The sequence below is a fragment of the Felis catus genome, chromosome B1 (assembly GCF_018350175.1).
Source record: "Felis catus isolate Fca126 chromosome B1, F.catus_Fca126_mat1.0, whole genome shotgun sequence".
NCBI classification, from domain to species: domain Eukaryota; kingdom Metazoa; phylum Chordata; class Mammalia; order Carnivora; family Felidae; genus Felis; species Felis catus.
The window spans coordinates 177,504,394-177,576,482 of record NC_058371.1 but is presented as its reverse complement, the minus strand read 5'-3'; positions in this window follow the sequence as shown (position 1 = coordinate 177,576,482).

Sequence of the window (72,089 nt, the reverse complement as noted above, 5' to 3'; positions counted from 1 at the left end):
ATGGCAACCACTGCCAGAGGACACGTCTACATTGCTTGGCTCTGATGGCCAGTGAGGCTTACACTTGTGAGTCCCACAGGACTGTAACGAGGGAGAAAGAGTTCTTAAACTGTATCCACCCAGGATCCAGAAAGAGTCAACAGACCCAGGAGCTCAGTCTTTCTGTAAATAGTTCCATTAGCTAATCATCATGGCTGCAGCCTGAGGGACAGGCTTCTAACTAAATACACAACTTGAGGCAGAATGTAATCCTTTCCAGAGACCTCAGAGGATATATGTACATATGTGTACAGAGGATATTTTCAAAAGTACATGAAAATAATTTGAAAAATTCAAAAATCATATGTAGCAACAAGAATTAATTTTAATGTTTTCTGGCCTTAGAATGTCTGTTTCATGAAAATTGATACTTTTATGTACTTATAATTATGTTAATTTTATTCTTTACATTTTTTTATGTTTATTTTTAAGAGCTGGAGAGGGACAGACTGTGAGCAGGGGAGGGGTAGAGAGAGAGGGAGACACAGAATTTGAAGCAGGCTCCGAGCTGTCAGAACAGAGCCGGATGTGGGGCTCGAACTCACGCAACGTGTAGTCATGACCTGAGCCAAAGTCGGACGCGCAACATACTGAGCCACCCAGGCGCCCCAATATTACTTTTATTCCTGATAGTTTGACAGTAGGTTTTAGGGCCTGGAGTGACAAGGATACTGACTCATATTTCTCAGTATATTTAACAGGGTCAACCAGAATGGGGATCTTTTTAAGTTTTTCTAAATTTTGTATTTGTTTTTGTTTTGCAGTAGAGTTGTAATTAATATGTACTGGGCAATTATTAAAACTTTTGCTTGATATTGTTTATTTTTTCACTCAGATGTATATTTATTTAAAAACTTAATTTTCATGATGTACCTTTTTTCTCTTCCTTTGTTTCAACTAGGACACAGCTACTGTTTCATAGGTAATATGTAGTAGAATTAACTTCTTAGCTTTCAGTTACCAGTATACGACTTTAAGTCACATTAATCAGTTTCTTGATATCTGGTAAAATGTGGATATATTTTACATGGCTGGTGCTCAGTACAAGGTTACTGAATTGAATGGCACTTGTTATAATATGTTCAATAGGTACTTCAGCTGTGGAAAAAATTGATATTATATTCATTCTGAATAAAATGAAAAAATTGGCAATTTTATTCAATTCAACATTCTTTATTGACTATTTACTCTGTTTGGGACTGCACTAGGCATTGTTGGGAATGTTTAACGCAGCAAGATAGATCTGTGCTTTTTGTCCTGAAGGAATTTGCTATATTCAGGAAAATTATTTGGGTCAAAGCTTCCTTGTCAGGTTCCTACACCGACAGCCATTTTACATAAATAAGAACACTCACTGACTTTGAATGATTCCTCCTTTCATTCTGAAACACTTTTACCTAAGCCTACTTCACCGACCCCAAACCTTGCCCATTCTTGATATTACCTTTCGTGGCATTCTCTGAAGGAAGCGCTCCTATTCTCTGGTACCTCGGTTCGTGTCTCTCCCTACTCATTGTGATTTCCATAATTAATTCTTTGTATTTGTTTCATGTTTGTCTTACATACTAGAGTATATGTTACCAGAAGGCAAGAGACATACTAGAGTATATGTTACCAGAAGGCAAGAGCCATTTTCATGTACCTCCATATATCCCCAGTGTCTAGTGAATGTCTGACTCAATGATAATTGATAATCATAATTGGTTGAGGCAAATAGCTAACACTATTTTTGTGAACCCTTTGACAATTTTGAAATTTAAAGTACCCTCTTACTAGATTCACCAATTATGAATGTTTTGCCACATTTACTTTCTTTCTCTCTCATCTTTTCTTTTCATATGTATTTTAAGCATATCTCTCCAATGAACAAAAACTTCATTCTGCCATATCTTAACAGTATGATCTCCACAAGGAATTTAACACTGATAAAATAACATTGCTTTGTCTTTCCTAAATCCATATTCAAATTTTCCCCAGTTGTTCCTATAATCCTCCTTTTTGTGTAACCCATAATCCAGTAAGTATCATAGACACTTTTAAATTGTCAAGCTATACTTATTATAATTATTATTACTTAATCTAATAATTTTACTTTGTTTTTGAAACAATGCTCACTGAAAGCTTATTTTTTACTTTTAAAAATATAGCTTACTTAAAACGTTTGAACTATTGTAGATTCTCTAGTACAGAAATTACCAAATGAATGAGTGGCCTGAGGGCAAAATTTACATATGTCTTTATTTATTCTATAAAAGTAGGAATATTTTAAATCTAGGCTTTTAAAAAGTCATTACTAGTGGTACAGCACATTGATATTAAAATATGATTTCAACAAACAGGACTCTCCATGCTGAACATTTACATAGCTCTGAAGAACAGATTAGAAAATTTTCCAGTCTTTAATTTTCTCCTTGAATTGCCTTCTTCATGAATCTAAGTTTACCCTCAGGCCCTTACAGGAAATGAAAAAAAAAAAAAAAACCTGCCAGGAAAACATACAATATAAAAAAGTATCACTTTTTTTTAATTTTTTTTTATTTTCAATACCATGGGACTTTCTAAGAGAAATCAATGTAGAGGAGAGATATAGCAGGGACTGTCCAAAGAACTTAGGCTATTTTAACTCAGTGCCATCTTTTTAAAAGCTACAAGAATAAACATTGCTGTATTGAAGAGCTGTCTGTAAAAAGTGAGAATAGATATTTCAATCTGGGCCCATTTCACATTCACTGTGAACAGTTGGATATTATTGAACAGGCTTTGCCCTTTACTAGTAAATCCTGTGGCTAATCTTATTAAGAACCAGTGGAAATGGAAGTTATATAGAAATCAGAAGTCTGCTACACAGTGAAAGAATTCAAAGAGGTTTTCTTTTTTGTTAAAATGCCTTTTCTGTGTTTGTTTATGTAAGTTATCTCATTGAATTAATTATATTTTCAACATTTTCAAATGGAATCGGATGGATTACGCACCGCAGTTCCTCATATGAACTATATTCAATGATTTAGTTTTGTCAAACACGGGACGGTTTGCCTTCAACATGCTTTAGATGATATTAAATAACTTTGATGATTCTCTGAAGGACACAGACCTTCCTTCAACTGACTTATCTTTCCTCTTAATTAACTGATAGGACAGGAATGAGAGCTGACTCTATAGATTCTCAGTAAGTCCCAGAGTTGTCTAAAATATTACATCTAAATGACGTGGCCATGTGGTTTTGTCACCAATGAGCTTTGCCATGTTACTAACTGTTGGAATGTAACAGGTTGTGGACTGTATTGTGTTTATGACTCTGCCACTGGTCATCCTGGTGACTGGGACCTGTTAATCCTTTACCTTTCCAAGCCTTGATGATGCTTGACGATGTTAGTGAGAGACTAGGGTAATTCGGAAAACCTAAAGTTATATTAAATCACTGTTTTGCTCATGACTCCTCAAAGTTCCCCCATTTCACTCAGAATAAAATCAGTGTTCTTAAAACAGTTCTCAGGGCCCTTTGGGATCTGTATCTACTTGTCATAACTAATCTCCATCTAGCCCCCTCTATCTACTGTCACCTCTGTGGCCTCCCATACTTCTCCTAAGCTTTTCCTTAGGCACCATATTCTCTCTGAAGCCTACTTATATAGGCATGCTTCTTTAAACCTAAAGTTACTGCCTTCTGTTCCTTTTGTTTCTCAAACTGTGTATTATGCCCACGATATAAAACTGAGAGTAAAGTAAGACAAAGGTGATGACTTAGTTAATTAATGTAATGATCGTTTCTATTCTATTTTTTATTAAATTTTATTAAATGTTTATTTATTTTTTTTTGAGAGAGAGAGAGAGACTGAGACAGAGTGCGAGTGGGGGAGGGGCAGAGAGAGGACACAGAATCTGAAACAGGCTCCAGGCTCTGAGCTGTCGCCACAGAGCTTGATGTGGCTTTTAAACTCATAAACATGAGACCACGACCTGAGCCGAAGTTGGAAGCCCAACTGACTGAGCCACCCATGAGCTCCCTCTATTCTCTTATTTTTAATGCATCATAAACAGTGAACAAAGTTGGAAGAGTAGCAATTTGATCATCAAAAGGATTTAAGTAATATCAACTGACCAGCGATAGACTGGCAAACTGTGTATGGTATAGAAAAAGTACTTACCGTGTGTATAAAAGTATGTAAAAAGTACATTATCAATAAATTCATTTAGGGTTTATCATTAGAAAGATAGTTGAGTTTATGTAATGTGTTTTCAAAATTCATCTGCATATCAGTTGAATTCCACATGGAGCAAACATTTCTCGGTAAACATTTCTCAGTTTGATGTCTTTGTTTTTCAGATTTTTTTTTTTTCAGTCAGTTAAACATCTGACTCTTGATCTTGGTTCAGGTCATGATCTCTTTCTCTCTTCTCTCTCACTTTCTTTTTGTCTCAATAGAGAGGGAGGCAGGGGATTCAAAGTGGCCTCTGCAAAGCAGCCTCTGTGCTCTCAGAGCAGAGCCCAATGTGGGGCTTGAACCCACCAACTGTACCCACCAACCCTGAGATCAATACCTCAGCCAAGATCAAGAGTAGGAAGCTTAACCAACAGAGCCACCAGGCACTCCTGGATGTGATGTCATTAAAAACAAAGTCTCACTCAGCATTTGGATGAACTATTCTCCCTAACTTACTTATTCATATCTGAAGGCTGCAATAATTCCTTTGGCAAACTGCTTTAGGGAACAAATGGCTTATAGATAAATTATTTAAATGACAGCTATAAAAATGAAGCTGGCATATCAGAAAATGATTTTTGTTGGTATTGCAGATTAGCCCTTGGGAATGATCAAAAAGGGGGGGCTAGTATAATTGTAGGTATTATTATTTAAAATATTAAAATTAAAATCAGAAGCATGGTCTAACCTAAATTTTTTCCCCTAAAATGTGCTATATAGTGTGCTACAAACAAGGACCTATACAAAATTATTAAAGTTTTCAGTGTTGGGAGTCTACTTTCTGATACTATTCTTTGGTGGAGAAGTGAAGTATGGTGAATTTATAAAACCATAAATACTACTGACTCTAATGGAAGTGGTAAAGGATGAAAGAGTTCAACTACACTTAGTGGCCAAACTCAGAAATTCTGGACAAATAGAACAGCTTGTGAATATATTTTAGGACTCATAAAAAAAATGCAACTTTATTCATTTCTTAATCTCTACAATATTTGTGAATAAAAGGTATATAAATGTCGATTCAGATGAGCATTTAGTGGACTTTGTGTGTGTGTGTGTGGAATTTTGAATTGGAGGAAGAAGATTCAGTAGTGAGGTAGGAGTAAGGTTTTATAAAAGATCTGTGTTTTGAATCACAAATACCTGAAGTTGTGCTTACAAGTAAAGTGAAGCCTAAAAATATGTAAGTAGCTCAGGGAGCATTATAATTTTCTGAATGACTAAAGAAGAGAAAGACTTCCCAGAATATTTTAAATATATTTAATTATTTATATACATGTTTCTACTGTGAGTGCTCCCCACTTTATTTAGTATGAAAATTGTCATGGATGTGCTGTCTTTTGTGACCATAAAATAAACATATAAGTAAGTTATTTAGTTTTAAATAAAAACCTTGGTGATTTGTTATACTTACAGTAGTATATCTGTGTCCACTTACACAGTTTCCCTGAGATGTTTCTTTGAGTGCCTTGCATATTTAGTCTTTTTTTTTTTTTGTCACAACCTTCTTGTTAACTTGTAATCTAACTGCCAAAAAGTCCTGACCACAAGCACTGAATAGCAAAGACCAGCCTCCAGTTCTTAACAAGAAATTATAAAAAGTTCAAAGCCAATGGTAAATACAAGAAATTACCTACATCACTCTATTTCGATGTTATTTTTTTTTTTTTTGATAGGTTCTCTATTCGCATTTTCTTGTTTTGCCTTTCAGGGTCCTTCTGAACTTCTTCAAATTGACCTTCCTAGTCAGGGTCAATCTGTCCTCTTACAACAAAAGTGCCCCAAGCACATCTTTTTCCTGGATGTTTAAGTTTGATTAAAGAGAATAATACTTACCCTACGTTTAATCTCTATCTCCATCCTTATTTTCTTTCTCCAAGCAGATTTCTTTGAAGATAATTCATGAAAACTTAAATCTTCCAATGACAAGGTTAGAATATTTTCTCATGACTTAAAACAGGTCAGGTGTCTCACAATATGTAGTTCAGCAGCACTCCAAATTATGCCACTTATAGGTCAGAAAGAGGCCAGTCCAAGTTGAACGTCCATCTAATCTAGCCGGGTTGAGCTGAGACTATGATGGTACCTGCAGGTTCTTCCTACAGTCTTCTATTTCAACCCACTCCTGGGAACAGCTGTCCACATGAGAAAGCATTGCATCCACAAACATGCAGAATTGTTTACAGCCGTAGCAAAGACTACATGCACAGGGAGCAAAGACACTTTTCCTTTTCCATCACTTCCCTTTGTTCCCAGAGGTGCGGCTACCACTCAAGTAAAAAATTAACAGCGTGATCGAGCTCTAATTGAGCTTCTTCATCTAAATCTCCACCAAGGATTTTCAAACAAAAAGGGGATGTTTACCTCTGTGGAAAAAAATGAGCTTATTTAGAATCTCCCCCCCAAAAGAGATCTTCCCCCAAGCAAAGGAAATACTCTTACAGGACTGAATGAGGAAAAAAAAAGGGGGGGTTGTAGATTTGATGTTTGTTAAAGTTTCAGAAATCTTAGGACGTACCTGTGTATACTTATGTTCATGACGTTACTACTAAGATTTCAAAATTATATCTTTTCCAAATACTTATTCTCCTATTTTTTATGGACTTTCATACTGTTTATTTGACTCATAATTTATACTTATGTTGGAGTGATCATCTCTAGTTCTGTATACATGTGTGTGTATCAGTGAAGAAAAGTTTGCATTTGTAAGAAATGTGGAAAAACACCTCAAATTTCCGTCACTGAGAGAGAAGATTAAAATTTCAGTGTATATATCTATGCTTTTTTTCCCCAGAAAACACAAGTCTGTTTCCATAAGCCTATATATGCAGTGGTTACATTAGGTAGTTTTGTAATCTGGTTCTGTTCACATAACAAGTAGTGAACAATTTTAATAATGTATCAAATAATTTACTATCAATATAATCTAGATGTGATTTTGAATATGGAACACGATTCCGTGTTTTGTTCACTATGGGTCGTTATAACGAATTTCTCCTACACATAAAGCTTTATGTAAATCCTCATAATTTTTACTGGTTAAGTTATTAAAAGAGGATTGACTGACTGGATTCAAGGGGCCCACGAAACTCAAGTTTCAGCTTCCTTAAACACTCTATACAGAAAACAGCTCCATCAACAGCACGAGGCAATACTTATTTCTCCATAATTAGGATTTCATGTGAGACTTCCATGCTTTTACATTAGTGGTAATATGTTACCATAATTAGAAAAAAAAAAGCTATTACGTTTCAGCTCAAATGCTAAGTCTTAAGTCAGTTTTATGCGAAACTGGTCAATTCAAGGAAGACAGCTGGTTGAGTGAAGCTGTTTCCACCTTTTCCTCAACCTTCGTTTCTCAGTCCTCTCCTGCCCCTGCATGCACACACACTCATATGTGAAAGAAATATTCTCTTTTTACTAAATATTTCACTTGAAATCGATTGTACTAGTAATGTGAAAACTTACCTCTGACACAGTTGCAAAACTCCCTGATAATTTAACTAGGAAGAGTGAGTTAACTTATTCTGTTGTATTTATTTTCTATTTCTGTGTAAAATGTGATTTTAGGCATTTTTACACTTGTGAAATGCTATCTAGTTTATCCAATTGTTTATTCTTTACTGTATTTGGAATCTAGCTTTTAACTCTAGCTTTATAGTTTTGAAACGAATATACAAACAGATGAAATGCCCTCGGTAACACCAAAAACAACAAAAATGACCTAACCCAGAATTCTTTAGAGGTTTAAATATATGTGCCTGGTATCATTAGTTTTATGATTGTGTGTGTGTGTGTGTGTGTGTGTGTGTGTGTGTGTGTGTTTAGATGGTGGTTAAAATCCTTACAGGTCCAAAAGCAATCCTTTAACAAGCTTGTGAAGAGGTCACAAAGTAATAGAACAAAAAAAATAACCCTGAATATTAAAATTAGAAAAGAAACTTAGATATTTGCCAGTCCTGCTTTTTTTATTTTAAAATGAAGAAAAAAAAGATATTAAGAAGTGAATTATATTAACCTATACAACCCAGAGAGAAATTTGTCTTTAAATCAAATCCTTCTGATTTGGGTCTAAATATCCTTATTGTAGGTCACCTGGAATATAATGTACTAATTAAGCATGTATAATATTAAATAAGCTTGTATAATATTAAGTTCTAAATGAATATTTGTCTCCAAGGGAACTCAACAGATTAATCTAGATGGCATTTTAAAAGTTTTGTTTCGGGGCGCCTGGGTGGCGCAGTCGGTTAAGCGTCCGACTTCAGCCAGGTCACGATCTCACGGTCCGTGAGTTCGAGCCCCGCGTCGGGCTCTGGGCTGATGGCTCAGAGCCTGGAGCCTGTTTCTGATTCTGTGTCTCCCTCTCTCTCTGCCCCTCCCCCGTTCATGCTCTGTCTCTCTCTGTCCCAAAAATAAATAAACGTTGAAAAAAAAAAATTAAAAAAAAAAAAAAAAGTTTTGTTTCAGGGGCACCTGGGTGGCTCAGTCGGTAAAGCATCCGACTTCAGCTCAGGTCATGATCTCATGGTCCATGAGTTCAAGCCCTGCGTCAGGCTCTGTGCTGAAGGCTCAGAGCCTGGAGACTGCTTCAGATTCTGTGTCTCCCTCTCTATCTGCCTCTCCCCCACTCACACTCTGTCTCTATCAAAAAATGAATAAACGTTAAAAAATTAAAAAAAAAATAAAAAAAATAAAAGTTTTGTTTCAAAAAGCGAAAATTAAATAATCTCAAAAATATTTTCATGTAAGTCTTTCAAGGACTTTCATTTGGCTTGAAAAATATAATACCATTCTCATGTTTTTAAAATCATATCACACATTGAAATCTTGCTACAAAATTAAAGATAAAGATAGTATTTCATTGCCTAGAGAATGGTATCACTTACTAAAGTTTCAATTGATCATATGCTAATACATAATACATTTTAATGCTGTAAGGAAAACTACTTGATTCTAAATATTTTTAGCTGAGTCTGTCTTAACATTTCTCTTCAGATGCCTAATGAGTGGGACATTTGTTATTAGGAAATAAGGAATCTAGGAAAGATTTGTGAGAATGAAAATGACATACTCAGAATTATTCTGCATTTCTGCTTCTGCGAGGATCTGTTTTTATTCTGAGCATCCTAAGGCAACGATTTTTTTTTCCTCTTTCTCTGCCTGGTAACAAATAGGCAAAACCCAAATGGGAATAAGAATATTGAATCCTGGGTATAAATCCTGCCTGTACTCATAATCAAATGAGTGTCTTTGGAAAAGTCATTTACCAAATCAGGACTTGAGTCTCATCTAGCTATAAGATACAGCCATGGTCAAAATATTACATAGTAAACCTATTAATAGTTTTAAATTATTAACATTTTAATGTACCTTTATCTTTTTGAGAATGAGTCGTTTGACCCACTTGGCCAGAGTCCTTCGCCTTCTTGGAACGTGTGGCAGACTAGGATTTATTACAGAAGGAATTAAAATAAAAGTGTAACACTCAATTTTGACATATATAATCCATGCAATAAGATGATATATGTGAGAATTATGAAATGCTGGAAAATAAAAATTGTCCAAATTAACTTAGCACTCTTATCTCTTCCAAACTGTAAGACTCTTGCCCAGAGATGATACCTTTTACACCCATGATATCCAGGCCTTGAGGCTGTGTTATTATATAGAATAAACATTTTAGCATGGGAAAATTAAGAAGAAAAAAAAAACATAATTTTTTCCTTCCCTTGAGAAATGATAGAAAGATAAAAGGGAGAAGAGTTAAAAAATTAGAAGTAATTATCCATTTTTTCTCTCAAGGCTTTGGTTTCATAAGCAACCAATTATTACATATTGGAGGTACAGGAATGCCAGAGAGGTAACAATATCTCTCTTTTTCAAGGCAGTAGAACAGTTAACTCTTGGGTCATCCCTAAATGAAGCTGAAATGTAGCAAAAATGACTGGTAAAATTATCTGGATCTTAGGTGAATTTCCCCAAGTTGCCCTCAGTTTTCATGAGGCATAGATGCTGAATACCAGGAAGTTACCTTTTATGGGGCACATTTTGTCAGAGAAAATCATCTTGCAAAGTTAGAAGAGAAATGCCCAACATGAATGGATGGAGCAACTGAGAAGATACTTCCCAGCTTGAGTCAGTGGAGACTAAAATGAGGCAAAATCAGCCAGAGAGAGCAATTGGGCTTTTTCTGAGCCATGAGCCATGTCTACTGCGGCTAATACGGACAGTGCATGAAAGGAATCAATATTGGTTAAGTCACAGAACACAATATAAATCCCCTCTGTCACTTTCCCCCAATTAAGAATGAAAAGAAGGGGAAAGAGGGGAAACTGCCTTTTTAAAAACCCACACTAGGTTTAGCAAGAAATGAGACACCCACGAGGCACCTGGGTGGCTCAATCAGTTGAGTGTCCAACTTCAGCTCAAGTCATGATCCCATGGCTTGTGAATTCGAGCCCTGTGTCAGGCTCTGTGCTAACAGCCTAGAGCCTGGAGCCTGCTTCAGATTTTGTGTCTCCCTCTCTCTCTGCCCCTCCCCACCTTCTCAAAAATAAACAAACATAAAAAAAATGAGGCACTCACTGCTTATCTGAACCTAGATTATAGGCCTTTCCACTATGCTTTAGATATTTGTAAGAACTGGTTCTACTCTGGTCAGATTAGATGATCTGTAAATGTTTGGTCAACTTTAAATTTCTATAAAATATGTCATTCAAATTTGGTAGGGATGGCATGAAATGTTGGGCATAACTCTTGTCCTTATCAGTTTACAAATTATTTAGGAAAAAGAAAAATATCATGATAAAAATACCATGCAAAGTTAAACATCTATATACACAATAATCAAAGAAATTTAAAAGGTATTAAAGTATAGTTATTTAATATGAAACACACAAAAATGGGTATTAACATTTTGATATAATTTATTAACATTTCAAGTTACTATATAAGGCATTTGGGGAGACTAGCCTTAAGATACACCTTGGTATATTCATTCATTTAAGCAACCAAATACTATATACTAGAAAATCTGTTATGGGGTACCTTGGTGGCTCAATCGGTTAAGTGCTGACTCTTGATTTCAGCTCAGGTAATAATCTCATGGTTGTGAGTTTGAGCCCCCCATTGGGCGCTGTGCTGATGGTGTGGACCTGCTTGGGATTCTTTCTCTCCCCCTCTCTCTTTGCCTGTGCTCTCTCTCTCTTTCTCAAAATAAATAAATACACTTAAAAAAGAGAGAGAGAGAGAAGTCTGTTATGCAATAAGAATACAGAAGTAAAGAAAATAAAAAGAAAGTCTAGTCCTCAAGAACCTTATTTTTCTAAGTTTAAGAGAGAATAAATATAATAAATAAGCCAAATACAAAATAAGTAAGATTAGTGTGTTTGGGGAGTGTTTGTTATAGAAAAAATGTCACAGAAAACTACATAGTGATAAATAAATGTGGAAATTTGGGAGACTAGTAGTGAATACGAGGACAAAGGAGAGTTTCTGAAGGGGAAAAGGGTGGAGAATTAAACTTCAAATGTTGGTAGTGGCCAGACTTTGTGGTGTTGTTGATTATTGTGCACTACAGTTTGGATTTTGTAATAGGTAGTGTGGAACCACTGAAAAGTCCAATCATGGAATGACATTCATAAAGCCTTTCTTTAGGGAAAACAATCGAGCAGGACTAGTGTAGAAGAGGTAGAAGCCTTTAGAGATTACTGAAGCCACAAGAAACAAATGAAATAGCATAGCAAAGCAAGGCTTAGGTAACGATCTTTGGCTGCTTAGCATTATTGGGAAGTCACTTAAAAAAGTTGCTTCAGAAGATGAACTTATTCTAACTCACCCCAAGGAATGTTTGGAGTTGGGCAGAAGAGTGAAAATAAAGAAAATAAGTAACCTAGTTGGTCCCCTATTTATTCATTCATTTCATTCACTCATTCACTTATGAATTTTCTAAAAAAAAATATTTTTTGAGAACCTAAAATGTACCAGGGCTATAATGCATGATAAGGACCCATGATTAATAAGACATGATACTTTTTACAGAGGTATGAAATTCATAGTGTCCATTTAGTGGTATAAAGAAAAGGGCAGAGATATGTATAGAAGCAAAACAGTCAGGGAGAAGATGTGATTCACTGTGTCTCCAGGAGGGAAAGACCGGCAAGAACTTTATCCCCTAAGAATTCATGATTAAACTGAAACTTTAAAAATAGTAAAAAAAAAAAAAAAAAAAAAAAAAAAAAAAAAAAAAAAAGTAGCAAAGGTGGGGGTAGGGGAAAAAAAGAACCTCTGGGGAAAAGGAATCAGGTAAAGAACCAAGTGGTTAGGAGAGGGCATTACAGGTGAAGAGAACTATAAAGTCAAAGGCTTGTATCTTAGATGTGAGAGGACAATGTGTTAGAGAAGGACCGTTATTGAGACAACGGAAAAAAAGCTTTTCTTTTCTTTTTTCTTTGTTTTTTTTAAAGTTTATTTATTTATGCTAAGAGAGAAATAGAGAGTGAGTGGGGTGGGTGGGGCAGAGAGAGAAGGAGAGAGAGAGAGAATCCCCAGCAGGCTCTGCACCATCAGCGCAGAGCTCAGTACAGGACTTGAACACAGGAATCATGAGATCATGACCTGAGCTGAAATCAAGAGTCAAATGCTTAACCAACTGAGCCACCCAGGCACCCTGAAACTAATGAAGAATGAGTACCCCCTAAAAAACACAAACATTGAAGTAAAAATTTGAAAATGTCTTCCTAAGTGAGGGAGGCTTTCAATCTACACTTGAAATACTAAGACAGGATCATGGAAGTGGAATCAGGCCTGAAGATTTAAATATGGGAGTCAGACATGCAGGGACCCAACAGAAGGAAGAAGAATTTTCTGTATGATTAGAATTAAGTGTTTTTAAATTATTTCATTTCTTCCACTGTCAAAAGGACCACAGTATATTAAGTGAAAATCCTAACTAGACTTGACAATGAGGTAAATGAATTGTGTTTCATTTTTTTATTGTTATATCTTATCTTCCTTTTTTAACTTAAACATAGAGGTTTTTTTCTAATTCTATAGTCAGGTCAGCTGAAATTATAAAACTGTGTTTTACATTATAAATGTATCCCTTTTAAATTCAATATTATAGAATATCCCATAATCTGAAGCACCCAGGATGAATTTTTTCCTAGATATTTTTGGCTCTAACATATATTTTGAAATTTGCTTCTTATTTTTGGCAGTAATTCTGCTCACCTTGAATGAAATTATGATTTCATAAAAATAGAAATACACTACTAAAGGATTTCCCTTACAGATGTTTATACTAGAAGGAAACAGGCAGTTTATAGTTTCAATTCCTCATATTATAAACATAAGATTGTCCAGAAAGCATTCTGTGGGTTAGAGCTGTTCAAAGATAGAATTGGGCTTCTTGGGGTGGCCATGAGTCACTCTGAATGGAGGGACAGAATGGATTTAAAACGTATGATGACATTTAAGAGTGCAGAACTCGATGTGAAGTGATTTGCTCAACATTACTAAAGCGATTTGGACCCAGTTCTTTTAACTATCTGAACTCTCTTTATCTCTTAAATCTTTTATATTCATCAAGGTTGTAAAGCAGTTTTTCATTATATATATATATATATGTATATATATATATTTTTTTTTTTTTCCAAGCAGAAGTGAATACTGGCTCCTGAATAACCAAAATGATTATCTTTTTTATCCAGGAATTATATGTAGTTTGAGATAAGGCACAATCATGGACTTTAGCATTGCATTTGTTTTTATGCCGAAACCTGTTTTGGGTCTAGGATTCAAAGTGCTTCAGTTAAAAAAAAAAAAAAAAAAAAAAAGCAATCTAAATCTAGATCATACTCTTGTACCAGAATGACTGTAGTTATTCTTTTAGAACTTTACACCTTGAAGCAGACATTTGTTGAAGCTGACCTGCTCAGAGATGTCCTTGGGCGGACTTAAACCCCCTGAGGTTAATGTAATAGGAATGGATCTGCCTGGGGACTGCTTAAAGTGTCACCTTCAGCTGTTCTTTTTTATTGGTCAACTGCTAGCCTGAGAGCAGAATAAATTGTGGAGCAGATGCTTAGAATCTTTTACTTACTCTAGTGTAATGAACAGTGCAGAATTGAAGCATGCTTGGTCAGTGCATAACTGTGGAAATGATCTTGAAATCTAATTTTCAAAATTTGCTTATAGCATCTTTCTTTTTTTTTTTTTTTTCTATTCATTCAGTCAACATATACTCATATGTACCTTCCAGGACCTAGAGATACATTGGTGAATCGCGCCATGACCACAGGGGTAAATATCAAAAAACACAGAAACAAAAAAACTAATGGTAAATGATCAGAAGGGTGTAAAATAAAGAGATGTGACAGAGAATGTCTGAGGTCTGTGTTCGCTGGATTAGCAGTGAAGGATTTATTGATAACTGAATTGAGATCAGAAAGATGAGAAGAAAGCAGCTATGCAAAGATGTGGAGGAGAAGTCGGGGAGGTTTCCAAGAAGTATGTGTATAAAGTTCAGAAGCTCTAAACAAAAACTCGTTTGGTCATTTTTAGAGACAGAAAGAAGTCTAGCTGAGCCCTAGTTTAGAGAGTTGGAAACTAGTTCATGGAGGACCTTCTGAAACATGATAGATAATTTCAGTTTTATTCATATTATAAGAGAGTCACTGAGTTTTTGTTTTTGTTTTTGTTTTTGTTTTTAATTTGGGAAGTGAAAGATGATTTATACAGGTTAGCCGAAGTTCGCTTGTGTGAGTGCAAGAGTGAAGTACAGAGGCTTTTGCAGTAAGTAGTTCAGGTGAGAGACGATGGCCACTTGGACATGGTTGTAACATTGAAGTGAGAGTAAGGGAGCTGATTCAGGATATATTTTAGACACTGAGCCATCAGGACTTAAATGTTGGATAGGGAATGTAAGAGTAAAGCAGAGTGACTCCTAGACTTTTGACCTAAATAACCAGGTGGTGCCAATCTGAAAATAAAGTAGGCTTGGGCATGGGGGGAAAGAAGGGGAAGACTGAAGAAAGGAAAGGTTGAGATGCTGTTAGATGTCTGTGTAGGTATAAGTTTACTATTAGCTACATTACCCTGGAACTCGGGGGGCAGTCCAAACTCAGTCATCTGAAAGTCATCAAAGAGTAAAGGACACTCCAATAAATACATGTGTGTCAGTGAAGTAAGGGCAAGATTAAGAAGAACCTGGGCTATTGCGATGTCTCAGAGAACCTGAGAACATAGTATTCAAAAAAAGATGGATGGGGCAGCTGGGTGGCTCAGGTCATGACCTCGCGGTTCGTGAGTTCATGCCCTGCGTCAGGGCTCTGTGCCGACAGCTCGAAGCCTGGAGCCTGTTTCAGATTCTGTGTCTCCCTCTCTCTCTGACTCTCCCCCGTTCATGCTCTGTCTCTCTCTGTCTAAAAAAAATAAATAAACGTTTAAAAAATTTAAAAAAAAAGATGGAGTGGTCAGTTATTGATATAAAGTTGATGATTTGAAGAAGAAAGAAAATTTCCCATGCTTTGGCAAGATGTAGTGTTTGGTGACTCACTAACTCTAATCAATAATTCCACTGCACCATTTGGACTGAGAAACTTCACTTTAATCCTTTTATTACTATTTATAAGGCAGTAAAAGTAATGTAATCTATAGCAGTACTGAACAACAACAACAGCAACAACAAAATCCCCCCTGAAGTGGCATAAACAAGATGACGTAAAAGGATGGGTGTTTCTGCATTCCTACGTCCACAATCACAGATGCCAGTTTATTCTCTCTCAATGACTTTAGATTACTGGGCAAAACCAGCAATCTCACAAGTACAACTAATTGAGGAGCCTCTTCATCAATAACAGACGTTATATTCAATTTGATGCATATGAGTAAACTTATGAAAACTGAAATTCAACATAGCAACTGGCTTTTCTGAATTCAGCTTGCCATCTAAAGAAGGGAAACAAACAAAAATAATAATAAACGGAGACAATGTGGTGTTTAGGCATTTGACTTTTTTCTATATTCACGTTCTGTTATTTATTATATCCGATGGTAATTGTAAATTACAAAAGAATAAACATCCTTTCTTATTAAGGTAAGATAATATAAATGTAGGAGAGTAGACTCAAATTAGCCCATTCTGAACATTATTCAGCATACCATCTGATGCAGAATAAACCATATTAAACAAATACAAGTATTTCTAATCTGAAAAGACATGGTACCTATCTAATCCTGCATTAAGTTATAATCAAAGTGGGGTGCCTAGATGGCTCAGTCCGTTAAGCATTCGATTTCGGCTCTGGTTATGATCTCATGGTTCCGTTCATAAGTTCGAGCACATTGCCCTCTCTGCTGTCAGCACAGAGCCTGCTTCAGATCCTCTGTCTCCCTCTTTCTCTCCTCGCCGGCTTGCACTCTCTTTTTCCCAAAAATAAATTATTTTTTTAATAAATAAGTTATAACTAAAGAGTTTAACTTCTCTTGGTACATGGTTACCTCATGGTTAATTACTTCTTGGTGATCAAATATCCTCATGGTTAATTACCACTTGTAAGGGATCCTGGAGACCAGACTAAATAGATGTATTGCCATTTTGTTTAAAATGTTTAATTTAGTCGGTTTGCATTAAGGTACTGAATTTTGCTTCCTTCTATAGGCTTTGTAATTTCTTTGAAGATTCAATGATGAATTTATCACATAGCTCCTGCCACTAAAAAGTAAATTTGTGAAGCAGATGCAGATGGGGCAAGTGTGCTTTGTTCATGGGTGAGGGTCAGGCTGACAGGGAAAACAAAAGCGAGGTGACCAGAAACTCCTGCTGAAATTTTGCCTTTTGGTATGATCCTTAGTAAGTCACCCAACCTCACTAGGAGTCACTGTCTGAAGTGGTGAAGTCAACAGGGAAAGGTTTCTATCTCTCAGAGGCAGGGTGTGAAATAATAATTGAGGTTTTTGAATAGAAATAGGAAGAGTCTGTTCCTTTACAAGGAAAAAAGCAGGAGACTGTGAGTTTGGAATACTAATCTAGCCTATGGAAATCAAACTCTTTATTTTCTTCTCAAACATTTTTAGCTCTGTCCTCCTACAATTAACATAGGAGGCATAAGTTTCCTACAAAAATATTTTAAAAATCAGTTTTAGTTTCAGTGTTAGAAAAGAAAAATTAAAAAAAAAAAACCCTTCAGACTCAGTGGCTTTCTAACATTTTGTGTTGCACAGTGCCCTTTCTAAAATAAAATTTCTACCTTAATATTTAATTAAAATAAGTGTTGTTTTATTAGCTTTGGGAACTTGGGCAAGAGCCCCATTGACTTGGCCTCTGTTTTCATCTACCAGTAGCCACAGATATATTTTTGGATAAGAGTATGAACATAATCAATTAGAGAATTCATAAAGTATGTTTTGGGGCATCAGGGCGGCTCAGTCGGCTGAGGGTCTGACTTTGGCTCAGGTCATGATCTCAAGGCTTGTGAGTTCGAGCCCCACGTCAGGCTCTGTGCTGACAGCTCAGAGCCTGGAGCCTGTTTCGGATTCTGTGTCTCCCTCTCTGTGACCCTCCCCTGCTCACACTCTGTCTGCCTGTCTTTCTCTCTCTCAAAATAAATACACGTTAAAAATTTAAAGAAAAGTATGTTTTGAAGTATAAAGTTAATAAATATGTAAGCTGTTTACCATTATTGCACCCAGACACTTCCGTCTGCAATCCATCTTAAGTAGGATTAGTTTTGGACCAATTTGCAAAGATTACATTTGCTTGTTGGCTGTCCATCTCTGATTTGTATTTCTTACCTTAAAACAAAAAACAAAAACAAAAAACAAAAAACAAGCAAACAAAACCTTCTAAAATATTCAATGGTTGCTCTATTTTTCTTTTTTTTTTTCCTTTTTTGTTTTTTAATGTTTATTCTTGAGAGAGACAGAGAGACAGAGCACAAGTGGGGAAGGGGCAGAAAGAGAGGTAAAGACAGAATCTGAAACAGGCTCCAGGCTCTGAGCTGTCAGCACAGAGCCCCACATGAAACTCCAACTCACCAATCATGAGATCATGACCTGAGCTGAAGTCAGACACTTCACCTTGGGAGACATCTAGGCGCCCTTATGTTTCTTAATCTTTCTGGTCACCATTATTGGGTTTTCTCACTTCCAGAGGGAATCTCCCATAGTCTAGACATGTAATTCTAACCACTTTACCTGACTTATCTGATTTTTTACCCATTTACTCATGGTCTTTCAAATGGTGCATTCATTCATTTCTCCAGTAATGTTCTGATTATTTACAAAGAATGAAGAAATGACTCTAACATAAACATAATAAAATGTTTCTTCTCTCAAGAAGAATATAGCTTAAGGAAGCAAAGTCAGCAAGAAATTTCAATACAGTATGTTTGAAGTATTTCATTACTTAAAATCAGATACAGTAGATCACAAAGCAATCCATTGAGAGTCATTGCTTATTGATGACCATAATATGATTCAGTGAAATATGAACGAGGATGCATTTTAAATGTCAAGGCCTTTGCAGTGTCAAGTGGTAATGAAATAATTAATCGTATGTAAAGTTTCAGTGCACAAGCCCGTTAGGTCAGGTTGTCAAAAACTGTGATATAAAACAAGTAAGTACAATGAAGATGACTCATTTCTATTATTTCCTTTTCCTTTTAAAAGAAAATCCTCCCACCAGTGCCATCAGTGTTCTTCGGAGAAGCAGCACACACAAATCCCTTTATTTCTGCTTTAGATCCAGCCATAAGACTGAAGTAGAATTATTGGAAGGAAGATAGAAGTATTATTTTTTTCTCCATACTTGTTCTTTAACAAGTGCTTTAACACAAAGGAGTAAGTGGGGCATTTTCATCATTATGCCTATGAGAGAGCAGAGGCACAGGTGATATTTGGTACCCTGAAAATCTTATATTTTATTGTTGACCAGTCACTGTGTTCTTAGATGTGACGATCAGGATTTTGAATAGCAGTCCTTATGCTAAGTGGTCATTGTGCAAGTTAAGGAAACAAAAAAGAATTTGATTATTGTAAAGATAAAACATAAAAATCCTCCAGAGTAGAAAACCTAAAAAAATCTTGAAAATAACAGCTGCTATTACAAAACAAAAGATTATTTTCAGTAAATCTCACAGTGTGAAGATTTTTGATCACACAATCTTTTCAGTAGGAACTGAACATACCAATCATGACCATATTTATCATCTACTCAGAAAGAGAGCAGGAAAAACATGGGCATGGGCAGATAAAAAAAAAATTTAGAGTGTCTGGGAAGCATATTGGACCTAATATTGTTCATATTTTAGAGTTTAAAGCAATCATCTTGTCGACATTCCCTTTATGTAATTCATATCACATGATCTGTAGATTATTTGTAATAATATATATGAAATAATTTAGGAAAAGAGTAGACCAGAGACCCCTACTATGGAATATGATTTGAAGAGAATTATATTTTTATAGTTAATGCATTTTCTAACTTATGTTTTAAGGACTGTATTATATTTATTATATAAAATTAAAATTAAAGGCATACTAGTATTTACATGAAACAAATTATGTAAGGTAATTTATAGGCAACTATCTTTACACTTTATATTTTTAAACTTTTATACTTTATGCTGTTACATATTTATTCTTACTTCAGTGTACTCTGGGCTTTCATTTTGAAGATTAATGTTTATGACTTTATAGTTTGTTGCATTTTATGAATTGGTTCATATTCTAAATCATAGTAAAGATGCCTGGTTTCTGAGCCTTGAAGGCTTGTTCCAGTTTATAGAACAAAGCTGTTTTCATGCCTCTAGAACACTGTATTACTTTGCATTTTTATGCAATGTTTAGAATTTTACCCAAAACTTTCAGAGAATTATTTCAAAGTGTTTCACTACCTGGCTATTCCTCATATAACATAACTAGCCAAATACAAGTTTGGATTTGGGTTTCCAAAATGAGAGAACTATTGCTGAACCTACTAAAAATAATAATTTATGTTGTTTAGAAGAGCAAAAAACAATAAAAGGAAGAAAAAGTTTTTTCACATAAGAAAATAAACTAATATTATTTTGTATTTCCACCAAACTTTATTGAAAATTTTAACTTATTTAATACTGTGTAAATAATCATTTTCTGCTTGCCTCACTTAACATTGCTGAATATCCTCATTACATTATTTCAACATCTATGTATAATTATTTTACCAATGAGAAAAATCCCAGTACATGGAGAAAAAATGGTAAAATTATTTCCCGCCATTGAGCATTTAATATGCCTTTGATTTTTTAAATTGTTTTACAAATTATGTTAAAAACCATAATTTATGAATAAATCCTTTTTATACCAATAGAAAGAATTTTTAGAATTCATATATGTATTAGCCTCGGTTCCCTAGTAAAAAATAATAATAATCTGCTGTATAACTTATGTGCTAATGTTTTAGTTGAAGGTGTTATTCTTGGGCAGCAAATGAGGGAAATTGGAAATGATGATGAGGGAAAGTGTAGGTAAACACAGGGTGAAATGTTACTTCACATGAAAATACAGCTAGTGGCTTGATTATATGGAATATTCTGAATAGACCGGATGCAACTGGTGGGCCTTGAAAGAGTCCATCAGAAGGAGGAAGACAGAGGAATTTTTCTACCAATTCTTTCTTTCTTCTGTCTCTCATTGGCTACTGCTTGTACCATGAAGTGTTAATTTTCCCCCATGTCCAGGATATTTTAGCTACTCTTCTGAGAGAATCCTAGGAATCTAGTTCCCATGCCCTCTGGTGTACTATTTTATTTGAATCCAGAAATGGGGCAGGCCAGATCATTCCTGGGACTTGTTGAATAGGAACTGAGCAATGAAAGTGCTGAGCTTGGACCGTGGTAAGCATCATAGTAGGCATTCAAGGTATTTGGTACTCATATTAAGTGGGGTTAGTATAACTGAAGGTGCTAGGAAATGAAGTGGTGACCAGGGATGACCAACAGCCTATGTGGGAAATGATCCTTACCAAATCTAAGGGGCAATACACCTTGGTCCCGATACGTTAATACATCTGATAAAAGGTATGAAATTTACTTGGCTTTTAACACAAACCGACACACTACTTTTTTTAAAATGTATACTCTTCTGCATATGTATAAGCAATAAATAAATGTATTCAATATTTTTATTAATCCATCCATTTTTTTCTAAATCAAACAAAAATGTTCCTAAATGGCATTGTTTGACTAAATTTGCCTTTTTATTACTAGAGCAATTTAAAATTATTCATGTGTATTCATCTGAACTTTCAGCGGATCCATATCTATACAAATGTTTCCCCAAATTATTTAAAGATGCTTTTAACATCAATCTAAAATATATGAAATTAAAACCAAAGGGTGGAGGAAACTCATATACACACAAATCTGTGTAAATCAACTTTCTTCCCTTTGAACCAAGTTTCCCTAGAGTTTTATATAAATATTGAATGCAATAACAACAAGTAGCTTTTGCAGAATAAATACCTATGGCTATACTTTTTTTTAACATCTACAATAACAATATGCAAGAAAATCATTACAACCAATGCACTCCGATGGAAACATGAACAAATGGAAAGACCAACCATATGCTTAGATTGAAGGACTCAATGATGGTCATTTTGTTTAAATGTAATCTACAAATGTAACATGATTCAAAATCCTGAGATTTTAAAGTTAACAAGATTTATAAAAACCACAAATGACCAGAGACCGTACTGTTGCATAATAAACATCAAATGTCAGTGGCTTCCAACAACAATCATTTATTTTATACTCATGGGTGTGTAAGTTAGTCCTAGTTTGGTTGCTCTTGGCTGGCCTTAGGGGCTCGGCTTGATTCAGACCAAGAACAGATCCAGGTTATCTTTATCCTAGCCCCAGGCCAAAAGAACCATGGCTGCTTAAAGTATATTTTCACATCAAAAGCTCAAGAGGGGTCTCTTAAGATCTTGAGTCTGAACTTGTTCTCTCTCGCACTTCTATGTACATCTTATTGATTACTTAAATCAAGGGACTCAGGGAAGGCTAGAGATAAGATAATTTACTCACAGTGAATACTGACAAAGGCAGAGGGGAAAAAAACTCTGAGAAAATGGTACATTCTGCCAGAAATAATTTCTCCATGATGTATGTTCCACTTACCTTGTGAGTCTTAATCACCTCTTATATTTTTCTGTATTTCTAAAGTTTGGGGAGCTATTTCTTGCCCCAATACCATTGCACATATTTGCTTGCTTGCACCAGTTCCGTTTTCTCTACCTCCTGGTAGTTTTTTCAAGTTTGCACTTAAAATCACTTTCTTAATACCACCTTTCCTAATGGCCAATATTCTTATAGTATCCTGTTATCTTATTTTATAGTGCATGTCATGACGGACTTTAAATAATTTAGCAGTTACTTGTTTAATGTTGTCACTATTGCTAAACCAAGGTTTCATGAAAGCAGGACGGATTCTTCTTGTCTTCTTCACTACTATATCCCTAAAATTCAGCTTAAAATCTATCATAGAGTACTCAACATGCATATACTGAAACAACATATGAAATAACATACTATTTTTTATTTTGGGAATTGTCTTTTCAGATACATTTTTCAACTTTCATTGGTCATTCTTGTTCTTATCCATCATTATGCAATCTTTTCCACATCTAGTGTATTATCCCTTTCTCCATTATATATATATATATATTTTTTCCACCCACCATGACTTGTTGCTTTCTTTTATTTATGTTGGTTTGCTTTTGATAATTGAGATTTTCTGTAAAACGTTTTGAAAATATATGATACATAAATTGTAAATACAAAAAAAAAGAAAACAAAAGATAAAAATTCTGTGATAGGAAGTATGTACTAGAGGATAGCCAGATATCAGAGAATACCTCATAATTCAACGAGGCAAGCATAGAGAAGGAATAGTTAAAAATAAAGAGACTGACTAACTGGAAATAAATTCCAAATGGCTATGGTTTGGGGAATATTGAATGTGATATGTTTGCAGAAGGTTGATGCTACTGGGCCATAATACAAATCAAAAGCAGATCTAATAATCAAACAGAAGTGGAGGAAACTGGCAGGAAGAAAACTTTTGATTGTGTGAGTTCTGTCATTCTTTATGGCCAGTTAACTTTAAGAATTTTCTTTTTCCTTTCTCTGTTGCTGCAAATATTTGTTTGGGAAAATGTACATTGTTTCTCACCTTTCTCAGTTAAGAACCCAGTCAAACTTCCTCTGTGTGGAACAATATAGGACTTTATGCCAGCATTTCAGCCTGTCTAAGAACATGAAAGGACATGTAGCCCTTAGATATGATAAACGTCAAAAGCCTGTCTTCCTACCACTGTTATTACATTTCATTTTGTTCCTTGGTTATCACTATAGGGGTCAAGATTTAGGGAAGAGTAGGGGATAATATTGGAGTTTATTCAATCTTTGGGAAAATATGTGCCTTTGAATGAAATTGGAATTGGAATTCGAATTTCTAAAGAGTAGTCAATATCACGTGGCCAATAAATTCTCCTGGTGACTAATGAATCCCATCAGTTTCCTTTTACAAAATTAGTCTAGACAAGAAGAAGACACGCATATTTTCGGGATGAACATAAATTGCCTTCCTCAATGTGTTGCACATAATGCAAGGCATTTGTCTGTATTGCAAATAAGCACCTCTGTGAATCTGGACACAACCATTAATTTTTATGACATTATAATTTTTATCTATTTGAAATCTTAAAAGAACCATACCTTTTTCCCCCTTTTCATCTACTATTGTATGAGGACATCTAAAGTTACGAATCTGGGGCACCTGGGTGGCTCAGCCAGTTGAGCATCCAAACTTCGGCTCAGGTCATGATCTCACGGTTTGTGGGTTTGAGACCCACGTTGAGCCCCCATCAGACTCTGTGCTGACAACTTACTCATAGCCTAGAGCCTGCTTCAGGTTCTGTGTCTCCTCTCTCTGCACCCACCCCCTTGTGCTCTGTTTCTCTGTCTCTCAAAAATAAATACATGTAAAAAATTTCTTTAAGTTACAAATCTGGTTTTTACATCTCCCTTTAAAATATTTCATTGGTTACTTGTCCCTTCAAAAATAATAATATTAATAAGTGATGATATATAAAGTCTTTCATGATCTGGAGAGCCCACTACCTGCCCATCTTGCCTTGCTATGAGCTTTGGTCATAAGCATTTGTTGTTTCTACATGCTTTCATAAAAATGAACTAAAGTAGTTGTGGGCTCCCCAAATACTACACATCCTATGGCTCCCACCTCTGTTCCATCGGAGTGAACATAGAGGTGGTTCTATTGAAAAAACACAGTGCTTTCCCCTCCTCCACTAAGCGCATAGTCTCACCAATTTGACAATCAGCAGAACTGGTAAACCGGCTCACAGAGAGGAGCAATAAAAAAGCTCTAATTTGTAGCTTTTGCTCATTTCCATAGTATAAATACTCCCACCGTAGCTGATTTCAGGTACTAACACGACAGCATTGAACTGAGAATGGGTAAGGCATGTGCACAATCAGCTTTCACAAACCAGTATAAGCTGATCCAACACATCACAAAGACAAATCCAATCAAGTCCTTTATTTATATTTACTTTAGTTACTATAAAAGGTATGAGATAGGGGCGCCTGGGTGGCGCAGTCGGTTAAGCGTCCGACTTCAGCCAGGTCACGATCTCGCGGTCCGTGAGTTCGAGCCCCGCGTCGGGCTCTGGGCTGATGGCTCAGAGCCTGGAGCCTGTTTCTGATTCTGTGTCTCCCTCTCTCTCTGCCCCTCCCCCGTTCATGCTCTGTCTCTCTCTGTCCCAAAAATAAATAAACGTTGAAAAAAAAAATTTAAAGAAAAAAAAAATAAAATAAAAGGTATGAGATAATTTTAGCCATTTTTTATCCCCCCCCCATTCTGATTTCTGTTAAATTAATTTTACCTACTCTTTGATCCTGCTAGGGCTTGAATATCCTAATTTGAGACCCGCTCTCCCAACCTTGCCAGCTCCCTAAACCTCTTTACTTTGTCTTTTGAGAAAGCACAGTCATCATCAGAAAAATGTCTATGTCCTCACCCTCAGGTATGGATGATCATTTCACCTTTTGCTCCAACCAAAACCTGGTGAGAAAACAAATGTTTCCCCTGCAGCCCTCTGCATTGTGTCTCATTTTTCCTGTGGGCCAGAAGAAATGATAAAAGTCGTTCTTTCTCTTCATAGACATTTCAAAATTTTTATCACTTCTTTTTTTAAAATACCCTAGCATTTCCAGAATATGACCACTTCTCTTCCCTTTACCCTAGTCAATTAATTGTTCCCAAGGTCTTTCCATATCAACACTATCCGAAAAAAATTTCCATAATAATAGACATGTTCTATTTCTTCAAGGTTCTTTGTGGACATTAGCCACATATGGGTGTTGAGCATTTCAAATTGGATGTGTTTGAGAAATTTGAATTTTAGTTTTATTCAGTTTTAAATTTTCATTTAAATAGCCACATGTAGCTACATATTAAACAACACAGACTGACCTAGGTACAATTGTATAAAGGAGGATACAACTTCATGTATCCTATTCTCTGACAACACCTTTGTTCTTTTATTTTCATTTTTTTAAATTAATATTTATTTATTTATTTATATTGTGAGAAAGAGTGTGTGCACAAGTACATGTGAGCAGGGGAGGGGCCGAGAAAGAGGGAGAGGGAGAGAGAAAGCCAACCAAGCAGGCTCTGCGTGGTCAGCACAGAGCAGGGCTTATACCCAGGAACTCTGAGATCAAGACCTGAGCCAAAATCAAGAGTCAGATGCTTAACCGACTGAGCCGCCCAGGCACCCCACCTTCATTCTTTTCAATTTATTCTCTCTTCTGTCACAATGTTAACATTTCACAATACCAACATGTTGATCCAAAGATTTTTGTTTGTTTGTTTGCTTTCTTTGATTCACCTCATGTTCTCTTTTCTCTTCTGTCTCAGCTTAGACTTGATGATCTGTTAAGATAACTCCATCGAATATATCCTAGATTTCTTTACCCTAATCTTGATTCATCATACTTGCCTGATAATCTTCACTACATCCAATTTTCCATAAGTCTTTGTATATTGCAGCACAGCGGAATACAATTGTCAAAATACAGGTAGACAAGCTGCAGTACTCTGCAGCCCTTAGTCCATTCTCTTTGTTATTTTCCTGGATGACTTCTCATGTAGTCACTTCTTTTCCTACCTCAGACTTGTGGTACCTATTCCCTCCCTCTTAGTTTGCCTCTCATTTTATTGAGTAGATAGAAACAATCAACAGAATTTGCCTGTCTGTCAGTCCAATTGTTTTTCTCCATATATGTTGCCTTTATTATTGCCTTATGTGCCATATTGCCTTTGTCACATATGAGTTCTCTCAAGTTCTTCATTCCCCACAACTGTCCAGCCCCCCAAAGCTAACATCATCACACTCAGTCTTTTCTATGTCAAGAAATCACGTTGGATGTCTTTAACTTTTCGACATCAAATATTCAATCCAACTTCAAATCCTTTTGGCCCCATGTCAAAATATATCCAGCAAAATGTAGAACTGGCCACTTATTCCTTATTGCCTCTGTTAATGCCTTTGATCATGCCTCCATAACCTGGATCATGGCAACAGCCTCCCGTTTACCCATTCAGCCTCTGCCACTGTCCAACATAGAGTCTATTCTCACAGAGCTGCAAGAATTTTTCTTGTTAAAATATTACAGATTCACAGGTGGTATGTAGGTATATAGGTAGGTAGATATTCAGAGAAGATGATTTCTCTGCTGATTACAGCCCCTTTGCCCTCACTGTCTTTGTTTCTCAGAGGAAAGAAAGCCACCACCACCACCACCACCACCACCAACAACAACAAACACACATAGTCTTTTCCAATCCCTAAGGCTCTGTTCCCTACCCTTTCTCTGAATTTACCGCTATTAATCAGTTTACTTCAGCTATATGGTTGTTTTGTCTTGCTTTGCTGTTTCTTCAAATACCAAACAGGCTTTCTTGCCCTTACTGCCTTCACATTGGCTTTGTTTTTGTTTGAGAAGCAGTTATACTGTTGGGTGGACTGGGGAAGACAACTGGGCCCGGAGGCCTCTGCCGGCCACTTCCCCAGGGACATGGCCTGAGGGTCTTAGTCTCCTCAAAAGAAAAGAATTCCAGGACATGCCAACAGTGTTTGAGCAGGGCAAGGGAAGAGTTTATTCAAGAGAGTGAGAGTATACTCTTGAGATGTGAGAGCCCATAAAGTCACAGGAGAGCAGCACCCAGGGTTTGGGTCTCTCTCTTTTACTGACAGTTGTTAACTAAGCAGTGGGCTATTCATTATTTGGGGAGGGGATTTCATTGGGAGCAAGGTTTTGAGACTTTTCTTCCTTATTTGGTCAGAGTCTCTGGGTCTGTCTTTGTCTTGGGTCTGTCTGGTTTGATCCAGCTTTTTGTGGCCTATTTTTGTGGAATGCTGTCAGGGCACAACTTTGATTCCGCCTTTGCTGGTCTCCAGATATCCTGGGAAAGCCTAACCAACTGACTACCCTAACATTTACATGCCTGGTTCTTTCTTTCTTTGCATTGCTTTCAAATTTTACCTTACTGTTAAGGCTCTTTCTGATCACCTGAGGATACAAAATATCAACATCCACTGTACCTTATCAACCTTACTGTCCCTCTTACCTTGCTTTATACATCTCAGTGGAACTTCTTGCCTTATGTCAATTCATGTATTCCTCTTGCTTGCTTGTTTATTCTTAGCTCTGTTAGACTGGGGTATTTATCTTTTTATTCATTGGTGTGAGATGAGCAACTAGATTTGGCCTTGGAAGCTTGTAGATGCAAGGTAAATATTTATTGAATGAATGAATGAATGAATGAATGAATGAAAGCCAAGACTTCTTTGGCAATTACAGTCTCCATTGAGTGTCAATCTATATACACCAGAAGAAGCTGTTGATATATTTCTTAATCAAGCTCACCATGATTTACTAGTTTCTTTTTAATGTTCTATCCTTACCCACTGCTGCCTTGGAGAATCTTAATATGTCATTTATTCACCATCTTTTAACACCATCTGTTAAAAGATGCTCTTGTTACTCCTGGAATTCATAGGATTCTCCTCAACCCCCTGGTGATTGCATACTCATTCTTCAGTACTGTCTCCATTATCCTTCTTCTGTGTGGCCTTTCCTAGGTTCCTTGTTAGTCATTCCTCTCCCTGTATAGAATTAGCACATTGTTATTGTGATAATTTTGTGATATGATGATAGATTTTGTTATGAGTTAAATTGTGCCCCCACCATTCATTGGCTGAAATCCTAACCCCCAGTATGTTGCAATATGACTTTATGTGGAAGTAGAGTCATTGTAGATGTAATTAGATAAGTTGAGATGATATAGATAAATCCTGCTAACACCGTGATCATAGACTTCTAACCTCCAGACCATGAAATAATATATTTATGTTGTTTAAGCCCTCCAGCTTCTGGTACATTGTTACACCAGCCCCAGCAAACTAACAAGTTTGTTTTCCCTTTCAAATGAGAGATTTCTGAGGCACCTGGGTGGCTCACTTGGTTAAGCAGCCAACTTCAGGTCATGATCTCATGGTTGGTGAGTTCGAGCCCCGTGTTGGGCTCTGTGCTGACAGCTTGTAGCTGCTTCGGATTCTGTGTCTCCCTCTCTCTCTCTGTTCCTCCCCAGCTCACACTCTGTCTCTCTCTCAAAAAATAAATAAATATTGAAAAAATAACCTGAGAGATTCCTCTTTTGTCTCATTTATCTTTGTGTAGTTCCTTCCTCTAACTCCACCAAGCCTCAAATCAGACAAGTTTTAAAGGAATGAACAAATAAGTAAAAGAATGCGTAAATGAATGATACCAAGATGGAAAAAAAAAATCCCAATTAATTACTGTGATGAGTTGTAAGGTAAGTGTAAGAAGTGTTGGGAGATTTTGTTTCCAAAAATTATCTTAAACAGGGCAAAAAGAGGCAGCAGTTATTTTACTGAATAAGTAAACAGACATTTAAATTTCTGTGGACTTTTTCAATCCTACCAATTCTCATCTCTATTTTGATTGTGTGTACATGAATCACTTTTTGTCATAGTTGCTTTAGCATAACATTTTTACATAATCTTCTTTAAAATAATTCATTCCTTGGTCATTACCTCCAATCCAATTGTCTGTCTCCAATTTCCAATGTAAACCTCTCTGACAGGGGTGCCTGGGTGTCTCAGTCCGTAAAACAGCCAACTCTTGATTTTGGTTCAGGTCATGATCTCACGTTCATAGGATCAAGCCCCATGTAGAGCTCACCTTGGATGTAGACCCTACTTGGGATTCTCTCACTTTCCCTCTCCCTGCCCCTTCCCTCTTCAAAAGAATACACTTTAAACTTCTGTGACAAATGCCCTGGAACTAATATCTAGTCACATTGACTATTTTTTTTTTAATTGTCCCTATGTAGTGTATATGAATGCTCATTTTCCAAGACACTTCGACTGTAGGGTAATGTCTTTCGTATGTTTTTCTTTATATCTCTGATTTTAGGAAAGACTAAAGATTTGCTCTAATTTCACTGTAACTTCAAGAAGACATGGAAGAATTTTTAAAGGGATCAAGGACAAAATTTTATTCAGAAATTAAATTATACCAGTGCTGCTCTGAGAAACTTCTAAGGAGAAGTAACAACATTAAATGGAACTGCTCTGTGTTGGATTTTTCTTAGCCCACATTAGATAACTTTTTAGGCTGCTGCTCTTTGTAGGAATGTGTGCAAACTTATTTGCAGGGGAAACATCCTAGTCATCAGGGAGTTGTAAAAAAAAAGAATTAGGCTACACTAAGGTAAATCATCAAACAAGCTGATTGCTTGAGACTGTCTTTAGACTAGGGCAATGGAATGCTCATGCCTTACAAATCCTGTTTCGCTCAGTAAGACGCTATGTAGGGATGTGAAGTCAGATCCCTTGCTGATCATAACAAGTATATTTGCCTGGAAATGTGGCAGACATCTACTTGGAATCCTTAGCAACTGTAGGAAACTGATACTGTGTATGGGCTGTGGGGATCATGGTCATTTTCATTTACTTCACATAAAAGGGACATTGCTAACAGATGGTACCAGATTTAAAACATTAAGATGGGTTCACTGCATTCCCCTACTGCTTCTGATAGGTCCTGCTTAGTTTATTTTATAAAATCTAACCCATGAACTGTATAGTGATCAGTGTTAGCTTTGATTTCTTTTCATTTTTATCATGGGTTTCTAAATTAGGAAGTGCACTCATGATTACAACAGGTACATAGAATAGGTAGGTGTGATGTTTGTAAATAACCATCTTTTGTTGAATTTATATTTTAAGGGAATAAAAACTATACAACTACATTTTAAGAAATGCCTTTTTTTAATTATAGCTTTTTATCACTTGAGAATTTTGTTTTGTATAGAAAACTATGATCTAAGTCAACTGAAAGGCCATGATGAAAAGATATATTAAGTGAGAGAAAATTATTAGTTTTTTCCTGTTTATATGCTTATTATGTCACAAGAATAGCATTCTTTTAGTGCATGAGTTCCCTCCTTTTTAGTGCATTCTACATCAATACACAGTATTAATGATTTTTAAACCAATATTTACATATATGTACTTATTGTAAGATAGTTCTGAAATTTAGCTAGAGAATAAACACCATTCTAAGATATTGAACAGGAGTCTATAATATATAATAATATAAAACTACAATATTATATATAAGAGAAAAACAATATTGGGACAAATTACCCAATTCACAGGCAACGGTTATTTTCAAAAGTTATTTTTAAAAGGCAGCCTATTGTTTGCTTACATATAATGCTAAAAATTACAGATAGCATCTGTAGAAAGAAGCCAGTCTCCAGGTTCCGCTAAGCTAAATATATCTTGGTTTCTTAAAAAAAAAAAACAAAACAGAAATTAACATACAAAATTGATTTCATAGAAAACAAAACAAAACAAAACAAAACCTCCACACAAATAAGATATACTTGTCACAGGGGATGGTCTATTTATAGCAATCGTAGTGCAAGACTTACATAGCTACCAGAGCGAAGAGTTATTTACTTGGCCCCCATTTCCTAATGAAACAGGCTCCCCAACTTGTAACCAGGCAACATGCCATCCTAACAGATGGTTGTGAGTATCTGCAGCCAAGACACCATGAATGAACATCAGATGTGTTTGCTGAGGGCAGGAGTCCCAGTCAAAAATACCCAAACAGCTGTCTTTTCTATGGTTATGAACCCAGGGTCGAAGGTACATGCCACTCTTACTCCTTATCTTGTGAGATTAATTTGCCTCAAACTTCTAAGTTGTCTTCTTCTCTTCATAGGAAACAACTCATAAGAAATCTTCCTTAGACAGTGGATTACAGGTGTATGTATTTACTTGTATTCAAAGTGGTGTTTGACTTGTCAATATGTTAATGTCTCTTATCATGTTAGATGCATGCCCAAAGGAAATAGCACATAAACACTCAAATCTGATATTGGTTGAGAGAAATGGGAATCATTGTCATCATTATTATTTATGGTCTTAAATATATGCCTGATCATAAAGGACCTCTACTACTAGAAGGACTACTGAGTAGTAAATGTCTCTATACTCTGCATTGCCAGAAAGGAAAATGAATCTCTTCTCATCTTGATCTATTTACCCTCAGGTTTTAGGAAATGCAACACAATCTAAGAATGGTAATCATGATCTTATTCCTTCGAAATTATAAAATCCTGATCAACACATGTGACACAGCAATAAAAATGTTCCTTAGGAAAGTAGGAAAAGAACTTTCTTGTTAAGAAAGGTAACAAAAGGAAGAATTATAGTCAATGAATGACAATATATTCAAGTCCATTTTATTTAAAAGTGTGTACTTAAGGCCATTTTATGAATTAGTCTTTATTGATCAGATTAATAAAGAATATAAATATTGGTTATCCAGAATTAGAGAATAGTTTTCATCACTTTTCATTAGACCATAAACACTATAGCCTTTTTGGATATTGATCCAGTCACATGCGCGCTCACACACACACACACACACACACACACATACACATAGATGACAGAGAAATAGAGTGAGAGAGTGAGAAAATGAGAGTGAGAGGAAGAGAGCAGATCCACAGATGGATGTTCTCTAGTCATTTGACAGTGATTATCTGAAGAGTAATCGGGAAGGTCATTCTTAGATGTTTATATTTCTGTTCTTTTTATTTTATTAGCTTTTGTAAAACATATGCATTGATATTGTAATTCCAAAATTTGTTTTCAGTAGAATTAAAAAATTCCATGAACTGTGCAAAATTATGAAAATATATTAATGTTCTAAACACATCATAAATCTTAGCTAAGTTTTAATTCAGTGCTCCTCAAACTTCAGCTTGTAAAATAATAATTATGGAGTCTAATAAAACACAGATTCCATAGCTACACTTCCAGGGTTTTTAATCAGTGTATCTAGGGAGTAAACCGTGAGCATACATATTAATGAATACTCCAGATGATTCTGATGCTAGTGTTCTCTAATAAACATGCTTTAACAAATACTGTATTGATGAATGAAAAAAAGAGTCTACAAAACTCTACAGCAGAGTTTTGTTTTTATTATAATTCACTACATACTCATCACTATTTTTTTAAATTTTTTAATGTTTATTTATTTTTGAGAGAGAGAGATAGAGCTTGAGCAGAGGAAGGGCAGAGAGAGAAGGAGGCACAGAATCCGAAGCAGGCTCTAGGCTCCCAGCTGTCAGCACAGAGCCCAATGCAGGACTCAAACTCACGAACCATGAGATCAAGACCTGAGCCAAAGTTGTACAGTTAACCGACTGAGCCTTCAGGGACCTCCATACTCATCACTTTTAAAGGAAACTTCACTCTGCACAGTGACTATATCCCCTTAATCAGAACTCTCTAAATTATGATACAGAGGGCTGGGAACATTTGCAGTGTATTTCTAGCATCCATGTTATACTTTCATTAAACATTAATCGCAATCACATAACTATTTTTGTTCAGATTTGCCTCTGTCTTTCTCATTAAGTGTGAGCTTTATGAAAGCATGTATGACACCTCACATATTCACTGATGTGTCCCAAATGTCTCATAGGTTTAGCACATGAGTGACAAAAAAATACTTGTTGGATGTGGTCCGCCACTTGAAAGTATGAATAAATAAATGAATGAACTGCTATTAATCTCATGTTGTTTCATTTTACACTTGCATTTTGTTCCCTTAAATAGACACAGAATTTTGAAATCATCTGTTTCTTTGTAAACTAAAATAAACACAAATTAAAAAAAAAAAGTTTGCTTTTGAGATTACAAAGAATATAACAGTATCAAATGTTCTGTTGGAGCTTTTGGTTTATTTACTCTTACTGAAAAGATAATTTGTCAGTCAGTGGAATGATGCAGAGACAGCATAGAGTGGTTTTAAATGGTAGAATTTTGAATTAGACTTCCAGGGTTTGGATTCTGATCTCAACAACTTTTAGTTTGGTGACATTAAGAAAATTTCTTACATCTTCTGTCTCCATTTTTTAATTTGCAAAATGTGAATGATAATAACAGTTATATCTGTAGACTCTGCAAAAATTAAATGAACTATTTATAACCATGCTTGATAAGTATTAACCGCTAAGTAAATGATAGCTAAATAAATTCTGGGTGATGTTAATGCATGCTCTTCTGTATTTATTACTGTAGTGGTCTAGAAAGTACAACAATTTCATCAATTGGGAGTCTATTGCATAGTTAATAAACCATTGTATAATAGGAAGATTGTCATCTGATCAGTGCAAGCCATGATTTTAGCCAATTAAGCTGTTAGTTCAATGGTTGCCTTTTTTTTTTTTAGATTCATTTATACCTTATCTTCTCATTCTTCCAGTAAGTAATTTTGAGCATTTGTGTCCTAGGCAAATCCCTAATCTCATGGATTTTAAGGCTATTGTATAGGGAGGAAAATATAAGAAGAAACAAATGCATAATAACATGATGTAGAAGATGATACTAATGAATATTAGCAGATGATATGTTATTTCTGTAGAAATCCTTTCCCCAAATTCTTTTTTTTTAATATGAAATTTATTGTCACATTGGTTTCCATACAAAGCCCAGTGCTCATCCCAAAAGATGCCTTCCTCAATACGCATCACCCACCTTCCCCTCCCTCCCACCCCCCATCAACCTTCAGTTTGTTCTCAGTTTTTAAGAGTCTCTTATGCTTTGGCTCTCTCCCTCTCTAACGTCTTTTTTTTTTTTTTCTTCCCCTCCCCGTGGACTTCTGTTAAGTTACTCAGGATCCACATAGGAGTGAAAACATATGGTATCTGTCTTTCTCTATATGACTTATTTCACTTAGCATCACACTCTCCAGTTCCATCCACGTTACTACAAAAGGCCCTATTTCATTCTTTCTCATTGCCACGTAGTACTCCATTGTATACATAAACCACAACTTCTTTATCCATTCATCAGTTGATGGACATTTAGGCTCTTTCCATACTTTGGCTATTGTTGAGAGTGCTGCTGTAAACATTGGGGTACAAGTGCCCCTATGCATCAGCACTCCTGTCTCCCTTGGGTAAATTCCTGGCAGTGCTATTGCTGGGTCATAGGGTAGGTCTATTTTTTTTTTTAATTTTTTGAGGACCTTCACACTGTTTTCCAGAGTGGCTGCACCAGTTTGCATTTCCACCAACAGTGCAAGAAGGTTCCTGTTTCTCCACATCCTCTCCAGCATCTATAGTCTCCTGATTTGTTTATTTTAGCAGGAAAAACCTCTCTGCCCTCTGCCACAGTAATTTCTTACTTGACACTTCCTGACATTTCTTACTTGACACACCTATTTGAAATATATTGAAAGAAATAATGTGCGTGAAGAAACAATGGAAGATATTAAAATAATGTTTCATCAAATACTGAATATTAATGAATACTAAAAGTTATTTAAGACAGCAACATGCAGAAGGATGAAACTAGACCACTTTCTTAACACCATTCACAAAAACAAACTCAGAGTGGATAAAGGACCTGAATGTGAGACAGGAAACCATCAAAACCCTAGAGGAGAAAGCAGGAAAAAAACCTCTCTGACCTCAGCCACAGCAATTTCTTACTTGACACATCCCCAAAGACAAGGGAACTAAAAGCAAAAATGAACTATTGGGACCTCATGAAGATAAAAAGCTTCTCTGCACAGCAAAGGAAACAATCAACAAATCTAAAAGGCAACAAATGGAATGGGAAAAGATATTTGCAAATGACATACCGGACAAAGGGCTAGTATCCAAAATCTATAAAGAGCTCACCAAACTCCACACCCAAAAAACAAATAATCCAGTGAAGAAATGGGCAGAAAACATGAATAGACACTTCTCTAAAGAAGCCATTCCTCAGGGCGCCTGGGTGGCGCAGTCGGTTAAGCGTCCGACTTCAGCCAGGTCACGATCTCGCACTCCGAGAGTTCGAGCCCCGCGTCAGGCTCTGGGCTGATGGCTCAGAGCCTGGAGCCTGTTTCCGGTTCTGTGTCTCCCTCTCTTTTTGCCCCTCCCCTGTTCATGGTCTGTCTCTCTCTGTCCCAAAAATAAATAAACGTTGAAAAAAAAAATTAAAAAAAAAAGCCATTCCTCAAATTCTAAACTTATGTTTCAAATGTTTATATAAGAATATTTATATATGTATCAGCCATTTGTAATCATATTTCTTTTTCTGTACCTATAGTCAATATAAGCCTAAGGCAATAACCAAGAATGTCATGTTTTTGTTAATTACCAAAAAATAGAAGAAAAATGCTATATTTAAGAATAGAACACTGACTGGAATGCCAAGTCCTGGCCCAATCCTCACTATTATAGGAAGGACTATTTGAAAACTTGATAAGGGTATGCTGCTTCCAGTTATGGACAAAACAAGCTCATTATTATCATGATTCCCAGATTGACTCTTGAAGTTCTTCTGTAATCTCACACCTTCAGCATGGAATCTTCCAGCGGAACTCCTACATCTCCTCACCTGACTTTCTTAGGTGCTAATACCCACTGTTTTTATTTGCACCAGAAATGGGTCAGAAGCCACGTGTTTATTGCAGGGAAGGAGGAGGGAGAAGTAGATGAGACAATAGTATTTTACACATAACCATTTCTCATGCAGTAAGAACTTACCATAGATTCATCTGTGTATTTTGACATAGTCATTGAGTTCCCATAGCGCCACGACAAAGTAAAGAAGAGAGGAGAAAAGAAACAAGATAAAGATAGTAAGGTGATTATTTTTTTAAATTCTGATCAGAACAGCAGAAATTTATATTTCTGATATTGTTTCAATTGTCCCAATTATAAAACTAGAGAAAAACTTCTCTTTCAGTTTTAGTCTTTAGTCTTTATCTCCCGTTGGCTTTTATAAGTTAATGATTTTTCAGTTCAGATATTCATAGTTTGGGAAGCACCTTTTGAAAGTGTGGCTATTCAAATGTAAATAAGAGATATGTATGGTTTACAAATTGGAATTATAACATACTACTTTAATACTGTTTGGGTCTATCTTTTTTCAGCCTGTTTCCTTGAAATACTTGAAGGTGCATCTACTTGTACAAAGACAAGAGAAGAATTAAAGTGAACTCAGAGTGAGTGAGTATGAAGTTACTTACTTCATAATCTTTGTTCTTAATACAAATTATGTTTTGTTCATTCTGGTTCAGTTACTCTGATTAGTTTTGTATATTTCTGGTTTTTATTTTGTTTTAATGTTGGGTAATTTCAGGCTAAACAGTCAATTCTCAGTTTGAAACTATTAGGGTAAATTATAAGTGTTTCTCAGTGATTCTGTCTTCAGTTACCTAAAGACTAACCCATGCATACTTTCTTTCTGGACAGAATTCTTCAAGTGTTTTTATATAAACTCTAGCTGTCTTATTAATTACACAAATATGCGAAGTACTAACATTTCCTGAGTTGTGATTCTTAAGTGGAAATCTCTTGGATGTGATCCTTACATTAGTATCAGGAAAAGTTTTCTAGAATATGGTGTCTCTTTGAATGTTGTCAGAAGACTCTACTTTGATTCTTTTCTCTCTATAAGGGGATTCATCAGGCATGCCTTCACTATTATAAGCAATCCTGGCTCACCTGCGCTTTGCTTCCTATTGGCTCTATGGGCAACTGGATCATGTTGGCTCTACTGGCAGTAGGGATAAATTGTCATTCATTCATGTTGATTCTTGCTCAATGAAAATTGTGACAATTTAAGGCTAGATAACCAAAGAATTGACATAAAAAAGCTTGTTAATGAAAACAAAGGCTTCATTAACAATGAGTTGAGTAGTTATTACTTGGCAACTTCAAATGTGTCTTCTTCTCCAACATTGGAATCAGATGGTTGTCATCATAAGACATGTGTTTTTATTTTTTTTATCTCAACTAAGTATTTTTTTTTAATTTTTTAATGTTTTTTTTATTTATTTTTGAGACAGAGAGACAGAGTGCAAGTGGGGAAGGGGCAGAGAGAGAGGGAGACACAGAATCCGAAACAGGCTCCAGGCTCTGAGCTTTCAGCACAGAGCCTGACGCGGGACTTGAACCCACGAACCGTGAGATCGTGACCTGAGCCGAAGTCAGACGCTTAACCGAATGAGCCACCCAGGCGCCCCATAACTAAGTATTTTTTAAATAGCGTCTTTCATTCATTGTCTATACAAGGTTCTGTTCTATAAATATATATATATATATATATATATATACACATATATATGTATATGTGTATATATAGACATATATACACATATACATATATATATACATATACACTCGTGTATGTGTGCGTATGTGTATATATACACACACATACATACACACATACATATGTATGTGTGTATGTATGTGTGTGTATATATATATATATATATATGTATATGTACAGAACCTGGTATACACGTGTTTGTATAAATATATTTATACACACACACACACACACACATTTGTGTGTTAGCTTATATTACCTTTAGTCCATCCTATGAATTTGATACTATTATTATCTGTACTCTCTGGGTAAGGATTCTGAGTACAGCCTGAGAACTCATAGCCAGGAACTGCTGAAAATAAGTTTCAGATCCATGTGCCAGTACTGATATGCTATGTTACCAACCAATATGCATCACACAAAGTCCTTATATATTAAAGGACTTCTTTCTATAAAACACTTTAATGATTTTCATAAGCAACATGACTAATAAAAATTGATGGCTTTTCTTGACAGTAGTTTCCAAGAAGTATGAGAGCACAACTCCCTGGTTAACTAATCACAAGGCAGTATATATATCTATATATATATGTATATATATATATATATATATATATATATATATATATATATATAAAACTATAGCAACAGAATAAAAGATCAGTTGAACCCTTTATAATTGGGTAGGAGGAAGGGGAGATTTGCACATTTAAGATGTAATTTAGAGAGCAGAATTTATGGTATTACATGAGGAGTAATATTTAAATGTTAAATATTTTAAGACCTCAAATTTATATTTAATTCAGATGGAGAAATGACTATCAAGATTCATTTTACTACCAAAATGGCAGCTCCTTATTTCATTATTAAACTAGTAATAATACTACACTTAACCCTTTTATTCTCTCAACAAATATTATTGAATTCCTACTCATACCAATCACTTCAGAATTTTGATGTTTCAACTGGAACAGGACAAAAAATAGTCCTGTATCAATGGATTTTCATTTTATTTTGGAGCAGGCAGAGAATGGACAATTAAAAAAGAAAAAAGAAAAAAAAATAGTGGGGATATTATAGTAAAAGCAACTTATATTGAGTTTTTATTATATGGCAGGCATTTTTCCATATTATTTACATGCATTTGATTTTCACAAGCGCAATATCAGGTAAGAAATGTTATAATTCATATTTTTCAAGTTTTTCAACTCAGGCACATATCCATAAAATAGTTGGTGAGGTTAGCCAGGCAATTTGTTTCTTTTATATTTTTTAATTGGTAGACTTAATTTTTTTTTAGTTTTTAATTTGTAGAAAACTTAGCAGATAATACAGAGAATTCCTATACACCCCTTCTCTCATTCACTCACAGTTTTCCACATTTTAACAGCTTATGTTAGTATTGTTCATTTGTTATAGTTGATGAACCAGTATTGATATATAGTTAGTAACTAATTAATTTATTATTAACTAAAGTCCATAGTTAACCTTAAGACTCAATTTTAGGGGCACCTGGGTGGCTCAGTCGGTTAAGCGGCTGACTTCAGCTCACATCATGATCTCACATCCGTGAGTTCGAGCCCTGCGTCGGGCTCTGTGCTGACAGCTCAGAGCCTGGAGCCTGTTTCAGATTCTGTGTCTCCCTCTCTCTGACCCTCTCCCGTTCATGCTCTGTCTCTGTCTCAAAAATAAATGTAAAAAAAAAAAAGACTCAATTTTATGTTGTATAGTTTTATGAGTTTTGACAAATATATGATGTTGCATATACTATTACAATAGCACAGAATAATTTCAGTGTCCTAAATATCCCTGGGCTCCACGTATTTATCCTTCTCCCCTTCTTTCTGGCAAGCACTGATCTTCTTACTGTTTCTGTAGTTTAACCTGTTCCAGAATGTTATATAATTGGAATTTTACAGTGTCTTGTTCAGGCTGTTATAACAAAAATACCATAAACTGGGTGATTTAAACAACAAATATTTATTTGTCACAGTTCTGGAGGCTGAGAAGTCCAAGATCAAGGCATTGGAAGAGTCAGTGTCTGATGAGAGCTCCCTGCTTAGTTTGAGGGTGAACATCTTTTCCTTATGTCCTCACATGGCAGATGGGGTCAGAGGAGTTTTCTTTCATGACAGAACCAATTCCATTAAAGAGGGTTCCCCACTCAGGACATAATCATCTCCCAAAGGCCCCACCTCCAAATACCATCACAATGAGGATAAGGTTTTTATATATGACATTTGTAAGGACACATTCATTCTATAACATACATCAGTGGTAGACTAGCTTCTTTCAGTAAATGACATGCATGTAAGGTCCATGTATGTCTTTTAATGGCTTGATAGCTAATTTCCTTTTATTGCTGAATAATAATCAATTACATGGATGTACCACAGTGTGTTTATTCACCTTCTGAAGGACATCTTGTTTGATTCCACTTTTTGTCAATTATGAATAGACTGCTATAAACATTCATGTGCAGGTTTTTTCCAACTACCAATAGGTGTGATTGCTGGATGGTATAATTATTAGGCTGGTTAGTTATTTAAGAAGTGCCGAATTATTTTCCAAAGTGGCTGTACCATTTTGCCCTCCCACCGTCAATAAATGAGAGTTTCTGTTGCTTTACCTCTTAGCCACTATTTGGTGGTGTTTTTTTTTTTCTTTTTTTTTGTTTGTTTCAGTCTTTTTAGGAGATATATAGTAGGATCTTACTGTTTTAATTTGCAATCCCCTAATGGCATTTGATGAAGAACATCTTTTCATATGCTTATTTGCCATTTGTATCCTCTTGGTGAGGTGTCTGTTCAGCTCTTCTGCCTACTTTTTACTTGGTTGCTTATTTTCTAATTTGTTCCTTGTGGCCAAAATATTAACCATTAGGTTATATGGCCTTTTAGAGTATGGTGTAGACAATGAAACAGGGAAGGGAATAGATATAACTTGGAGGATGAAGACTCTGCTTTATATTTTGCCTAAGAATAATATACATAGGAAAGGAAGGCCTTTCTGAAGAGGTAACTTTTGAGCAAGATTTGAATAATGATGAATCCAGACCTGAAAATATTGGGGAGTAGAGGGAAGTTTTTCATTAATCACTCTGAGTTAACAGTTTCCTAAGTTGTGAAATAAAGATACCTTGGTTAAGATATACTCTCTGTTTGCTTATATCCATTGGATCGACAGAATCAATGAATAATTATCTCTAAATTGATCATCTAAACATGTCGGCTATTTGTACATCTTTCTTCTAAACTAGCACATGGACTTTGAATACCTGGCATCATCATGGATGTATCATTAGTGGAACAGACAGAAACGGCTTATATTATTGTGCCTTCTTATTTTCAAATGAGTGTTTTTCTGATAAAAATTCACTGGAAAACTAGATACTATTAAAAATGTACACACACACACACACACACACACACACTGAGACCTTTTGCCATTAAGGCTTAATTTCCAAAAGGATCACATCATGTATATTGTTTAACATTTTAGTTGTAAGCCACCAAAGTGACACTGGCCAAATTAAGCAGAAAAGAAGTGAGTTAACTGATGGTTAATAGATAGATCATAGACATTTCAGAAGGCCCAAAAAAAAGTGGATACAGATGTTATATACTCTGGAATATTTCCTCCAAATTCTGTCACCTCACTAGTTCTGAGAACTAGATCATACTGCCAGCACTCTGGTAACACTGGGTATGGAATATGGCAATACAACCCTTACCACTGCTGCCCTGGGAACTGGCTCTGGTTGCTGGACTTGTTTTTTGTTTGTTTGTTTGGTTGGTTGGTTGGTTTTGTTTTTCTTTTCCATACGTCTTTTGCTTTGCATCCCAATCTTCAAACAAGGGAAGCATAGATCCGAGGTCATGTGTCTACACTCCGGCTGCAGGGAAGCTCAGTAAATGAGTCAATTATTTGGCATTTTGAACATCATTAACCTGTTATAAATGCATATAAGGTAGAGTATTCTCCAAAATTGAAAGGAGTTCAAGTGTGAGTGTCCCCAAAAGAATAATGGCTCTCTATATAGTATGCTATATTTCAGAATACTACTCCTTTGATTTTCTAATACTGTTGTGTTATCTTAGAATTTTTAGTATGATAGGTGAGGAAAAAAATGTCCACAATTTCTTCATAGCATGCGTATGCCCTTTTATAATACAGCATTCTAGCTCTTCCATCAAGAGTTGATTTCTCTATCAGTGTGAGTCTCACTTGCTTTGGACAATGGGAACTTAGAAACATTGCAAACAGAGGTCTGAAAAATGCCTGTGCATTAGGACTTACTCTGATAATATTGGGAACGCTGTAGCCAACATGTGAACAAACTTGGAAAGTCAGCTGGGTAATGAGTAACACACATCCTAGTCATCCCAGATAATGGCAGATGCATTAGTGAGACTAGAAGGCATCATAGGAAGCAGCTGAAGATAAATCCAAATTACCCAACCATAGAAATGAAGAATAAATAGAGTGTTTGTTGTTTTAATCTACTAAATTTTAGTGTGGCTTCTTTTCAGTAAATGGTACCTAATACATTTAGTGTTTACTCCTTTACCTATATCACAGAGTTGTTTAACTCTCTCTAAATAGATCTTCATCTAGTAGTTTGCAAGTAAATGACCAAAAATTAAGTTTTTTTTAAGTGTGCATGACACATTGGACATGGTTTAGAAAGTAGCTTATTGAAGACACTGTATTTATGTCTTCAATATGAGATGTCATATACATTTTTTTCTGAGGTTTTTGTTTGTTTGTTTGTTTAACAAAATAGCATCTTGGCATACTTAACACTTTTCAACATAGGTGATGGCCTGGAAAACTTTTATTTGTTTTGCCATTTACATGTCAATTGGTTTCAAAAGTCAAATTCCATTATACTGAAGGGAAAATAAGTGCTAACTGTAGATCAGAAACAAGTTGATTATTCCTATCTAGGGAAATGGAAAAAACGACATGGACTGTAAATGCTGGATGGATGAGTGATTCAAAGCTTTCACAAGATTTCATGACTATAGGGATTGCAGCGGATATAGCTCTGTGGGCAATCTATCGTATACTTTCACCAGGGAATACCGGACAACTCATTTACTATCAGTTAAAAATACTTAAACTCTAGTGAACATGGTATTTTTTATATTGGTCACTGGTCATTGAATATCCCAGTGAATTAGTTTCTGAACTGAATTTATATGCAATTTACAAATGACTTGTTCAACTCTATTACTGCTATGGAAAGCTAGAAAGTATCTTTTCCAAAGGATTTTCCTCCAAATTGTACATATTGAGTGACATCTACTGTTCACTATGCCAGACTTCCAATCAGTTGTTTCTAATATATCTATAAAAGTGATTTCCTTAAAGCGAAAAATATAGAAATGTGTTCCTAAGTTTGCTTTGTTACTGTTCTAGAAACTAATTTTAGATAACAGGAAGATTTTTGTGACTTTTGTTTCTCTCATCTTACTGATCTCATATCCTCATATTTGATTGTATTCATGTTTCAATCAAGTTGTTTTGTATAATTTAAATTAAATGGATTATAAAATATTGTTTAGTGTTTAAAAGCTATTAACACACATCGATATGCATAACAAAGTATGCATTTCTTAATAGCAAATTCAATAAAACCTTTTTTTTTAAATTTTTTTAACGTTTATTTATTTTTGAGGGAGACAGAAAGAATGTGAGTGGAGGAGGGGCACAAAGAGAGGGAAACGCAGAATCCAAAGCAGGCTCCAGGCTCTGAACTGTCAGTGCAGAGCCCAATGTGGGGCTCAAACTCACAAACCGTGATATCATGACCTGAGCCAAAGTCAGACCTTTAACTGACTAAGCTACCCAGGTACCCCAGAATCTTTAAAGATAGTGTGTATAGACTAATGTCTACTTATGCAAATTCAGAAAAAAAAGTCTATGTATTAAACATATGAAATCAAGAAGAGATTTAAATTATTACCAGGAAGAAATACTATGAAAGTATGATTTGAAATATTTCACTAGCTGACATTTATTTCAACTTCTATATATACAGTAGTAGACAATAAATGGAATCTAAACTAAAGGACAAACTAAATTAGATTTTTCCAAGAAATGGAGTGGTGAAGAAGTGAGTATTAATGGCCACAATATCGAAGAGAAAGATGACAGTAAATAATCATTATATTTATAAATCATAATTTATAGCTAAAATATTAACTGATTATTTTATCCACTTAGAATAGTACGCATTTTATCATATTTAGTCTTCAGATACATGTTTGTGAAGATTCAGTGCTTAATATAAGTTTCTTGGGTTGGACTTTTAATCTAGTCTTGAATTCCACTTCTAATTTCAATTCTACTGCTCTGTGACCTTAAGTGATTTATTAAATGGACACTAACCAAATGGCCCCTCTTGCGTAGGAAGGCATAAATTGTATCCTACTTTAGGCTTTCCAATTTAAATTGGCCTCTAAAATTTTGTTCTTTTACAAATTGTCCTTGACTTTTATTTTAATTGAAAAGTTTAGTTGTTGACACTACTTCATATCAATATATTATGACTCTCAAAACATGAAAAACAATTTAAATTCTGAAATTTACAAACCGTGACCTATATCATGCGCTAAGTGGATTCATGACCAGTGATCCCATCAGGTATTTTTATTTCTCTTTGTACAGATGACAACATTGACATCCGGAATTATCAAGGTGCTTATCAAGTACAGGACCTGAAGCTGCAATTCTTGTTTTTTGATGTTATTTTATTTCCTTAAGGTTGTATAGCCTCCTGCCGAATAGGATTTACCTGTATATTACCGTAAATTTTCTCATTCCAGTTGACTACTGAACTTAATACCTGAAATAGGGGTCATTACGTCAACAAATGAAGAAGCCATATAAGAATTATACTTCTATGGTTTTTGGTCAATCATAATTCAGCAATTTTATACCTAAACTCTTCTCCAAACATAATGGGTTTTTCCCGTCATAAAATGGCTCCTGGAAAAGAACGGGTAGTTTTAAAATAAGATAGTATTAAAACAAAACAAAACAAACCAGGACAAAAAAAAAAAGTTGTTGCGTTTAACTAATACACAATATAGTCAAAGGTGATTGCCTGTGAAACCAAACAGGATTCTCATTAAATAAATAAGTAAATAAATAAATAAATAAATAAATAAAATGTAACAAATGTATTTAGTGTGATGCAAAATCTTAGTTTTAAAATCTTGGAAACACTAAATATATCATAAGACAATAAACACATTATTTATATTTAGTGACTATTATGCATTGCAAATATGTAATAATAGATAATATGAAAGAGTAATAATAGATAATATGAAAGATAATATGTAATAATAGATAATATGAAAGATAATATGGAGGAAAATGTACATATTTCACTATTTATATAGAATAGTTTTCAATGCTTTTTTTTAATTTTTTTTCAACATTTATTTATTTTTGGGACAGAGAGAGACAGAGCATGAACGGGGGAGGGGCAGAGAGAGAGGGAGACACAGAATCAGAAACAGGCTCCAGGCTCTGAGCCATCAGCCCAGAACCCGACGCGGGGCTCGAACTCACGGACCGCGAGATCGTGACCTGGCTGAAGTCGGACGCTTAACCGACTGCGCCACCCAGGCGCCCCTTCAATGCTTTTTTATACCTAACTAGTAGATATTTTAGCATCTTATCTAAGGTGCCTCAGATCTTAGTCCAAAATTAATTGTGCTTTTTAATTTTTTAATTTTGCTTTTTTTTGCTTTTCATGCCACCAAAACTTTAAGATGGTTATACTTTCCTGGGAACTTACTGATAGCCATCACCAGAACTACAATGTATAAATATACTCAATTTGCTTACTAACAGGAAATTGACTTTTATTTATTTTTAAACTTTATTTATTTGAGAGAGAGACAGAGCAGAAGCAGGGGAAGGCAGAGAGAGAGGGAGACACAGAATCCGAAGGAGGTTCCAGGCTCTGTGCAGATAGCTCAGAGACTGACGTGGGGCTCAAACTCACAAATTATGAGATCATGACCTGAGCTGAAGTTGGATGTCAACCAACTGAGCCACCCAGGTGGTCTGGGAAATTAACTTTTAAATAAACCCCAAGCAACTGCAAGCCACCATTGACCCAATATTAAAATGGACTGTGGGATTAGACTTATCTAAAACATGCTCAAACTGTGATGGCAACATAGAACAAAAATTATGTAGTGTCTCCTGGGACTTCCGAAAATGCTAGAAATTATTGCTTTAAGATAGCAATATAGTTTTTAGTTAAATCAGAAAACGAATTCACAGGCATATCTCATTTCTCAAAAATCTGTATGCCTGTCTTATGCTATATAGAAGAAGCACAATAGACCATGTGTCCCTTAGGAATTTTGACATAAAAGTTAATTATTTTCATATCAAGAATTATTTAATTTACCATCAAGAGGAGAAATATTTAGATTTGAAGCTGAATTACAATTCAGCATCACACAACAGCAGTGTGACTAACTTTTCCAGGTAAGCACACCTGAGTCTGGATGGTATTGATAGGTACTTATAACTATGTGCCAAAGACCCAGGAATGATAAGAATTTACCACTCAGACTCCCAAAAGTAATTTCCAAGATTCATATCAAGTGCATGATTGCTAGAAAGTAATCTCTCCGACACTTTACATTTCTGAAATGATATAGATAAATTCAGTCCACTAAAATTCCACTTGAGCCTAGTTAATTTCCTATGATTTGGTTACATTAGCCAAAGGATTTTGTTTGGGTTTGGGGGTTATGCTTGAATAAGACTCAAGTTAATCATTTAGGTACTTAAATGTTCTTAACTCAAGGATTTCCCCTGACAGTCATTTTAAGAACAGCTTTATATTATTCAATTCATCTATTCCACAAGAAATGAATGCAAGGAAATCTCATTCTGCTCAGATTTTTCTGTCTTGTCACCAAAATACATTCCTCAGGGCCATTTTCAGTTACAAAGACCTATATGCTGCATGGATTTAAGCACCTATATTTCTCGGCTAAAGGTCAAAGGGTGTTAATTACAGCTCCATAATTGTCCTCAACCTTCATTAAAAGACACCATATTATACTGATGGAAAGCTCTGCCTAATCGGGCTTTGCTAAAATTACTCAGGTAGGTTATCAGGATGAAAGAACAGGGAAGCTGGAAGTATGCCTGAGGGAAAATGCGCCCCAGTGTTATCTGTCTTTCTAACTCTAAAACCTAGGTTGCACTGGCAGATCTTTGTTAAGAGAAAGTTCAGACTTACTATTAGGTTTTATTTGGAAACATTAGAGTTTGATGGTTTCAATTCTTGAAGATAAATGAATGCAGAGTCTGTTGCAAGAGGATTTCAGGAAGGATGTTCAATTTTTTTCAAATAGAGCTTTAAACTTTCTATCAGATATTTGACATGACTAATGCCATTCAGAGTTAATGTTGATGACACTTTTGTGGTATTAATCCCTCAAAAATGTATTTGTGAAATATAGCAGAGTACTTACATTATAAAACAGGCTTTGCATTATCTATTTGTAACTACACCTATCAGTGTAGTTACATAACCCGTGTTGACTTAACACAGTTGAGCCACTTTGAAAATATCATGAAACAAAAAAGAAAGCACTAAAGTTTCAAGTACCTTATATCCGACGTGTGTATGTGTGTTCACGTTTGCATACACACACATTTGGCAATCAAAGGAAGATTCTGGTTAAAAGTATATATTTTTAAGAGTGTGTGCATGTGTAGTACACATGATTAAATTACTGTATAAATTAATATTCATTCAATTTAAGTAAAAAAAAACACAGCTCATTGTTGTACCACAAACACCACTAAACTAAATCCAAAGAGACTGTAAACATATATTAAAACACAATTCTTTTAAGTTGATTACTTTTGAACATACATATACATATTTTATAAAAGCAGACAGAATACGATGCATTATTTTGGTGAAATAAAATTTCATGGAACCACAAAGAAATGAGCAGTTAATTTTTGCTGGGGAGTCATAAACTTTTAGGTAATTCTTCTTGAAGGAGATAATATTTGAGTCAAATCTTAAAAAAAATGAGTAAAAAAATCTCACTGATGGCATTTGCAGCAACATTTCTTTCTTCGTTAAAAGAACAAGATGGGCATGGGAAGATATTTGAAAGTGGTCATATGTAATTAGATGTATGTGAACATCCATTCCAAACCACCAGGGCCATGGTGATTCTCAATACACAGGTGGTAGAGAAAAGCACAACCAAGAGTGGAACAGAATGGAGATGACATTTCGATAGCAACAAGAGAACAGGCATGCAGTAACTCAAATGTAAGTCTTTACCATGAGGATTATTAAGACATATGGAAATATTTCATGCTAGGGAGTAGCATGATCCAATTTTACTTTCCAAATAATCGCTCAGGCTGGATTATGGGGTGTGTGAGAGGGAGGTGACGGTGAAGACTGAAAGATGCCCTTGCGTGCTGTTGCTGTATTCATTTGAAGATCAAAGGTAACTTGACCTAAGGTAGTGACAGTGGAAATTGACAAATATGGACTGATGATAGTAGAAGATTAGAAAGATAGAACTGAGAAATTGATTAAGTGTGTTATCAAAATATAGGAAAGGTATCATTCGGAATTATCACATTTTATTATTTGTTACTATTTTATTTCTTGCATGGACAGATTTTCCTTTCCCTTTTCCTCCACCACATCACTATTCCTACATTTCTAAAGTAGAAATCTCATTTTATATATAGTATATATGATATAAATTATAGTATAAATTATAATATATAATACATAATAAACTGAGAATTAAAGAAAAACAAAAGCAAGACAGTAAGATTGGATTCTTGGTACTTTGACCATGGGAACAGATTTTTAAAACGGTGTTCCTACCCTATTAAAATCATGTGCCATATTGGCATTGAGAGTTGTGTAAATAGTGGTGGAAAGTAAGATTATTAATGACTTTAATTCCAAAGATGTTTTTTCACCAGTTTATGTGAATGGTCACATGTCAGAAATTATCTTACAGGTTTGCCTTTACCTTACAATGTGGTGTTAATCCATCATCACCATATTCATCAACCTGTCCTCACCAGTGAGCAGTTTAAAATACATGCCGTGTCTGAAATTATTACTTTTTTAAAGTCCCATGGACATTGCCTGGGAAATTCATAGGAAAATATTCTTTGTCACAAAGTTGAATGTGCAAGGATAAGTTTGATATGGTGTCAATGTATCAAAATAACACATTTCATGCTGTGTGATAAAATTTTCACCACTGTCAACCTCAGAGAAAAATAATATTTTAACAGGTTTACAAGAAAGCAAAACATGCTTCATTATCGCTCTGAATATTTCATGAGATCAAAGATGCATGTTTTTTTCCAAGGAAAAATCTGTTTCATTACTGAGACAAACTTGCTTAGGTTTAAAAAGGTCAACATTTTTGAGATAAATGTTATAATTTCACTTAAGAAATAAGAATTTCTAAATTTTTCCAAAGTTAAGCCCACATTCTAATAGTTTATATCGAACTACATTTGTGGATATTCCATTTTGAATAAATATTTTGAATGAAAAAAATGCACATTTTTAAAAATATATACAAAAGAGTTACTAATGTGAGGATACAAGTCAATTTTATCATCTCAGGTGATGTAATGTGTTGAAGCCATTTATTAATGATGTATCTCCCATTCAGGACCTCCCTCTCACTTAACTCTATGATTTTAAACACACTATTTGACTTTTCTAGGTCCTAGGCTAGTACTGCTATAACTAAATACCACAGACTACTGTTTCACACCATAGAAATGTATCAGTTTGGGAGGCTGGATGGCCAAGATAAAAGTGTCAGCAGGCCTCTCTTCTTGGCTCACAGATGGTCATCTTGTTACGTCTTTCCATGGGCTTTCTTCTGTGTGTGCATGTGCCTGGTGTCCCTCATTGGACCCTCTTCTCCTAAGGACACCAGTCAGATTGGATTAGGACCCAGCCTAAGGACCTTATTTTCACTTACTTACCTCTTTAGAGCTCCCATCTCCAAATACAGTCACATTCTAAGACCTGGGGATTAGGATTTCAATATGAATTTTGTAAATAATATTTGTAATGTTTTATTCATTTTCAAGAGATAGAAAGAGAGAGAGAGAGCACGCAAATAGGGGAGGGGCAGAGAGAGAGGGAGAGAGGATCTCAAGCATCCACTGCGCTTCTCTTCTGTCAGCAGAGAGCCTGATGTGCTCGAACTCATGAACTGTGAGATCATGACCTGAGCCAAAGTCGGACGTTTAACCAACCGAGTCACCCAGGTGCCCCAATATATGAATTCTGAGGGAGAAACTATTCAGTTCATAACATCCCTGGTTTCTTCAGAATAAAAAGAAGCAGAAACATCTTCTTAAAAATTACATTAATATAAGCACTAAACAGAACTACATTTAACTAATCAATCCAACTTGACAACTGACAATATTAGATCAGACTTTAACATAACCACAAGTATAATTTTCTGAGACATTATTGAAAAAATGAAAATTTTCTGTTTTCATTTGTACTGTTCAAAAACCATTACTTGATTAACTATAAATATATCTAAAATCATTCATAGCTGCAAATTATTATACTGAAACAAATTTTCAACATCAAATGAGAACCAAATTAATAAGACCAATATTCTCGGTCTTTCTAGTACATGTCTCCATTTGTCCTTCAGTTTTTCAACACTCGGCCAATTTCTCACCATCTCTGTAAACCCATCTCTGTATATCCCCATTTTGTTAGCAATGTATATACTACTTTGGAGGATTACAGCTATTTTAGCATCTGGAAAAAAAATGAAATTTTAGTAGCAGACAAGTATTTTTTAAATAACTGATATGTTATAAAACAGACAGAGAAACATATTTTCTTGGTATATTGGAGAAAATCTCTAGATTCTAAACTGGAAAATGTTTGCCAGTATAATATGAAATGGTGATTTAATAGAAGCGTTCAAGGCCAATATTGCTAATTACTCATTGAAATCATTTAGGATGAACTGATCAATGCATGAATAATAACAACAAAAAAAGAAGATACACCTATGTAAAAAATTCTGGTAATTCCCTTATTTGAACAGATAATATTTGTTTTTTTGTTTTTTGTTGTGTTTTGTTTTTGTTTTGTTTTGTTTTGTTTTTTAATCTAGACTGCTGGGAGAAGCAAAGGAGGTATACATTATAATTATTTAAAAATGGGATAAATGAATTATTTTTCCTGTAGACTATAAAAATGTAAAGTATCTTATGGGCAATATGTAGGATATTCCTAACATTACCTAAATGATATTTCAGATACAGATAGATAGTAGATAGACACAGGGACATAGAGATAAATATTCTAAGTATATATCTATATACATATATACATTTTCTGGAGAAACACAAAATGTATCCTGAGAATATGTAGAGATAGTTTTACATTGTTTGTGAATGTTGGCTACTATTATAAAGATTTCAGTTTCTCCCCAAATAAATGTAATGATCAATACAATGACAATCAAATGTGAATTATTTTTAAAGTTCTAATGGAAAGTGAATAGGTACGAAAAGTAAGATACTCTAGAGGAGAAAAGCCATCAAAAGGACTTTCCTTAACAGAAATTAAGACTCCTCTTAAACTTCCAGTGACTAAGCAATTGTGGTCTTGTTTCCAGAATAGAGAGCATGATTTACATACCAAAATGGGAGTCTAGAGTATAAGTAATTTAATATATGATGAAGAAAACTAAACAAATAATCTAAGGGAATGGAATATTTAATGAATATTAAATTTTAAAATAAAATTTTAAAAAGATTCATATCTCATGCTATGTACCCAAAATAAATTCCATCATGAAATATAAAAGCAGCAAGTGTAAAAAAAAAAACCAAAAACCAAAAACCAAAACTACTCATTAGATTACGGAAGGAAAAAGACTTTAATAGCAAAAGTGCAAAGGGCAAGCTAATATTGGGAAACATAGGTGGTCTTATTTTCTCATTCCCACATTCCCATTCTTTAATAAGGCATTTTGATTTGATCACCAAAACATATTCCTTATCTATCGATTTCTCTTCATCTGCCCTGCCACCACCCAAAATTCATAGTTAAACTACCAGAGCAGTCTCCTAAACTATCCTGTTTGTCCAGAGGCTTACCCCCCTTTGTCTCTCAGCTGCCAAATTATACTCAGAAACGTGAATATTTTCTAACGATTATTGAACGTTTATTATATAGGCCATGTACTCTTTTGCTTATTTGGCTATAATAATACACTAATCTTCATATTACTCCTAAAAAATACTGTGCTATCATGTACATGTACTATTATGGTCCTTGAGTTTAGATGAGGAAACTAAAATATATTAATTTTTTAAACATGCATTAAACTTAACAAGGTCCCACAGTTGAGAGTGGCAAGACGAGATTTACTCCCAAGCAGTTACGGCCAGAGCTGATACGCTAAACTCCACACTGCAGTCTTGGAAGACAGCCTTGGTATTTATCTGGAAGCTTCTTCCCATCTTGTGTCAAACCTCCGTCCCGGCTCACTTACATGACTCCCACCACTCTCTCACAAGACTTCAGTCATACTCCTGGCACTGAATTCTTCACGCTGCTCATGATGATTCTCACCAAAACCTTTTGCTTTTGGCCTGACTTCTGCCTGGTTCTTCCCAGTGTCAATCAAATATTAACTCCTCAGACATAAATCACCAACTGTAAAGTAACCCCTACCTTCAACACACGTACATTCCAGGGCATCCTTCACAGCCTTCATAACTTGCAGACGTTTTCTTTTTTTATTTGTTAACTTCTTTACTGTATGTGTTCCCACATTAGAATGTAACCTCTGTGAGGTCAGTCTCCTTGCCTTTTCTGAGCACTGATCTATCAACAATGAGTTAATTAATCAATTTGTGGCATGGTATAATTTCTTAACACATATTAAATTAACTGGGATAATAATTAATGCCAGATTACATAAAGACGCAAAACTTCTAGAAGTTAAAAAAATGCCACTAGAATTCTACTTTTCAGTCAATTCTTCTATAGACCTAAAACAATTCATAAACAAAGCTTATTAATTAAAATTTAAAATGACAGAAAAAGCAAAAAAAAAATGAGAAAAGGATTTCCAACATTATGCTACAGAGTTATAATTTATAAATGTGAAAATTAGAAATTTATTCATATGGAAAAAACACCAAGGTCCCAACTTTTAAAATGTGCAAGAGACATTGATATTCATGTATTTGCAATAGTAAATGTTGAGAATGTGTATGAAATAATTTGAATTGCAAATTATTTCCCTTTGGGAATTTATATTATCCTTGGTGAGATGGACCAGAAACAAAGAAATAAAGTCATGTCAACACATAAATAAATACATCTATAAGTTTAGATAGTAAGAACTGATAGGAAGAAAACTATAAGGATACCCAATGCATGGACGGTATTCACTGAAATCGCTGATACTATTTATTAAACATTTATATAAAAGCATATATCTAAGCTTTTTACAAAAAATATTTCATTAAATCCACAGAAAACACATGAGAATATTTCTCGTATCGTAAAGCTTTTTAAAAAAATACACAGGAAGAAACTAGCAATAAAAAGGTTACAATGCTTGCTCAAGGCACACATCCTATCAAAACACGGAATCTGGATTCCAAGATTTTGAAGCCCACATATTTAAAAAAATTTTTCTTATGTTTATTTATTTTAGAGAGAGAGAGAGTGCTAGCAGGGGAAAGGCAGAGACAGAGGAGACACAGAATCTGTAGCAGGTTCCAGGTTCCGGGCTGTCAACGCAGAGTCTGGTGTGAGGCTTGAACCCACCAACCGTGAGATCGTGACCTGAGCCAAAGTTGGATATTTAACCGACTGAGCCACCCAGGCTCCCCTGAAGCCCACACTTTTACTAAGTAGTTACTTTCTCAATAAATATTTTGTACCAGTAATTAATGAATGACTGAATAAGTTACTGAATGTTTTCTATTTAGCCAAATTCACCAAATTATATTCAAAATTACTAAATTGTATTCGTTTGCTTTATTCATAAGTATAGGAAAATCATATCCCGATGACCTGGTTTGCCTTACTCCTCAAAGTATGAGAATTCACATTTTGTCTGTCAGAAGTAGCAGCTGACAGATAAGATATTTATTTTCATTTATTTAATTGCCCTTTTTAAAAATCTTATGATAAAATTTTAATGTCCTCTCTGTAAAATTATCATAGAAAGTATCAAATTAAGCATTTTTATTGGAATGTTATATTTATAATTCATAGTTGAAGAGAGCAGAATTACCTGGACTACTCAGTTCCTTCAATGTTTTATTGATTTATTCATTAGTTTATTCTGTCAGTCTCTCATTAAGAAAATAATTGTGGAATTGAGGCTTATGGGAAGAAAAATAGTGTAATTCTATTTTAGATTCCCTTGCCTTCCCAGTCAAAAAGTTCCACATTATGTTCAAGAGAAACGAAAAGGAAAGGAAGATAGCAGGTATACAAATAGTGCTACAGAGAAGGATGACAGCCATTTTTTGTCCCTTTCCTTGAACATTTAGCTTTTTCTCCCTTGACCTTTTCCTTCACTACATCCATAAACATCCATTTGTGGGAACAAAATTCTAGGCAAACTTGGATTGCATCTCTTGGTGTCGATTTTCTAAACAGATGTCATTTATTTCATTGAATGACTAAAATACATTGTTAAAATAATAGTATAGAATTATTCCATCTTAAATATAAGCCAAAGAAATATGAATTATTTACCTGTATTATGTTCCTGTTTTTAGATCTCAAATATTATAGATGAAATAATTTCAACATTTCAGAGACATTTTTTCCACAATTAAAATTTAAAAAATATATATGTATATGTGCATGTATACATTTATATAAATATGAATAATATTCACACTCACATTGGCATGGGAAGTTTTATTTTGTCACATCATAATTATATTTATAATTAAAATGTTTATTATCCTACATTTTGTAAAAAAAAACTGCTAATACATCAGATGTACCTGGAATAAAAAACAAAACAAAACACATTGTTTCCATTCTGCTGTGTGGCTAACTGATAAGAAGCTGTTGATAATACAGAGAAGTAATGTGATGGTTTTATGTACTTAGGGGTTGTGAGGCTGAATTTATTAAAGGGATCAAAGATACCTATTTCCAGTTATTTTTCTATGTTAACAAATAAATGCTGTTCCAATATGTTGTTTATCAGCTAAATATTCAGTATGTTAAAATGGAACCTAATGGCAATTACTGACCTTTGTATCTTATTTTAGAAAACTGTATTACAGATAGTGAATTCAGGTTTTCAATAAGTGCTTTTCCTTTCCTTTCTTTTCTTTTTTTTTTGTAAGAAATGTGTGTTAATATTGAGCTATAAATACAGATGACAAATTAGCAAGACTTTTTTTCCCCTTAAGTTCAAGCACTGTCGTTTATTATCCCCAATACCTTTCTTATCCTACCTATGACCCAGTAGTTGAGGGGGATTCATGAATATTTATCTGAGTATAATGAGGGTCAAGTTAAAGCAAGGTAATGAACCAGTCCTTCTTTGTCCTCACTCCTCTTTGTAGAAGTGGATCATTTCTTAACGTGGTACTTTACACAATAGGTAGAGAGCCAGGCTGCCTTCTGCCTCCCACTCGCGATCCCACCAAAGTGCAAAGGCAGAGTGCACCCCTAACAGAATCAGTTCTGCTTGAAAGTGGTTTCCACTGAATCTGAACAAACACAAACAGATCGAATCGTAGATGTGCGTGCTGAAAACATTTTTCTTATTCATAAAGTGATGTTTAGGATGCCTCAGAGATGACTCTTCTTGGAGAACTTTGTGTGAACAAGTGTATTTTGTTTGTTTGTTTGTTTGTTTGTTGTTCCTATGAATTTGCCTTTGCAACATAACTGTTGCCCTTAAATGGCAAAATTCATGCCACCAGAGAAAAGAGCTGATTCTATCCAGATTCTTCTTTTAGCACTCAGTTCAACTATCCCTAGAAAGTCTCTGGAAATTAGGTATTTCAATTTGAACCAGTAATTCTATACAGTAGGTCACACATCAAGGACTTTTGCCACAAGCTTCAAAATCTAGTCTATAGCAGCACATAGGTACCCAAATGGTCAAGTACACCAATGAATCAATTAGCTGCTTATCATTCCTTCAAAAAGTGACTCAACATAGGTTCATTTTTAGAATGGAAGCAGAGCCAGCTATTGAAACACATTTTCTGACCTAATACTTAATGGATAATATTAATATTCAGATGAGATAAATGAATTGAATTGATCTTCATTTATATTATTCAATTTAACTTAAAAATCAGATTCAGGGGCCCCTGGGTAGCTCAGTCAGTTAAGCTTTCAACTTCAGCTCAGGCTATGATGGCAAAGCTTGTGAGTTCGAGCCCCGTGTCAGGCTTTGTGCTCACAGCTCTGAGCCTGGAGCCTCCTTCTGATTCTGTGTCTCCCTCTCTCTCTCTGCCCCTTCCTTGCTTGTGCTCTGTCTTTCAAAAAAAAAAAAATAAAAATAATAAATAAATATTTTAAAAAATAAATAAAAATAAAAATAGAATCAATTTAAATATATACTGCTTTCAGTATTATTCCAAAATGGTGATTTTTTTTTTATTGGAGAATGTTGTCTTCTTCAGTTGAAATTTTATAATCTTATAAAAAGTCCAAAATTTTTATTTCCTGTACTTTATAATTCCTTCCCAATACACAGATAGTTTTTCTAATACTGGACTATTTCTAATACTGGAATGTTTACTGTCTAAGTAAAAATGAAAACCATGAATTACGTACCATTAAAAAGATATTTTGGAAGACATAGATTAATATATGTTTAGTTTTTCCAACCGTTAACAATTTTGTTAGTTTTTATAACGATGATTTTCCATGAGATTTTTAAGAAACAGGATTTTTATGATATAGCTAAAATGGCAGTTACCCTACTATTAACATTTGGCTTATGGAAGTACAATAATTTCTTCTTAATTTTGCTCTCATTCACTTTATAATACTTTAAAAGTCTAGATTTTTGTGGGCATAGTTATGGACCTTAATGCAGTAATTCATTTAACAAAGTAAATCTGATAGGGCAGTGTTTCCCTAGCCATTTAAATTTTAAATTCATTTATTTTTATTTTTATTTATTTTTATTTTTTTTAACATTTATTTATTTTTGAGACAGAGAGAGACAGAGCATGAACAGGGGAGGGCCAGAGAGAGAGGGAGACACAGAATCTGAAACAGGCTCCAGGCTCTGAGCTGTCAGCACAGAGCCCGACGGGGGCTCGAACTCGCAGACCGTGAGATCATGACCTGCGCCGAAGTCAGACACTTAACCGACTGAGCCACCCAGGCGTCCCAAATTTTAAATTCATTTAAACCTGTACTTCTTTCTGTAAACATTGGGGTACAAGTGCCCCTACGCATCAGCACTCCTGTATCCCTGGGGTAAATTCCTAGCAGTGCTATTGCTGGGTCATAGGGTAGATCTATGGAACTGGAGAGTGCTATGCTAAGTGAAGTAAGTCATACTGAGAAAGACAGATATCATACGTTTTCACTTTTATGTGGATCCTGAGAAACTTAACAGAAGACCATGGGGGAGGGGAAGGAAAAAAAAAAATCTAGAGAGGGAGAGAGCCAAACCATAAGAGACTCTTAAAAACTAAGACTAAACTGAGGGTTGATGGGGGGTGGGAGGGAGGGGACGGTGGGTGATGGGTATTGCGGAGGGCACCTGTTGGGATGAGCACTGGGTGCTGTATGGAAACCAATTTGACAATAAATTTCATATTAAAAAAATTAAAAACAAAAAACAAAAAAACCCGTACTTCTTTCCTGTGTGCTTTTGTTATAAACTTTCACTACTTTAGAAATATGTTATGAAAAAAAAGTATTTGGGGTCAGAAGTTCAACAATATTCCTTTAAAAATGTTTTTCATGTTTATTATTTATTTTTGAAAGAGAGAAGGGGGGGGGGCGGAGGGAGAGTACGAGCAGGAGAAGGTTAGAGAGAGAGAGGGAGAACAGAATCCAAAGCAGGCTCCAGGCTCCGAGCTGTCAACACAGAGCGCGATGTGGGGCTCTAACTCAGGAACTGTGAAATCATGACGTGAGCTTAAGTTGGATGCCCAACTGGCTGAGCCAACCAGATGCCCCAACAATATTCCTTTAGAAAATACTTTGCCATAGAAAGATAAAATACAATTACTTTAATTGGTGGAAATTTCAACGGTCTTTTAGTTCATCGAGTCAGACCCCATTTTGTTAGTTTATTGTTTGGAAAAGAATAGGTACCTGATTTGCCTGCAGATGTCTTACTACATTTTTGCATACTTGTGGATAGTCTATTAATTGAGGGTTTCTATGATACGGATCTAAAATTTTACATGCAAGAAGCGCATGTTATGAGGTTAAAAGGGCAACACTTAGGCATAAAGACTCCTACATTTAAGCAAATTATCTGACATCTCATGATGCTTCCCTAAAATGGTAATCGGAAAGAAATCCATTGATTTTGTACAAATGAGATTTCCCACACCTTGTATAGGAAACTGGTCAACCAACTTTTCTGGCACATTGAGGTGTTCCTGGTTATGTAGATGGGGACGATTTCCAGGATATTCGGGCTAGAGCACAGATAACGCTGACAGTAAATAAAAGGGACATGAAGCAAAAAATCAAACTGAAATCTTCTGAATCTAGACTTCATGTCTTATACCAAATGGCCTTTTAAGAATTAAGGACCCCTACTACTTATCCTATATTATCTGTCCAAGAGCTAGAACTTTTCATTTTTAACAATGACGATATTTGCAGCTTAGGGGCAGATTGGAGTTACCTCAGTGAACTAGCCCTTAATACTTTAACATAAAATGATCATTGGTTTTGGTGTTTGACAACATTTTCTATTATTCTCGTTTTCATTACCTGTGATTTTAAAATTATAGGCTTTTGTGTGTGTGTTTGTCATCTCTACAACTAAATTATAAGCTCTTTGGGGATAGCAGTCATCTATTATTTATTTGTATTGCCCCTAAAATAGTAATAATAATAATAATAATAATAATAATAAAACTGCTGTTTTTATTAAAGTGTAAGCATTCCATTAATATTTAGTGACTAGATGAATGAATAAATGAATAGCATTTATGAGCAGAAGATGTAAATGTTGTAAGTAGAATATTTAATCAACGAATGTAAGTACGATCACAATGGTCAGTCCTGACCAGGTATTAAGTGGACCGATATGGAATAAATATAGGAGAAAAAAAGAAGAAGCAATACAGACCAAGAAGGAAGAGAGATGATTACAGCAATCAGGCAGGAAGGCTGGGACAGCAGTGGCAGAAGTAACTGGTAACAGTTGTAGTGAAAGCAACATGACAGGGAGAGTGGCAGGCAGCAGGCAAGAGGAAGAACTATAGTCTATATATAAAAAAGGTGGTGAGAAAGAGCAGCACCTTGGGTGATACACGGATTCAAGAAAAATTAATATAAGAAGAACATTCAATACATCCTAGTAACCAAGGCCTCAAGGCCCTCATAGAACAGATAAAAAAAGATGGCAAACGAAACTGATAATAAAAGGGAATTAAAAAGGAGGGGAAGGGGCGCGGAGGATACCGCTGAAGAACAAAAAGCCACTAGGCATTTGCAGCTGTTGAATGCAAGAATTTTGAGGACTTAAAGGATCACATCCCCCGTATCTGAAAACTAGGTTGAAAATAATGGACTGCTGAGACAGCATATTAATACGCTTCTGTCTTCTTTAAATCTTTTTTTTTTTCCTTTCCTTCTTTTTTAACCAGTGACTCAGAGGGGGAAATATGCAATTCCTAACTTTAGATAAAAACAGCTTTCCTCTTTTCCCTTTTCCTTCCTCCTCTCTCCACTTCCCCCACCTGTGTATCTTATTAAAAGATAGTCCATAGATTTTTAAATTATACACTTTGGAGATGAATATAGAAGAGTATTGGCAAATGTGACTGTTAATAAACATTTTGTAAACCTTCCTTTCCTGAGGCATAATAACTATGTGCCATTAAAACTGAAGAATGTATTCTCAAGGGCAAACTGCAAGTAATTAATTTAATTTTTCTTAATTGGAAAATTAAATTAAATGTAACTACTGATCCCAAGGGTAAAGAAAGTTGAAGCAGCCTAATGTAGCCATCAAAATATTGGAGTACCCAACACATAAGCACTTTACTATAAAGATGCTTTTTTTTCCTTGTTCCTCATAGTTTACAGTTGTAAAGTTATATTCTAAATTATGTTTTAATATTTTTATTCTGTGTAGCACACAGACTAATATCCTGCCATCCCCGCCCCCACCCCCTGCCCCAATTCCTAGCCCTCATCCTGGTAACAGCGAATGTGACCTTACATGGCAAGGTGGAATTAAAGTTTCAGATGAAATTAGGTTGTTAATCAACACACCTTAAAATAAGCAGATTAACCAGGTGTGTCCAGTGTAATCAAAAGATTCTTAATAGCGGAGGAGTGCAGCAGAAAAGGACAGAAATGAACAAGAATTGACAGACGATTGACTTTGGAGATGAACAGGGTCACGAGTCAAGGAATACAGGCAGCCTCTAAATGGTGGATAAGACAAGGACATAGATTCTCCTTTAGAGCCTCCAAAGGAATACAGCCTTGTCAGTACCCTGATTTTAGCCAATGAGACCTGTTTTGGACTTCTGACCTCCACAGTTGTAAGATAATAAATGTTGTTATTTTAAGTCACTGCAAATTGTTGCAGCACTTTGTTAAAATACCGTAGGCACCCAACACATCCTGTGTGGTTATTATGAAACTCATACATTGTCAAGTCAAATAATATTTATATTTTTAAAAGTTTTTTTTTTTAACATTTATTTATTTTTAAGAGAGAGAGAGGCTGACAGACAAACCCAAGCAGGGAGGAGCAGAGAGAAAGAGACAGGCTCTGAAGGAGGCTCTGGGCTCTGAGCTGTCAGCAGAGAGTCTGACACAGGGCTCGAAACCATGAACTATGAGATCATGACCTGTGCTGAAGTCAGACACTTAACCGACTGAGCCACCCAGGTGCCCCAATAATATTTTGATTTTTGAGGGAACCAGCCAGGACTATAAAAAATATCTGAAGGAGCTCAGGTTGAAATAATCATTTGCTCTGATTACTGTTATTGAATCTAGCTGCTATGACACACATTATTATTTTAACTGTATTTGGGTTTTCATGACCTTTTGGTTGCCATGCAAACTCAAATTAAAAGTCTCAAGTTACTAATTGATTTCAACACGAGTTACTCAATCATGTTAGCAAGAGAGCAGTATCTTTGAATATGAGCTAGGAGAAGATAAAAATTAATCTTTTCCTGGCATACATTCCCACTTTATTAGGAAAGTCTTCTTTGAAGAATCAAATAGTTGTCAGATGAATATACAATAAAGACTCAAGAATGGTTGTTTCAAAATATAGTCAAGGTTTACTGTTAGCTCATTAGATCTCTTATAATGAAAATCAGACCCCTTATAAGGCTAGGAAAAAAAGTCATCTATCTTGTATCATGTCTTATTTTCCTTTGCATTATATCAAAATTTCATCTTTGATATATTATAAAAGCATGATATTTGCCAGGACTGTACGTGTAAAGTCATATTATTTAGCATTATGCTTTCCCTGAGGGCTTTTTTTTTTCTCTCATTTTCTCTCTCCATCAATTGCAATATTCGCTGAATAGTTCCTCGTGCCTCAAGTTGCTCTGTGCGTGCACACTTGCTATTCCTCCTGCCTGAAACGCTTTTTTTTTTTTCCTTTTTGGATAACAAAGTGATTTACATTCATTAAAACACAGTGCAAAGGTACTTCTCTCTGTAAAACCTTCACTACTTCCCGTGCCACTAAGGTTGCCCCTTACAATGCAAATTTTAAAATATCGTGATAGTATTTTTTTTACTTGGCATTACCATTGCTGCTTTATAAGTGTCCCTCTGCCTCAGGAGGTGAATTGTTTAAGAGCAAGGACACAGCACAGCGCCTGGGACACTTTATCAATGTTTATTGAACAAATTAAGTACCTGATTAAATTCTAGGCATACGTCTTTCAGTCTAAGATCCTGCCTTTGTTCTGGTGTGGTGAGAGGTACTGACAGTGTGATTGATATAAATCACTCAATGTCCTTAGCCATTCCAAACCAGTGAGTGGATAAAACAAAACAAAACAAAACAAAACAAAAACTGGAAAATGCTTGGTGACAAATTAATGTATTTATTAAAGAATTTTAAGTACCTAGTATTTACGTCATGTGTTGAGTACCCACTTAATGCAGTCAGTACGTTAGAAGCATAAGGACCATATCACTTTGAATGCAGTAATTCATTCTTTACAGAGGCTTTAAATACCTCTATCTATATACTTATGATCTGTTTTGTTTTTAAGCCTAATCACTAATCCTGTTTATATTTATTTGTAATTTAAGGATATTTTCTTTGTTTCTCTGTGCTGAATAAATGCAAATTAATCATAATACTTAAAGATGCAATAAAGCCTAGTCTTCTGAGCCAGACAGCCTGACTTAAATCCCAGTTCTTACACCATGTTGGTAACTGAGCAAATCAGTAAACTTGTAATTCATTTTCCTGATACTGGATGGTTCACTTTTCATACTAGCTAGGTTGTAAATGTTTAGAGGGGTCAAAAGAAAAAGGGGATATGCTAGATAGAGCTTGTTGAAGGAATTACTAACACTGATATTTCTCCCATTCATGGGTTCACTCGTTTTGTATGTGTTTAATATGGCCTAAGCACTGACTAGCAGTTGTATTTTAAACATCAGTCTGTAAAAATGTTAATACTGGTAACAATAGGACTATAGTTGTTTTTCAAACTCTTTTCACATCTGTGATTATAATTTATTTATGGAACAATCCTGGATACTGATATTCCACAAATAGTAGTAATACTCATCTTTTAGTTGAGTACTTACTATATTAAAGACACTGGACTAAGACCTTCACATGTCTTCTTTTATTTAATAATTACACTTTTGGCTACTTATTTTACTATTTTATTTTACTATTTTTATTTTATTTTATTTTATTTTATTTTATTCTTTAAAGTTTATTTATTTATTTTTTTGATCATGACCTGAGCCAAAATCAAGAGTCAGAGGCTTAACCAACTGAGCCACCCAGGCTCTCCTTGGATATTTATTTTAATTCCCGTTTCAAAATTGTAAAAAGTGGTGCTTAGTGACAGTAAACAATACACACCCTTAAATGGCAGAGGCAAGTATAATTTCCCTGATGGTTGGACTATAGAGCCAGTAACTAACAACTGAAATAATTCACCTGTAAAATAAGTTTCAATTAGGCTAAAAGAGGTTGCACAATTGTTTTTTTTTATTATTTTATTTTATTTTTTTTTAATTTACATCCAAATTAGTTAGCATATAGTGCAACAATGATTTCAGGAGTAGATTTCTTAATGCCCCTTACCCATTTAGCCCATCCCCGCTCCCAAAACCCCTCCAATAGCCCTCTGTTTGTTCTCCATATTAAAGAGTCTCTTCTGTTTTGTCCCCCTCCCTGTTTTTATATTATTTTTGTTTCCCTTCCCTTATGTTCATCTGTTTAGTCTCTTAAAGTCTTCATATGAGCGAAGTCATATGATACTTGTCTTTCTCTGATTGACTAATTTCATTTAGCATAATACCCTCCAGTTTCATCCACATAGTTGCAAATGGCAAGATTTCATTCTTTTTGATTGTCGAGTAATACTCCATTGTGTGTGTGTGTGTGTGTGTGTATGTGTATATATATATATATATATATATATATATATACACATACATATATATGTATACATGTATGTATATACACATATATATATGTACATATATATATACATACACACACCATATATATATATATATACACACATATATATACATATACATATATATATATGGTGTGTGTATACATTGTGTGTATGTGTGTGTGTATATATATATATATATACACCATATCTTCTTTATCCATTCATCCATCGGTGGACATTTGGGCTCTTTCCATACTTTGGCTATTGTTGATAGTGCTGCTATAAACATTGGGGTGCATGTGTCCCTTCGAAACAACACACCTGTATCCCTTAGATAAATACCTAGTAGTGCAATTGTGCGCTGTAGGGTAGTTCTATTTTTAGTTTTTTGAGGAACCTCTATACTGTTTTCCAGAGTGGCTGCACCAGCTTGCATTCCTACCAGCAGTGCAAAAGAGATCCTCTTTCTCCACATCCTTGCCAACATCTTTTGTTGCCTGAATTGTTAATGTTAGCCATTCTGAGGTGTGAGGTGGTATCTCATGGTGGTATTGATTTGTATTTCCCTGATGATGAGTGAAGTTGAGCATTTTTTCATGTGTCAGTTGGCCATCTGGATGTCTTCCTTGGAGAAGTGTCTATTCATGTCTTTTGCCCATTTCTTCACTGGATTATTCATTATTTGGGTGTTGAGTTTGATAAGTTCTTTATAGATTTTGGATACTAACCCATTATCTGATATGTCGTTTGCAAATATCTTCTCCCATTCTGTCAGTTGCCTTTTAGTGTTGCTGATTATTTCCTTTGCTGTGCAGAAACTTTTTATTTTGATGAGGTCCCAGTAGTTCATTTTTGCTTTTGTTTCCCTTGCCTCCAGAGACATGTTGAGTAAGAAGTTGCTGTGGGCAAAATCAAAGAGGCTTTTGCCTGTTTTCTCCTCGAGGATTTTGATGGCTTCCTGTCTTACATTTAGTTCTTTCATCCATTTTGAGTTTATTTTTTTATGGTGTAAGAAAGTGGTCCATGTTCATTCTGCATGTCGCTGTTCAGTTTTCCCAGCACCACTGGATGAAGAGACTGTCTATTCCATTGGGTATTCTTTCCTGCTTTGTCAAACATTACTTGGCCATACATTTGTGGGTTCATTTCTGAGTTCTCTATTCTGTTCCATTGATCTGAGTGTCTGTTCTTATGCCAGTACCATACTGTCTTGATGATTACAGCTTTGTAGTATAGCTTGAAGTCTGGGATTTTGATGCCTCCTGCTTTGGTTTTCTTTTTCAAGATTACTTTGGCTATTCAGGGTCTTTTCTGGTTCCAGACAAATTCTAGGATTATTTTTTCTAGCTCTGTGAAGAATGCTGGTGTTATTTTGATAGGGGTTGTACTGAATATGTACATTGCTTTCGGCAATATCAACATTTTAACAATATTTGTTCATGCTATCCAGGAGCATGGCATCTTTTTCCATTTTTTTGTGACTTCTTCAATTTTTTTCATAAGCTTTCTATAGTTTTCAGTGTATAGATTTTTCAATTTGGTTAGATTTATTCTTAGGTATTTTATGTTTTTGGGTGTAATTGTAAATGGGATCAGTTCCTTGATTTCTCTTTCTGTTGCTTCATTGTTGGTGTAAGGAACGCAACCGGTTTCTGTGCGTTGAGTTTATATCCTGCAGTTTTGCTGAATTCATGAATCAGTTCTAGCAGTTTTTTGGTGGAATCTTTAGGGTTTTAATATACACTATCATGTCATCTGCGAAGAGTGAAAGTTTGACCTCGTCCTGGCCGATTTGGATACTTTTTATTTCTTTGTGTTGTCTGATTGCAGAGGCTAAGACTTCCAATACTATGTTGAATAACAGTTGTGAGTGGATATCCCTGTCTTGTTCTTGACGTTAGGGGGACAACTCTCAGTTTTACCCCATTGAGGATGATGTTACCGTTGGGTTGTTCATATATGGCTTTTTTGATCTCGAGGGATGCTCCTTCTATCCCTACTTTCTTGAGAGTTTTTATCAAGAAATGATGCCGTATTTTGTCAAATGCTTTCTCTGCATCTATTGAGAGGATAATATGGTTCTTGTCCTTTCTTTTATTGATGTGATGAATCACGTCAATTGTTTTGTGGAAATTGAACCAGCCCTGCATCCCAGGTATAAATCCCACTTGGTCATGGTGAATAATTTTTTTAATGTATCGTTGGATCCGGTTGGCTAATATCTTGTTGAGGATTTTTGCATCCATGTTCATCAGGGAAATTAGTCTATAGTTCTCCATTTTGGTGAGGTCTCTGTCTGGTTTTGGAATCAAGGTAATACTAGCTTCATAGAATGATGTTCAGAGTTTTCCTTCCATTTATATTTTTTGGAACAGCTTCAAGAGAATAGGTGTTAACTCTTCCTTAAATGTTTGGTAGAATTCCCCTGGAAAGCCGTCTGCCCTGGACTCTTGTTTTTTGGCAGATTTTTGATTACTAATTAGATTTCCTTACTAGTATGGTCTTTTCAAATTTTCTATTTCTTCCCGTTTCAATTTTGGTAGTGTATATGTTTCTAGGAATTTGTCCATTTCTTCCAGATTGCCCATTTTATTGACATATAATTGCTCATAATAGTCTCTTAGTATTGTTTTTATTTTTGCTGTGTTGGTTGTGATCTCTCCCCTTTCATTCTTGATTTTATTTATTTGGGTCCTTTCCTTTTTCTTTTTCCTTAAACTAGCTAGTGATTTATCAATTTTGTTAATTCTTTCAAAGAACCAGCTTCTGGTTTTATTGATCTGTTCTACTGGTTTTTTGTTTGTTTGTTTGTTTGTTTGTTTTGATAGCATTAATTTCTGCTCTCAGCTTTATTATTTCCTGTCTTCTGTTGGTTTGGGGTTTTATTTGCTATTCTTTTTCCAGCTCTTTAAAGCATAAAGTTAGGTTGTGTATCTGAGATATTTCTTCCTTCTTTAGGAAGGACAGGATTGCTATATATTTTCCTCTTATGAATGCCTTTGCTGGGTCCCAGAGGTTTTGGGTTGTGGTGTTATCATTTTCATTGGCTTCCATATACTTTTTAATTTCCTCTTTAACTGCTTGTTTAGCCCATTCATTCTTTAGTAGGATGTTCTTCAGTCCCCAAGTATTTGTTACCTTTCCAATTTTTTTCTTGTGGTTGATTTCGAGTTTCATAGTGTTGTGGTCTTAAACTATGCACGGTATGATCTCGATCTTTTTGTACTTGCTGAGGGCTGATTTGTGTCCCAGTATGTGGTCTATTCTGTTCCATGTGCACTGGAGAAGAATGTATATTCTGCTGCTTTAGGATGAAATGTTCTAAATATATCTGTTAAGTCCATCTGGTCCAGTGTCTCATTCAAAGCCATTGTTTCTTTGTTGATTTTTTGATTAGATGATCTGTCCATTGCTGTGAGTGGGGTGTTGAAGTCTCCTGCTATTATGGTATTACTATCAATGAGTTTCTTTATGTTTGTGATTAGTTGATTTATAAATTTGGGTGTTCCTACATTTGGTGTATAAATGTGTACAATTGTTAGGTCTTCTTGGTGGATAGACCCCTTGATTATGATATAATGCCTTTCTGCATCTCTTGACACAGTCTTTATTTTAAAGTCTAGACTGTCTGATAAAAGTATGGCTACGCCGGCTTTCTTTTGTTGACCATTAGCATGATAGATAATTCTCCATCCCCTTACTTTCAATCTGAAGGTGTCTTTAAGTCTAAGGTGGGTCTCTTGTAAACAGCATATAGATGGATCTTGTTTTTTATCCATTCTGTTACCCTATGTGGTTTGATTGGAGCATTGAGTCCATTGACATTTATAGTGAGTACTGAAAGATATGAATTTATTGCCATTATGTTGCTTGTAGAGTTGGAGTTTCTGGTGGTGTTCTCTGGTCCTTTCTAATCTTTGTTGCTTTGGGTATTTATTTACTTATTTATTCATTTATATTTCCATCCTTTTCCCCTCAAAGAGCCCCCCCTTAATATTTCTTGCAGGGCTGGTTTAGTGGTCACAAACTCCTTTAATTTTTGTTTGTATGGGAAACATTTTATCTCTCCTTCTATTTTGAATGACAGCCTTGCTGGAGAAAGAATTCTTGGCAACAGCTATGTTAGTAAATATAGCCCAATCAGGGTCATGGCACCAAATTAATACATGTTCTTGCCTCTTGGAATAAAAGTAAAGTTTGGCGTAAAGCTTGGAAGTTGTAAAAGATGGATACTAACTTTGTTAGAATCATGTTTTTGTTGTTGTTTTGGTTTAGTTTGGTTTTTGTTCTTAATTCCAATGTTATGCTTCATCACAAGGAGGTTCTGATTGATACTAAATGGCAAACTCAAAGAACAATACTCTTTTCCTTCAAAACCAACGTATGTTTAATAATTTTGAGAAAAATATACACAGTACAGAGACCGAAATACATAATACTTTCAGTGATATGAATTTCATAAATTATAATCTTTTAAAGCTGAATGATATTTTTCAATACTTGACTTATGTATAGGTGAAAGAGTCTTAAATTACTGGAATTATCCTGTTAGGTTCAGGCAAAAGCATGACTTAGAAGAAATAATTAATACCATTATGCAATTAAAAAAAAGTCATTTATCTGAAAGTCTTGAAAGATGAGCCCCACACCTTGCCAAATCCAAACAAGTATGAAATCATTGGTCTTTATTTCTTGATTTTTAGTCCCTATATTTGAGGCTTCATAAAGTCCTTCTAAATTCGTATTTTGAGAATTTTCGTCAATGTGTTTACCACTCTAATCCCTGCTAGTACTTCCTTGATCCAGATTCTTATCAGATCCCAGCTTGATGACTATAATAGTTTCCTAATAATTCTGTCTCTTTCTTCAATAATGATTTAAGATACAAATCTACCCATGTTGCCCAATCCATATAAATATGCGATGTCTACACGCCATCCACAGAAGAATTTTGAGCTTTTAGCATGGCATGAAAGACTCTCCCTACTCTTAATAATGCCTAGCCGGCCGGTTGCAACCCCAATTCTTTGTCTTGCATAGGACACTCTAGAAATATTAATCAGCTTTCTGTTCCACTTTCCTGGAAGCAAATAGTTTACAGTTTTCTTCCTTTGGATAACTTCTATTCGTTAAGTTTGACTGAACATCTTCGAATTCTAAAATAGTTACACATTTTGCTACATGTGTTGCTTATGACCTGATAGAGTAAGAATTATAATTTTACAGATAAAAAATCAGTCATAGAAATGCCAAGTTATGTTTCTGAAGTTATAGTAATAGCAACGGAAAGATTGATTTCAAATCCCATCTTTTGTATACTATATTTCATTGTCTTAAAATTTTTAATGAGACTGGAAATCTTACCTATCATATTTCACTTGAATCATAGTTTGGACTTCATTTCTTTCTATTCATCACAGAAGAAATGACCCAAATGTCTACCTGATCATAACATTGATAGAAATAAAAGGGGACACATTTTTTATGCTATTTGCCACGACACTGTAAAGAAATAGGTTTGAACCCAAAAGCAGATGAATTTTTTTCCTAACTTTTTTTTTTATTTTTTTAACGTTTTTTTATTTATTTTTGAGACAGAGAGAGACAGAGCATGAACGGGGGAGGGGCAGAGAGAGGGGGAGACACAGAATGGAAGCAGGCTCCAAGCTCTGAGCCATCAGCCCAGAGCCCCACGCGGGGCTCGAACTTATGGACGGCGAGATCGTGACCTGAGCCGAAGTCGGACGCTCAACCGACTGAGCCACCCAGGCGCCCCCCTAACTTTTTTATAATAAATGTATATAATATTATAAGTATGTGAATATATATAAATATTGCTTTATATCTTATATCTTTATATGACGTATAAAAAATCTTAATATTTAATTATATAATACGTATATATGCCATGTTGTCTCCCTTATAATTATATATTTAGCAAATGTATATATGCAATTGGGAAAATATATATTCAAACATTTTGTAAAACCAATAGAAACCCAATAGAAGGCTAATTCTTTCATTGTTCTCATTGCATATCTAATGTTTCAGTTTTATACTTTTCCTTCCTTGTTTACATTCACACTTGTCATCTCAAATATAATGTACCAAAAATATATGTGAGATTTGCTTCTTTTGCCTTCAAAAGCTAAATTATTATCCTTGTTCTCTCCTTCCCAGCCTTTCCCTTGCTCTCTCTCTTTTTCTTTTATTTTGAAAATGTGGGCCAATAGTTTTCTCATTATTTTTTAAAGCTATTTACCAGCTAGGTCAGCTATCAGCATTATTTGCTATTTAAATAAGTTCTGATTCCAAGTATATACAAAGAAAAGAGCCTAAGCCCCAGATCAGAATGAAGTGAATATGGTCAGTAAAGACCGTGTTTTAGTGCTTTCCATTTTTACCCTTCATTCCTGCTTTTATGATATAACGGAAGTTTCTCCAAATGAAAATACATTAAGAGACTAGAAGATTGAAATATCCAGTTCATTTTTATTTTATTTCACTATCTTAAAGGAAGAAAATACTGTGCTCTGCTTTCCGTTGATGTGTGTAGGCTATTTTGGCATCTTTCAAGTCCCAAAAGGAAATCCTTTTCTGTAGTTGTTTGTCACTAAAATTGTCTCATGTGTTTGAAGCTGCCAGCACTTTCCCTTCTCGTCAGCTGACACACTCCACCACTTGCCCAATTACCTATTCCTTCTTGTAGGCAACAACCATCTCTGCAAACATGATTTCTAGAAGCTATTGTCAGGACTCCACGAATGTCCCCATTTTTTTAAGTGAGGATGGAACCATTGTGGTCGGTCACAATAGAAGCGGGTAACCTCAGTTGTTTGAGGACTTTCATGAAGCTAACACAGTCCTTTAAAACTTAAAAAAATTAAGTCACCAGCCTTAATTCTTTAATTCAAAAAGTGCCACCACAACGTTTAACCATTTGAACCTAGAATGTTAGGTTGGCATAGGAAATAATGTCAAAAAATGAGAGAGAAAAAATTCTCTTAGAGGATTAAAAAGGAAAACAAATAGTTTGTGTTAGTTGTGCTACAGGCTCATTTCTGAACACTTTCTCATTTTTTTTTTCATTTTAGCAAGTTTGAAATAGCACAAAAGTTGTAAGCATTCGCTGAATCTTTTTTTCTCCTTTTCCATAATCCTTTAAATAATTATGTTATTAAATACAAGAGGCCTGTCAGCATGTGTTTTGTTTTTAAATTATTTAGAAATGCCTCCACCCTGACCTAATAACACCAAGAAACCCAGTTTTATTATGAAAAGAGTTGCTACGCTTCATTTCTAGGGCTAATGCAAATTAGCCTATTGAAAAATATTTCTTTACCTACAAATGTTATTCTGTGAAATAACCCAATATAAATATCAAAACAATAACAGGTTAGTATTATGAGTACAAATTTATTGTCAGGAACAGTGGCTCCCTAAGTGTATTTAAGAAAATAGCTCTTTATATATAAATCTAAGGGACAAATCTCAAAGCATAAGACAAGAGAACTTTCATATAATGTCTTGAAAAATGCACTTCAAAGCAAGTTTGGTCTATAATATGAAGGATATAGCTTGTGAAGTCCAATTCTTGCCATTACATGAGGAGAAGGAGAGAAAAGGGTAGGGGGTGTGAGAGGGAAGAGTTTTTCTTATATCAAGGTTCAATATTAATTTTATTATAGTAATTAAGTCTGATTTTTAATAGGTCTTTAATAGAATCAATTGACTAGAAGGCAGCTTCAGAGGTCTGTTGGTCCCTGCTGACATTTTCCTGAGGGTCAGATTTAAAGGTATTATAGAGTAAGGAAGGACAAAATGGTGCTTATGTCAAATCATATTCGAAATGAAATTGCAAAGTCTATATACACTCTCCCATATTTTCTAAATCATCTTTGGTGTTACAAAAAAAAGGCTAAAATTTCTTTCTGTCTCCATCTTTTTCACATCTTTCCATGGTAGCTATATCCTAACACTGTTGTTGTTTTTTTTTTTTTTTTTTAATGATACGTAACACTTGAATGACCCTTTGGAAAATATTTTATTGTTATTTATCTACATGTTAAAAGTGTCCCATTTGCAGTCTATCTAATTTACTTTTAAACTAATTTTTTCTGTTCTTTCTATTTGGT